The sequence below is a fragment of the Phaseolus vulgaris genome, chromosome 4, assembly GCF_051622355.1.
Source record: "Phaseolus vulgaris cultivar YP4 chromosome 4, ASM5162235v1, whole genome shotgun sequence".
In the NCBI taxonomy this organism is placed as follows: domain Eukaryota; kingdom Viridiplantae; phylum Streptophyta; class Magnoliopsida; order Fabales; family Fabaceae; genus Phaseolus; species Phaseolus vulgaris.
The window spans coordinates 29695445-29767533 of record NC_143501.1 but is presented as its reverse complement, the minus strand read 5'-3'; the positions used below and the strand labels follow the sequence as shown (position 1 = coordinate 29767533).

The window sequence follows — 72089 nt, the reverse complement described above, 5'->3', positions numbered from 1 at the left end:
GCGGCCCTTGTAGCACCTTGCTCACGAAGTATATAGGCCACTGAGCCTGACCCTGCTCTTGCACAATGACCGAGCTAATTGCTCAATCCATAACTGCAAAATAGAGACGAAGGGGAGTACCCGGTAGCGGCTTACAAAGGATATACGCTCAGTCGTGAGTCCATGTGAAGCGGTTGTTCTTCTTCAAATACTGGAAGTAAGGGTACCCTTATCTCCTCCTGCTGATAGAAACCTGGACAGGGCGGCCATATGCCCAGTAAGTTGTTGTACTTACTTCACAATGGTGGGGCTCCTCATCCCTATGATTGTTGCACACTTGTCTGGGTTCACTTCTATCCCCCATTCAGTGAGCAGGAACCTCAGGAACTTCCCTGCCTCTACCTCAAACACACACTTCTCTGGGTTTAACTTTAGATTGTAATTAGCTATTGTAGTGAATAGCTCTTCCAGATCGTCAACGTGAAGATCCCTTTCTTCCGAGGTGACGATCATGTCGTCCACATATGCTTGCACATTTCACCCAATCATGGGGGCGAAAATCCTATCCATCAACCTCTGATAGGTAGCGTCAGCGTTCTTCAACCCAAAAGGCATGACTTTAAAACAATAGTTGGAGAGCTTCGTCATGAATGCGGTCTTGCACTCATTGCAGGGGTGCATGCGGATCTGGTTGTACCCCGAGAACGCGTCTAGAAAGCTCAGAAGTCGGCACCCTGAAGCGTTGCCCACCAAAGAATCAATGTAGGGCAGCGGATACGAATTCTTGGGACTGGCCTTATTTAGGTCTGTAAAGTCGACACACATTCTCCACCTTCTGTTTGCCTTCTTCACCAATACAACGTTCACCAACCACTCAGGGTATTGGATTTCCCTAATGTGGCCTGCTTTCAAAAGCTTATGGGTTTCCTCTTTGACGACTAGGCGTCTCTCCTCATTGAGCTTCCTTCTCCTCTGTATCACTGGCCTGACCTTCTCATACACAGTAAGTCTATGACACAAGAAGTCAGTATCTATGTCGGCCATGTCTGTAAAAGACCATGCAAAAGCATTCATGTGTCTCGTTATCACTTCGGCGATCTGGTCTTGCATCTCTTGGCCTAGTGATGAGTAAAGCTTGAACTTCTTCCCTTCAATCACCTTTTCCTGAACCTCACCAGCAAACCCAAGTCACCTCTCAATGGTGCTTTCCACTTGGGTGGTGACCATACACACTCCCCTTCTGCTTTTCAGGCTATTCTCATAGCCCTTTCTCCCCGCCTTCTGGTCAGACTTGATGACGATCACCCCTCCCTCGAGGGAGGAAAGCTTCATTTTCATGTGTCTCGTCAAGGCCATTACGCCTAACCTGTTCAAAGAGGGCCTGCCCAAAAGAAAATTATAGGTCGAAACAGCATTGACCATTAAGTACTTGATACTGATCGTGCGAGATGAGACACCATCTGAGAAGGTCATGCTCAGCTCCACATGTCCCGCACCTCCACCTGGTCTCCAGCGAAGACAAACAAACAGCCATCATACGGTCTCAACTGGTCAGGTGACAACTGCAGGTTATTAAACATTACCAAAAACATTACATCAACCGAGCTCCCCTAGTCAATGAGAAATCGGTGTACTCTTCTCCCCACGATAACGACGAAGATTACTACTGGATCATCCTCGTGTGGGACCACATCTCCCAAATCAGCACTTGTAAAGCAGAGGTCGGGCTCCCACGCCTGTACTATCATCACCTCTCTTGTGTACTTCTTACGCTTGGGGCGAAACACCCCCTCCTGAAAATCCTCCCGTGGACATGCACCTCATGTCCTTAGTCCGCTGAATGGTTTTCTTCCTTTGACCCCTCCTGGGTCCCTTCCAAATACTCCTTCAAAAATCCATATTTTATCAAGCCCGCTAACTGGTAGCCTAGGGTTATACAGTGCTCCACGTCATGCCCGAAATCTTTGTGGAACTGGCACCATATGTCCTTGCACGGCCCCAAGTTCCTATCTGATTTTGGGGGGGAACCTCAACTTATCCGCCATTCCGGGCATACCCAACAGCTCCAGGTTTGGCTGGAAGGGCAGATCATCTCTCGCCTTCATCCTGGGTTGTCTCTTCCTGGGTGCGTAGGGTGCTCGTCGTGCGCCTGACCTCTTCTCGATCGCGACTTCATGGACCCTCAGAGGCTGAGCTAGGATGCCTTCTTTGGGCTTGGCTTGCCCTGGGTGCATGCTACTGCGTTTCACTTATATGACCACCTTTGCGGCGATGTGGGCGACAGCTCATCGTCGTATCTCCCCAAACGAACTTGCTTGATTTTTTTATCAGCGAGTCGCTGAATGGTCCTGAAATGACCCCCTATTCAAAGGCGTGGACCATCAAGGCCTCAACCTGGGTCTAGAGCTTCATTGCGAACGACCTGAATCTGTTCAAAAAATCCTTCAAAGGCTCTCCCTGTCTTTGCTTTATGCTTTAAAGGTCGAAAAAGACTAGCAGTTGGGCCTGATTAATAATGAATTGTTCCCTGAACAATTCAGAAAAATGATCGAAAGAGGTTATGTGGCCATCAGGAAGGCCGACAAACCATTGTAATGTCATGCCTGAGAACGTTCCCATGAACATCTTGCAATGCATAGCATTCGTCCCTCCGGAGATCATTATCTGGGAATTGAATGTTGTAAGATGGATTTCGGGGTCTTCTACTCCTGTAAAAACAATCTTGGGCGTTATGAAATTGGCTGGTATGACAACGTGCATAATCGCCTGCGAAAATGGTCTAGGACAAGTCCTTAGTTGAGTAGTCGGGCCTCGCTCTCCCGCATAACGTTCATCAAATTGTTGTAGACTCCTACGCAATTCCTCATTAGTCATGTGTAACTCGTCGTTGCTTGCTCGAGACGCGTCTATTTCCGCCATCACTTGGTCTTCGTGAGCACTTGCTCAACTCGGACTTCCGCCATGAGTCTCTCCTGCTCAGCCTTGGATGTTGCCATTGCCTCCTGGAGAGCACTCACAGTTTCCATAAGTTGTTGTATGATGGGGTTGTCATTCCCTTCAGATCCTAATGGGTCTTGCCTTATATTCATCATCACGTCTAGGAACTCGAGCACGACTGCGAGTGGGATCTAGTTTTATCGAGCCCCAACGGTGGGCGCCAAATGTTCTTGTTGGTTGACCTGCTCGTCGGTTGACTCTGATGACAAACTCTAGCTGTCTCTTTTAGAATCGGTTTTGCATCTTGTTGCACTGGAACGTTGCTCTTGAAACAGACAGTCTTAGGAACAGCGTACCTTTACCTGGGGTCTCAAGCCCCTTTTATAGCTTACCTCTTGTAACAGCTTTCCATCACAAGAATCTAATCACAACTGAAAGCATACTCAACAGGATAACCTTTAGGTGCCCTAACACACATGGGCTCTGAGGCCCAATTTCATGGCACTCTAGTCCAATACCAGACACAATTCAGAATGTGTACGGTACGCTTTCATTTCACTTGTTTTAGGACCCTTATTTTGATTCGTATACACACATTTCTCATTTGATATTTCAAAAATACAATTTTATGACCAAAATGCCCTCTGCAGTTTTTAAATAGGTATGGGCTACAGCTCAAAATGTAATACAAATTTGATCTTTCAGAATACAATTTTTATTTAAGCTTCTGAAAAAAAATAGATTTTAAAATTCTTTTTCTGGAATATTTTCATATTTTGTTTTTTAAAATGTATTTTTTCTATTCCATTATTATTTTTCTAGAATAAAATTTTGATTTTTTATTAGTGTTTTGAATTTTCATTTCCAGAAGACAAAAATATATTATAAATTATCTTTTCTGAAATATATTTTTTAATTCCGAATTTTAATGGTAGAATTAAAAAGAAATTTGGAAATTGCAAAAGAGATCATAAATTCATCAGTGTAGAAAGCAATTTTATACGAGCCTAAGACAACACCAGGATTACGGATCAATTGCCACAATGGGAACTGGAAACTTTACTTTAAATTTGGATTTATTTTGGGGGGGAAATTGGGAAGATGTATGAAAAATCTTGAAAATTCCTATTGTTACTTTTGTTTAAACGACTGTATTCAATTTTTCATAACTCCAAAATTGGAATTATTCTTTATTATTATTATTTTCTACTTTAAAAAGTTTTTCATAAATGATCACTTATCAAAATAAAAACACGAAACCCTCTGATAATCATCCCTTTAGATTAGATTAACTTTTAACTTGTAAATATGTTTTAGATTATTTTATTTAACTGGTTCAAGTAATCCCCAGCTAGCTTGCTTATACTAAAAACTACAATTCAAACTTTAGTTTTAAAATTATATTCCTAATTTTAGTTAATAATTTAGTTTCCATTATTACCATACAGATCATCATCCAACTTAACTAAAAAATATGCACAAGACAAAAGGCTATGCGAGCTTGCAACAAATTTAAAGAAACAAATAAATACAAAATAAACCAGAAAACTGCACTAATTATCTATAAGGCTTTATTTTTCCAAAGGAACAGGAAGGACTGCAATTTAAAAGGAACATATTTCAATAGTAGTTGAAATTCATAAATTCCACAATGTTGAAAATGGGATCCGACAACAAATTGCAGAGCTCTCGGATCAAAGAATTAAATGCAAATCAAATAATCTACTCAATGGTTTCATTTACAGCCCTTCTTGCACCAAAACAAATAAATAAATGGAACGAGAGGATATGTACAAAGGTGGAGAGAGATAGAGAAAGAAAGGCAATGGTGCAGGTCCAGTTATAAAGAAAACCAGATGGCAGCTTACTAATAGTCCCTATATCATTGGGCAACAATAAATTGCATAGTGACAACTTACTGTGCTATTTAATTTATGTAAATGAGCAAAATATTGTTTTAGTTGTAGACTTATTTACAGTACTACTAAAACCACAAATAATATATATAAACTTTGATAAGAAATTTGGATTCCCAAATCCCTCAGACCTTATATACATCATTAAAACATTAACTACTAGCGTGAAACGAGCTTCTTGCATCTTTCCAAAAAAAAATTTAATAAAAGAATTACAAGAGGATGAAGGAGAAAGTGATGCAAATCAAGTTGTGAGCAAAACAACAAAGCCGCCATGGCCATCATTGCAGATTTGGAGGAAATTAGTTTTCCATAATCGATAGCAATGTTGTCATTTTAAGATGATATCAGTCACGATTCTTATCAATTTAAAGTAGTAAAAAACAGGTTAACAATAATTCTAATCAATACGAAAAGCAAATGAATCAGAATATTTGGCAGAATTATCTAAGACCAGATGAATGCTTACGCAACACAGATGTAAATAACAGTTTTCTAGCCTGTGAATTTCCATTCATATTGCACCAGAGGGAAGGGGGAAATCTGTATACAGAAAACAATTTACAAAAAAAAGGTGCAGGATGAGCTAAATTAATGATAGAGCTGTGTACAATTTGCTTCCTATTTCTGTCCTTGAATGCAGGCTGCAAACAAGTTAGTGCCTTGTACATTTGCTTCTTATACAGGGAGTAACAGGAAAGCAAATTAATTATTAAACTTCAATTGGAAGAGGATGGGTCGATCATTTGGACTAAAAAAAGTGAAAAAGATGTGAAAACGAAACAGCATAAAAGTTCAAATTGCTTCTATGTAAAGAAAAAAATGAAAACACCTGTTGGTGAACTTCTCGTAGCCAACCTTCTATTACTCTGTGTAAAGAATCCAAGTATAGAAAAATTAATAGATCAACTAGTGTAATGAGTTAAATCTTGTTACACAAGAAAATTTAGGCAGATAACTAAGAAATTCTAAAGACCCATTACAATCCGAACTTAAGAAAAAAAAGCAACATACAAGGAGATTTCGCACAAAAAAATATATATACCAGATGTTAAAATATAAATAAAGAAAGAAAAATACAAGCCCTCAGATCTCCTTACTAAAAAAACACCATCAACAAACTTTATGACATTCACAAACGCATCAACAACATCCGCCATCCATTACTGTTCCAATAAACAGCACAAACACAACACTTCTATGGGTGAAAAAAAACATACACAAACGGGAAGGGAAAGAGAGAGAAAATAAAAGTGAAAGAGATGCACATCAGGTTCTGATTCAAAACGTTAGAGATTCAACAATTCATTTGTAACGATCGGGAACGAATGCAGGCAATTAGCTCTAAATATCATTCCGAACAATTGAATTAAGATGAAATCCCTTTTTTTCAGTCATTACTGAGAAATCAATTTAAGTAGAAAACAAGGGTTAATGAACCAAATAGCTCCTGAACTAACTTTAGAATGTGAGAGCATTGAGGTACAATAGTCATGCAAAAAATATTTTTACAGAAAACATCAAATATTAAGATGAAAATGAGTTAGGCAAAGAACATAAGAAGAAAGTCCATTAAGTGTATAAAACCAAAATACCAAAATACATCAAAATGAAATAAACACAAACCAAAAAAATAATAAATGGTAGCGAAAAAAGGAGTCTGGCAAAGTATACATTATTAATTAATTAGCGAAGAACAACTCATTAGGGTTTAAAAAGAATAACACCATACGAAACGGAAACTGCTGAACAATCAGTCCCTCATTTTAACATGTTGGTAGTCAGATAAAGCTTTCTAGGCTGCGCAATTCCATCAAAAGTGCAGTTTATACTGCTCAGAGCCCAGTGCGTATCATCCTTCAACTAAACATGAGAAAATATCGTAAAAGCCAAATGTATAAAGCAAAATTTTCATAAACAACGAAGTACAGAAATTAAACAAAAAAAATGCAAAAGCCCTCAGATCTCATAGCTTAATTCCAAATCATCTACAGCCTTTGTCACACGATTCGTTCACAACCTCTTGCATTTTCCCACACACACACATACACACACATATATATACACACACACATACTCGGAGAAGGGGGAGAGGGGAAAAGATGCAGATCCGGATATGAACGAAACCGTGTAGCTGCTCACAGTCTATTTATGCATCACTGGGCAAGATAACAAGCAAGTTGCTCACTATTGAACTTTATTTTCATGGTAAATTTTTTAAGAAAAAATTATAGGTTGAAAGATTAGGTTGAAAACAAAGAAAAAAAACACGAACAAAATAAAAGAATTACGAATAGAATACTAGGCAACAAGAGGGAAATAAAATTTACTCGAAACATCGTAGCATACAAAGGACTTCAACATTCAAAACTTCATGCAATTGTCAAAATACAGAAAGATGAAAAACACACAAAAGAATGACGAATAAAATGCAAAAAAAAGGACGAAAACGGAAATTCTCAACAATCAGAAAACAATGTTCGACGCATTCAGTTTCAATCGCAAACGGATGCAGAATGTATGGAGCGAGTGGAAACAGAAAATGGTATTAGGGTTTAAGTTGTGAGAATTGGTTATGAGAGATGTGAGCATAAATAGTGGAAACTGCCGATCGGTTTCTTTCCCTCTCTTTCGTGGGCTTTTTATCTTTGGGCCCGTCAAGCAGTTCTTGTATTGGCTTGTTAGTCATTTTCTTCCTTCACCTCCATACTTTCTTCCTGTACCACCATTATTCTTTTAATTCTAAAATTACCCTTCATGCTGTGTTTTTTTTTTTTTTTCAATTGTATAATCCGTAGACATTTAGAACTCTAATCCAAATATAATTTTGTATTTCAAAGTATAAAGTTCGAAAGGTATTACAAAATATCTTATGAATTCTATAATTCAGAATGAGTTAGCTTAAACTCACATCTTAGTATAGTATGAGATTGCATTCTAGTGAAGCTTATTGAGTCTATCATGTCACTCACTCTTGGATTGTTAACAGATCATCTACAAATATATAGTCTTACACCAAACAAGGATATAATCTAATATCGTCATAAAAAGGGAAAGGAGAGTGAAAGAAGATAACAGGGAAAGAATAGTTGGAAAACTTTTGTTATTAATAAGATTTAATTACAAAGTATTGACGCAAAAAAAAATTATAAAGGATCAAAAACACATAACAAACTTCATCATCGAAAGGTCTTACCAAGCCATCATCTGACGGTCTAGAATGTAAAAGATGGTCCTACGAGACTAACTGTCTATGTATATTTTGAATTGTCTAAACATATTAAAAAGTAACTTTAACCCTAATTCATATAATGAATAAAGGCTGAAAACACAAACAAGGTAAATTTCCTTAGGCATGGATGATCACCATTCATAAGGACTTATCTGTAGTGTATTATGCAAGTCCCCCAAAATAAAACAGGAACTTCACGGACAATATCGAGGATCTCATAACTAACAAGTAAACTCTTAGAGTAAAAACCCAAGGTACTAATAATATAAAAAGAGAGAAATAATGAAGAAGTGAAAAGGATTGAAGTATTCGTGAGATAATGAAGGTGTGTGTGAAGAGGCGTAGGAAACCCCTAATTATAGTGTGGGAAAATGCAACAACTCAAAACTACCGCAACTCCAAAACCGATTTTAGTGGCATTGTTCCCCTTCCCAGCAGTACAACTTCCCAAAGAGAACGAAGGAAATCGTGAAAACCAAAGTCTTGCGTGCGAATATTCAACTAGGGAGATCGTGACTTGTGGAGGAGGATCTCGCGTCCGAGAAGCGCTCCAAAAATATCAAGACAGTTGCAAGGAGGTTGTTAGAAAAATACAGCAATAGAACGACACTTTATTTGCAATATTTTCATTCATTGTGCATCTTCCCTTTAAAAGGTGATATCTTTTGCGAAATCTCGTTCAAATTTACAACAATCCTCATATATTGCAAAAGATGTAAGTTAAAAAGAAAGAAGAAAATAATGGGTTTATATAAGATGCAATGTGTCGCTATTATAGCAACCTATATGAACCATTCCTAGACTGGTGAACTTTATATACAGTATAATTGGTATAGCAAGATATATGAACCAAAACACTTAGTGTGTGCTAGCAGTTATCAATCATAGTACACAATGCATTAATATAGATGTGGTTGGTTTCATTCCTAATGGAATGTTTGCTAAGAATTTTTAAACCACTCACTTTCACTATCAATCATTTCAAGAGCAACAAACTCATATTTCATTGTTGATCTTGCAATAATTGTTTTTCTGATTGATCTCCATATAACTGCACCACCCCAAGTGTAAACACATAACCAGTAGTAGATTTTTTTTGTCTCATTTGAATCGTAGATCCAATTAACATCATTGTACCCTTTTAGTACAGTGGGAAATTGATAAGTGCCAAATTTCAATAATATATTATATTAAAATATAAGCACTTATGAGTATTAATTTCTAAAATAAGTATAAAATAACCCCTAATTTATAAAGTTATACCTTTTTACATATTTTTGTGATTTATAATTGAATAGGAACGATTTATTCCCAAATTTGGTGTAAATTTCAGGATTTTATGGGAGAATGGAGATGATTGGACAAAAGGAAAATATACAAAGCTAAAAAGAGAAAGTTGGAATGCATCAACACTCACCAAAGTTTCCCAAATTCGTAAAAAGTCAAGATGCCACTAGTGGATCTCGCTTGAGCGAGATAGCGCCAGTAACGTTGGGTTTTTTTACGTTTTATTTGCCCAAGCAGGTCCATTAGCGCCTAAGCAAATTAGGTTAAATAAGAGGCTTGAGGCACAACCCTACTATGCAAGATTGAGAGGAAAACACTATTGAGTGACTTGTAACTCAATTGGGAGAATAACAGGTGTTAGAAGATGTGTGGCTAATTTTACCCTTTGATATTGAGAGTAATTTGTTCAAACTCTTATATATTGAGGTGATATATAAGCATAATATTATGTTCTTGATTGATTATTGGTATTATTGTTTTGCTTCTAGTTATTGATCTAGAATCTTAAATTTGACTAGAAAGTATTTTTATGGTTCTGACCTAAACAATAATACTTAACATATTTGAGTGCTAGGAATAGACCTGAAATGTTAATTGCTATCAATGTCTGGTATTGATTCTAAGTTATTTTATAAATATGAGAGAAATCAATATTTAAGAAGCATTTTAATCATTTTATATGCAATGAATCAATATAAATGATTTTTATACATGCATCAGTATCAGTATCAATCACATGACACCATATTATCATGATTAATCAAAATACAAAAGAGTGAGAAAGATGAAACCCTATCCCTATTTTTCCAATTGAAGCAACAACTTTTTTCCTTGTTTTCTTGTTAATCATTGCCACCACAACAAATTCCATCAAACTTTTATTATTATGTTTTATATTTAGAGAATCTTGTACTTGAATATTCAATTGTTCCTTATGGATTCGATATCTGTCCTTAGGGATACATTATTACTTCTAACAACGCGGTGCATTTTCCATAAAAAGTCATCAGAAATCCATTATATTCAACGGTATAATCCGTTGTACCTCTTAAATATTTCATGGCTTTTGCAAGTGCATCTCAATGATCATGACTACGACATTGAGTGTACTTACTTAGTCTACTTACTGCATAAACAATGCTTGTTTTAGAAAAAGTCCTTTAAATGCAATAAACTCCCAATTATTTCAACAGATTGAGTTTGCACATATGTGTTTGGTAGCCCTAGAATTTACCACACATATACTCACATTGGCCACAAGGTTTACTAGTGAAACGACCGCAAAAATGGTATCATCTCCTTCGACTATATTTTCCTTAGAAGGATTCTCGTTTTTTACCCTACGTCTGCACTTAGGTGCATGATGACCCGACCTTCCACACATAAAACAATTTCCTTTCTTCTTGAAGTTGGGGCTATGATGGTGGGCCATTGGACTACATCAGGTTGGTTCCATTAGAACGAGAAAATTTATTATTATTTTTCTTCTTGTGATTAAGTTTTTTCTCATACTTTTTTAGAGTTGGTTTGTCTTCTACCATGTTTGCCTTGGCAAAAAACACTTTAACCCTTACAGTATCACACTCCTTTCTATTGGTGTCTTCAATAATGATATGTGTGATCAGATCAGACAATGACATTTGTTTGTTTGTGTGCTTCAATTGTTGTTTGTAGTCAGTCCAAGATTAAGAAAGTTTTTCAATCAACAGTTCATAAACAAATTCATCAAGCAAAGTTATGTTTTATGCTTTGATATCTACAAGCAACTTGTGGTATTCGTTGATTTGAATCTTGATGTCCTTGACTTTGATCATCTCTTAACAATAGTAGTTTTCGATAATGAACATTTGTCTTATGACATCTTCGATAATATATTTGAGAATAATGGAATCCCAAATATATTTGTCTTCCTTGTAGGAGCAATACACTTAAAAAAAATAGTAAAATAACACACTAAGTAAGGTGTGACAACATACCTTATTCGCATAAGTCCAATCTTCAATTTGTTTCGTAGACGTGCTGGAGTCGGGTTATTATTTGGACATACTGAGTTTGCACATATGTGTCTGGTAGCCCTAGAGTTTACCACCTATATACTCACATTGGCCACAAGGTAGTGAAACGACCGCAACAATGGCATCATCCCCTTCGACTATATTTGCCTTAGAAGGATTCTCATTTTTTACCCTACGTCTGCACTTAGGTGCATGATGACCTGGCTTTCCACAGACAAAACAATTTCCTTTCTTCTTTGAGGTGGGGCTATCATGGCGGGCCACTGGACTACATTAGGTTAGTTCCATTAGAACGAGAAATTTTATTATTATTTTTCTTCTTGTGATTAAGTTTTTTCTCATACCTTTTTGGGGTTGGTTTGTCTTCTACCATGTTTGCCTAGGAAAAAAACACTTTAGCCCTTGCAGTAGCACACTCCTTTCTGTTGGTGTCTTCAATAGTGATATGTGTGATCAGATCAGACAATGACATTTGTTTGTTTATTTGCTTCAACTGTTGTTTGTAGTCAATCCAAGATTGCGAAAGATTTTTGTTCAACAATTAAAAAACAAATTCATCAAGAAAAACTAAGTTCTATGCTTTCATATTTTTAAGCAGTTTGTGGTATTCGTTGATTTGAATCTTGATGTCCTTGACTTTGATCATCTCTTAATAATAGTAGTTTCCGATAACGAACATTTGTCTTACGACATCTTCAATAGTATATTTGAGAATAAGGGAATTCCAAATATATTTTTCTTCCTTGTAGGAGCAATACACATAAAACAAATAGTAAAATAACACATTAAGTAAGGTGTGATGACATACCTTATTTGCATGATTCCAATCTTCAATTTGTTTCGTAGACGTGTTGGAGTCGGGTTTTGAAGTTGTAACAGCAAAAACAACTCCATACATGTCCAACAGAGTAAACACATGTTCTTGCCAGTGTTAGAAGTTCTAACCGATGAAGACTTTCATTTTCAAACATCTGAAAAGGGTTTTGCAAAGATGGTTTGAGTTGCATAAACATCGTTTGAGGTCTCCGTTGTAAAGTTGTTGTTGATGTCCATACCGTCAGTCATAAGCCCTTACGATTGTAGTAAATAAAAACTGAAAACATGAACAAAGTTAATTTCCTAAGGTGTGGATGATCAATGTCTTTAAGGACTTATCCGTGGTGTGTTGTTCAAGTCCCCCAAGATACAACATAAACTTCTCAGATAATACTGAGGATATCAAAACTAGCAAGTAAACTCTTAAGAGTGAAAAACTAGGATACCGAAAATATATAAAGATAGAAAGAATGAAGAAGTGAAAAGGAGTGAAGAATTCGTGAAAGAGATGTGTGTGAAGAGGCGTAGGAAACCCCTATTTATAGAGTGGGAATGTGCAACATCCCAAAAACTATTGCAACTCCAAAACCGATTTTAGTGGCACCACTTCCCTTTCTAGTAGCACAACTTTCCGAGGAGAACATCCTAGAAGTCAGAATCTTGCATGTTGAGATCCAGCTAGGGAGATCGATACTTGTGGAGGAGGATCTCGTGTCCGAGAATCTCTCCAAGAAGATCAGGACTGATGCAGGGAGGTCGCCAAAGAAAACGCAACAACGACACTCTATTTACGATATTCGCGTTCGTTATGCATCTTCGTTTTAAAAGGTGATATCTTTTGCGATATTTTGTTCAAATTTACAACAATTCATCCTCACAAAACTAACTTTTAAGATGACAATTGTCCCTACTTATATACTACAAATTGATCTTATCTTTAGTCAATATGGAACGATCAATACACCTTCATACATTTATGGATGATTTAACAATATCCTAATTAGAATAGACTTTAATACAAAATGAAAGTTTACGTCATCCTTAAAGTTAATATTGTATCACACTTTCGATAGTGTTTGTCCATGACTATAGGAAGAAAATAAATGGATGGAGTATTATGCCTCCTCATGTGGATTATGCGGGGTTTTCTTTTTTAAAGATTGAGAGAATTGTACATGAATGAATGAGATCATGATTACAGGAACAAAAGAAATGGATGGAGTATTATGCCTCCTCACGTGGATTATGCAGGGTTTTCTTTTTTAAAGACAAAAAGAGTTGTACATGAAAGAATGAGATCATCTATAAAAGAAATATTCACACATGAATACAAACTGAAAAAATTGAGGTGGTATAAATGGGCACAAAATTTGTTGTTCCATCCATACCTTTCATTATATATATATAATTTTTTTATTTTTATTATTTACATATATTTATGTTTATTACTTAAGTAGAAAACATAGTTTACCTTAAGTAGATAACATAGTTTACCTTTGAAAGAGCCTTCGTAATTTTGTATAGAATATATCATCCATAAATTTGCAAACGATGAACCTAAATTGAAGAATGTGATCCATATGAATAAAAAATGTCATTATCATCATCACAATGTAAAATCATTATACATTGGCATCAATTAGCTTAACCAATGCGAGTGATTGAACATCATTCCAAGTGTTCCATTATTTTACAAATTCAATTTCCTAAGAAAGAATGTCAATTATGAATAAATTGCAAAATACACATATATGCAAAATACATATATTGACAATTACCTATTTGTGTAAACAAATGTATGAATGTTTTGTGTCAATATCTTCATTGAACCATAAAGTCTTCTTATATTTTATGTTACCTTTAATATATCATAACAAATCGTGTTTATTAAAATGATGTCTAATTAAGTAGAATATTAACATATACTTATGTTTATGTGTCACACATAAATATAAAGGACAATACCTGTTTTTGAAATAACAAAATATCTTTATAAACAACATTTTTTGGTAAAATTTTCATTTTCTCTTTCATGGTGTCCTTCTTTAATAAGACTTTTTTGTTGAAGTTTGAGAAACACCTCTTGACAAATGCAACATATAATTGACTATGACTAAAAACGTGTCATGAAAGGTGAATTCCAACATTGAGTATAGTTTGACCCTGTGATTTATTTATAGTAATGACAAAACTTAGTTTTACATGAAATTGTTTCCTAATAAGCATAAATGAGAGACATGTATTTTATGTTTAATTCTTGGTAAGAAAGATTTTTTCCCAATATGATGATGACCTATCAAGATTTCAACATCTAACATGTTCATGTAGAACCCACAAAACAATAATCTCGTCCCATTACATAATCTAGATTAAGGGTCTATGTTTTGTAACAAGATTAATGGTGCACCACTTTTAAACTTTAAAATATGGGATGGAGACACTTGGAGCAATGGAGTGCATGTACTCTTGTTGGTATATATTATGTGTGTCCTTCAACTTATCAAATGACAATAAATTATGTTGTTCTCCTGGAAAATGACCGGTAATCATGTTATTGAGGTTATCATATTTTAGTCAATATAGCTCTCTAGACCGTATAAGATGCATGCCATGTATGAAATTACAATTCGGGAAATGTTTTTTTTTGTTTAAGTTAGTATATTAAAATATTTCCTTCTCATTTATTACTAGTTCATGGAGTATTTTCACCATATCATCAAGAATTGTAGGTTCAATCTCATCTCCCATGCGCATGAGATATTCTACAAAATCATGATCTAGTAATGATTGCATGTTTTGTTGTAAATACAATACCTTTGTACTACTTTATAAAGGAGACTTATATGTAGAAATAATTTATGCCTTTGTACCCTTTTAAACAATACCTAGAAAAAAACCTCCTCCTAATCGATGTAATGCCTCTAAAGCATATTTGTTAGTCATGGTACTTAATCCCAATTGTTGTTGTTTCTCTTAATATAAAAATAAAAAAGGAAACAAAATACGCAAAAATAAAAGAAGTTATAAATCTCTTTATTTATATGATAAATTTAAAGATTTTAAAAAGTTTGAATATATATATTTAATATATTCTTTTATATAATAATTTTAAAATTTTATTATCATATTAAGTCTCAATTTATTTTAAATCTCAAATTTAATTAGTAATTAATTTTTTTAAAATATAAAATATAAAATATAATTATCCAAAACATCTTGTCTTTAAATATATAAGAAAAGTTCACGATTCAATGTGTTAATAATAAAGTATAATTGAAGAAATGTCAAAGAACAATTTTTTTTACTATGAATGAAATATGTAGAAATAATTTAATCCTTATTAGATCCAAATAAATATCCCATTAACATTTTCCTTTGAAAAATATTGAATCAATCAATATTCTAAAAATTACATTCTTTTACGCAAAATCGATTCTTGCACTCGAATTTAATTTGAAAAGATCATTATCCTTTTAAACAGTTCGCTGTAGTTTCTATACTATTCTTTAATAAATTATGGAAGTGATTCTTATTTTAAAAATAATTCATCATCTCGTAGCGGTTCCGACACAATTGTGATCCAGTAACAATTAAAGCAATTACTCGAGTTCCTGTGTACATCAAATACACCCGATCTTCCAAATCATAAGATCAAATTAAAAAGTAGAACTCCAATCATGTTAATAGAAAACTTAGATCAAACATAAGGTTTATGCAATTGTACACAATTGATAGTCACAAGACCACAAATCATGCAATTGAAGAAAAAATCATGTGTCAAAAACATTTACAAGTTGGTTTACATTGAGAGATAATAGTGAAACAATACAGCACAAGACAGAAAATAGAAACTATGGCTAAGAGCCTCCCTCACACGTTGGCCACTCTTAATGTAAAATGAAGAACATCTAACTTCATGAATTATAACTAAAAATTGATTTTGGTTAAAAATAAATGAAAACATGGAGGTGAACGAAATTAAACCGTGAAATAGTTTATAAAAAGCAGTATCCAAAACTCAACAATCATTAAATCTCCAACATACAACTACTAAAGGGTGTCAACAGACAATCCTAAAAAAATACCAAGTCCTGCGGGACTTGGAAGGAGTATCAACTCGGGAAGACCTATTGATTAAATATTTATACTTCAAATGACAGTCTAAATTGTTGTAAAAAGTAAACATTATGATAGAAGTACATCCAGGATTTGGAACCAAACACGTAGTTTGTGAGATCCACAAATACAGAAAAGTGTTAAGAAATGTTTCTGAGCCCATATCTCAAAATGGAAATGACAACCACTCATGTTGCTGCTAGTAGAAATATAATAAGGTGAGAAATGAGAGAAAAATAAAATACCCATAATACAGTTCTCTACTAGTTGAAATACGCAATGAACTTATAACCAGAGAGAAAAATGATGTGCCCTCAGATCTTAAAACTAAATAAAAGTCAAATCATCTGTAGCTATTGACACTGGTTTCATATACAGCCTTCTTGCACCATCAAAATATATACATATATATATACATACACACACACACACACATGCCCAGAGAGAAAGAGAGAGAGACAGAGACAGAGAGAGAGAGACAGAGAGAGAGAGAGATGCAGTGGTACAGGTCCAGTTATAAAGAAACCAGGTGCTACTCAATAGTCTATATAAGCATCACTGGGCACTAATAGACTACACAAACTAATGTAAACTTTCCTATTTACAGGGATCACCTATTTGAAGTTTCAAAATACTAGAATAAAAGAAATAAAAGTCCTGAAAAAAACCCTGAAGAAGATTGGAGTGTTCACAACGTAACTGAACACAGGTTTAGCCCAGTGCTTGCATAATCATTGATCAACTCTAAAAGAAACAGCACAGACAACAGCAGAAAAAATAAAAACAGAAATTTAATGCTAAAAGAAAACAATGTTACACAAGAGAGAAGATAGAGGCTAAGGCTAATAGCCTCACAAGTGTGTCAAAATCTGGGTACACATGGGAGAGAATTTAGACAGCGGAGCATTGTAATTTCCGGACAATATAAATGTAATCCTTAAATGTGAAAACAGCTCTAGAAATTCTTTTATTTCAGGACTTCCAATTATAGGATTGGACAAGAAATAAGAGCTAAGTTTTCAAGATCAGACCCAATGCCATCCCACCTTAACAAACAAAGGCATCAGTCACGGGGATAGGATCACAATAAAGAAATTTTGAGGGCTCTTTGCCTGACTATAAAAACATTTATTTCACATTAGGACTCTTTAGGCAAGCGGTTAGAATCAAATAAAAGAGGAAGAATCCAAAGCCTTCAAATCTTATAGCTTAATAAAAGATCACTAACAGCTTTTTCAGTAGTTCAATTCATATACCTCTTACAACTTCCCAATGCCAACATAGAACTTAACACGCACACATACACAGAAAGGAACAGAAGAAAAGAGAGAGCTGCAGATCAAGTAATGAACCAAACCATGAAGATAAGAAATGCAATAGTCAACTTCTACATCATAGGGCAGGATTGCAGGCAATAACTCCAACTATAATAATCAATGCTTATTTTCCAGAAAGGTTTGTTTTTTCAGTCATGATTCTCAGAAATTTGAAGTTCTCAACAAGGATTATGCGCAATGAGAAGACAAACAGATGAATCCAAGAGCATCATATCACACAAAGGACTTACAATTTCAGCATAAAGCACATGTTGACACCAACAAATGGTAGTTGAGATTTTCAGGGATGATACAGAGAATAGAAAAAAACCAATTAGTTCCATATAAATTATAAAATAATACTAAAAGAAAATATTAAAAGACAATAAAGAGAAACAAAAAATTAAAAAGGCTGCAGATGTGGAAAAAATAACACATTTGTGGTTGAAGGGAATAAAACTACAAGAAATAGAAGCAAATGTACCAATGAATCACTCTTTTAATATTGTGGGTATCAGAAAAAGATTTCAAGGCTGTGTATTTCCATCAAAAGTTGCGGTTAAAACTTCTCAGAGAACAGTGCATGTTTCATCATTCACCAAAAATAAAAACAATAAGCAAAGCCCACGATAAGTAAATCAAAATATAAAAGAAAAGAAATATTGAAATGCAGAATTCAAAGAAAACAAAAATCAGAGCCCTCAGATCTCATAGCTTAATACGAAATCATCTACGGCTTTTTCCACTGGTTTTATTCACAACCAACATACATCTTCCAGATGAGAGAGTAGTATAGTGCAGATAGCATTAGTCACACACACAGAATAAGAAATTGATAGATAAATATATATATATATATATATATATATATATATAGAGAGAGAGAGAGAGAGAGAGAGAGAGAGAGAGAGAGAGAGAGAGAGAGATGAGGCTATGAACAAAACCGTGTAGCCGATCAACGAACTATTTGAACATCATTAGGCCACAAAACAAGCAATTTGAACCGCTATCACTGTTAAACTCCATTCTAAGCACAAAAAAACAGTTCTGATTAAGGTTACAATTATGCAGCTGAAAACGCATAAAAGAGAAGCCTCCAACAAATATTATTAATAAACTAATACAATAGAAGTGCAGCAAATTCATGTTACTCCGAACATCACTTCACTTCACATAATGGGCTTATTGTTTAGATATCACGCATTTATCAAGAGAAAAAAAAATGCAAAAATTGCCGACGACGCAATAAAAACTGAAAAGACACAAGTTACAGAATAATCAGAAAACAAGAATCAGCAGAAAGAATAAGAGATAAACAGTAAAAAAACTGAGTGTGAAAAGGAAAAGGGAAACTAGGGTTAGGGACTGATTATGATTTTGTGTGATGTGAGAAACTGAGTATGCAATTGGAAACTGAAGAATCTAATAATGGCTCCCTCTTTTCAACAAGGGTGGGCTTTTAACTTTGGGCCGTCCAAGTAGCTCTTCGGGATTTCTTTTGGCAAATTCTTCTTTCAGGTCCATGATTTTTTTCTCGCACCCTTATATTTTTAAAAATATCAAATTGATCATTCTAATTTTATAATTCAGAATGCAAATTTTGTGTTTTGAATTCTATAATTCAAAATATAAATTATGATTTGTATTACGGATGGTAGAATCCAGTATTTTGAATTCTATAATTCAAAATACATTAAATACATTAATTTGTATTATAGATTGTAGAATACATAGTAATACAAAAAATTTATTTCGAATTATGCAATTTAAAATACTAAAAATGTGTTATATTTCAAATTGTGCAATATGAAATATAAAAAATGTATTTCAGATTGTGCAATGCATAATATATTTTTCTTTTCTGCTTAGACGATAAAGGTGAAGGATTGTTGCGGCAGTGGTCCTGAAGGTGGGAGTTGTTGTGGCTGGAAAGAGGAAGAAGAATGCTCAATGGAAAAGATGAAGAAAATGGTAAAATTGTCACTTTGTTTATTCTATGGCAATTCTTTCTTATTCCATCTCTATATGGTATGTATAAGGCTTCTTCTTCTTGCATCTCTACATTTTTCTTCCTACACCCCCACAACTTTATAAATCCTGACAATGGCCTTGACCTTTTATTTGAAAAAGGGCACCGTGGTGGAGTTTGTTTGGCATTGTTCATCTTCTTCATTCATCTCAAGTGCTGGTGAAGGGTCATTTTAGTTGTGCGAAGCAAGGTGAAGGAGTGGGTTGCGTTGCCAAAGTGTTGTTTGGCTTCTAGAGATAATAATTAAGTTTTTTTAGGGACATTAGTAGTTATGGAGTTTTTGTGGTTAACGAAAATCGGGATATGGGAGTGCGCTACAGATTCATTAATCCGAAAGTGAATCATTTTGTTTTCCGGATGATGGGTGTTTCGAAAACAATTTTTTCATAAATTATTGATTTCCAGAATCTTTAATCTGGAAGCCTAATTTTTATTATTGATGAATCCGAAATGATTTTATAAATTATGAATTTCAAATGTATATTTTGAATTATAAATTTTAATGCCTATTTATTACTTTTGATCTTATTTTTTTATTTGAAACAATGTTCTGTTTGGATTATCAATTTGTATTGCCAAATATGTCAACTAGCATTTATTCATAACAAATAAATCAATAAAGAAAGGTTATCAGCATTAAACCATGCTCCATCTACCTCACAAACTGCTTCTTCAATTACAAAAAAAAAACCTATATTTTGGCACAAAATTAAACAAAATAATAGATTACATTTTTTCCCACATCTAGAAACTAGCCTGATCTAGAACCAACTACATCATCTAGAAGCAACTACGTGGAAGATGGAGGCAATGTAATGCAAATAATCAAATGGTGAGAATAAAATAGGTTTGGGGTAGTGGCTGAGAGGTTCAACACTTCAAAAATCTCTCCTTTCACAGTAGATTGGAATCCTAATTCAATGAAACAGACAATTACTAAACTTATTGCAGTGTCTTTAACCACAGGAAGCGCCAATGGTAACTCAAATTCCATTTTTTTATTCATAATCTCAACCACTATTTACAGAACAACCATCCACACTTGTCTCCACCATACTGCTGGTGCTTTAGCAAACTTTCCTTTGAAAGTTCTTAGAATTATATTGACAGTAAAGTGATTCATTTGTTTAAATATTTTGTAATCTATGTACTAATACTCATTTTCTGGTTGATTCCATCCTGGAATTAGGGGAGAAGAAAATATACTCCCTTACAACAACCAACAGCACAGCAAGTGCTGATTGAAAAAATATATGCAGGTCCCATAACTTTGATTGTGATAGGGGTGCAAACAAACATTGCTATTTTTCTTATGAATAATCCACACTTGAAGAGAAATGTGAAGCATATTTACATCATGGGTGGTGGTGTAAGGTCAAGAAACCCAACTGGTTGTTGCCCTCAAAATGCTTCCTCTTCCTAAGGAATGTGGTGAGCGTGGCAATTTGTTCACAAATTATGAAGCTAACCCTTATGTAGAGTTCAATATATTTGGTGACCCTTTTGCGGCATATCAGGTCAGTCTCAAACTACGTGGAGAATTATTAATTATTAACAAGTTGAAGTGTGTTAGTTATCATCAAAGGGGCCCTCAAACATCTGTTAGTGGCATTAATGTTTTATTTATTTATATTATTCACAAAACTTATATGTAGTTCTTGGTTCAAATATTAAAATATGATCATTAACTCAAATGGCCTAAGGCTGCCAAATTACTATGAAACTCAAATTGGCATACAGAGAATCTTGATTTGTATTGTGTTTGTGGGACACCATTAGTCTTGTGTATGCATCAAAATTTCAGCATATTTGTGCACACACACCTTTGTTCTCTACATAAGGGAACCACTTCTTTATAGACCTATAAACTGGCACCCCAAAATCTGGTCTTAGACAAGAACATAGAATCCCTTATTCCTCCTTCAACCTCTCTCTATAAGGACTATTTATTCTTTTTTGTTGAAAGAAACCAAAGCCACGGGAGTTCTTGACTATATTTCAGATTTTTTCTAAGTGGCACCTACCACTGGAAAGAAACACAAACCAATGCAGGTTTCCACCAGATTTTTATTGTGTGTCTGTTATATATCATGGTATGCCTAGTCTTAAAGAAATATATGATTTTTCATGCTTCTCCTTTCTCTTCCAAACTGTAGAAATCAAAGTGAAAATGGACTGTGATGGCTGTGAAAGAAGAGTTAGAAATTTTTTATTTTTCTTTTAACCTTTTGTTATGATGGAAAGCCCAGTAACTAATGATACAATAAGTGTTGCAGATTACAATGACTTGTTTGTTCCATACCCACACTTCACTCAACGATTCTGAATTATTTTAGACTTGCTGTTTATGAAAAGAAAAATCTGTCTCACATCATTTTCATTTATCCTTGAAATTTCTTGTAGAATTTTGAATGAATAAAAACAGTGGAAAGATAATCAAAGTAGTTAGTTTTCAATAGCTGTGAAGATAACTATATAAATAAAAGAAGTGATATAATGAGGTCTACCTTAAGTTTTTGTTTGGTTAGTAAATAAGGTACATAAGTAAAATTAAAAATAAGGAAGTTTGATTGCAGAGAATTAAATAAGTCTGTGAACCTTGCCTTATGATGCTTAGGTGTACTTTTTATCATGTACAATGTTCTGTATTCATACCTGCTATACATGCACACTATGCTCCTTCTACTAGGTTATTAACGGGAAAGATTTTATCTATGAAATAGAAAATATTGTATTTATAAAATATTATTAATATATTAATAAATAATTTAATAATTGTAATTTATGTAAGTATATATTTTAACTTTTTTTTAATAAAGATGCTTTAAAGTGCCGTATATAAATAATTTTATACAATCTTAAATTAAATTTTTTTAATAATAATAAATTTTACAAAATATATATATATATATATATATATATATTTACCTAATACAATCATCTCATACAATTTGTAAGTAAAAAAATTTATACAAAATAAAAATACTAAATTGATACAAAATACCAAATAAAAAAAATAAAATAAACATAAGTTAGAAAATAGAAATATAATAGATATAAATATTAATAAAGTTTGAGCAACCTCCCACATTAAGTACAACTAAAATTAAAAATTTATCCTTTTTATCATGCTTTAAAAATAGCACTCTGACTCCTAAATATACTACAATAAACTTTCATAATGATAAATCAAGAATGTTGTCATGTATGCTCATCATCTGGCTCAAAAGTAATTTGATCATTCTCTTGAAGTGAGTGTTTCCTTCAAAAAAAATTTCATCCACTTTCCAATTTGACATTCTTTTTGGGAACATTTAGGATTAGAACTTTGAATTCCACCAGTTCGTTTGGACCGTGCAAAGTGACATTTTGGAATCTACCTCTTCGTATATAAACTGCGAACTACGAAAGGCACAGGCAAATCCTACATAGCTTAAATATTTGCAATTGTGAAAAAAAATAGATTTTTCATTTAATATATATAAAGCAAAAGTTTGTTATAAAAAAAAAAAAATACCAGATGACGTGTTGTGCACTGGGAACAGTCAAAGTTAATGTAAAATGCACAAGTGCATGATACGTTAGTGAGCTTTGACTTTCAATCTCCGGAAAGAAATCTACGATGGTATTGATAACGTAACCTCAAATATCTTTACATCAAAACAGCTATCCCCACGTAATGGAAGAGAATTTGATGAGATCCTTCTTTTAACGTGTACAACTTATGTATTTCATCGCAACCTTGAACAATTAAGGATTGTGTATGTTCACATTATAACGTACCTTGAATATATTTTGTCTTTAACTCGTGCTATGCACGGAAAAGAATGCAAGATATTAATTATTTATGAAATATTATTAATTTATTAATAAATAAATAAATTATAAAATAAATATTAATATATAAGAAATAAAAATCAGTATATAAGAATAAAGAAAAAATTAAACATACTAAAATTAATATAAATAATGTATAAAAAAAATAATACACGTAAATAAATAAATTGATCAAGTATTAACAAACTGATAAATTTTTTTAGGAAAGTAAGTAACAATAAATAATTATGTAAAAAAAGAATTCATCCTAAAAGGCTAATAATTCGAATTTCATTATTTGGTATGTTAACCCCTCCTTCAAAAATAATCTTATTGTCTTCTTTGAAGTCATTTTACATACAAAAATTCTTTTATTCCGTTCCAAGTTTTGTCGATTTATTTGACGTGTTTTCTTTTACTATTTTGTAAAAAAATATAATTTACACAATTAAATATATAAATATATATAAGTGTAAATATAAATAATAAATTGTTCAAGTATCAACAACCGACACAATTTTTGAGGAAAGTAAGTGACCATAAAGAGTCATGTAAAAAAAGGATTTATCCTAAAAGGTGAATAACTCAAATTTCATTATTTGGTATGTTAACCTCTGGTTTAAAAACAATTTTATCGTTTTCTTTGAAATCATTTCATAAACTTAAATTCTCACATTCGCTCCAAGTTTTTATTATTTAATTGGCGCGTTTTTTTCACTATTTTGTATAAAAATATAATTTATATCATTATACATATATAAATGTAAATGTAAAAAAAAAAAAAAAAAAATTAAAAATCAAATATTAATATATAAGAAATAAACATCATCATATACGAATAAATAAATTCACCTAAAATATTAATATAGAAGAAATAAACATTAGTATATACGAATAAATAAATAAAACTAAACATATTACAATTAATATAAATAATTTATTGAAATAAATAATACACGTAAATAAATAAATTGTTCAAGTATGAACAAAATGACACAAATTTTGAGGAGAGTAAGTAACAATAAACAATTATGTAAAAAAAAGGGTTCATTCTAAAAGGTGAATAACTTGAATTTCATTATTTGATATGTTAGCCTCTGATTAAAAAGTAATCTTATCACCTTCTTCTTTGAAATCATTTCACATACTTAAATTCTTCCATCCCGCTCCAAGTTTTGTTTGATTTATTTAGCATGTTTTCTCTACTATTTTGTATAAAAATATAATTTATATAATTATATATATGTAAATGTAAATAAAAAACTACAAATCAAGTATTAATATATAAGAAATAAAATTAACATATACGAATAAATAAAAAAACTAAACATATTAAAATTAATATAAATAATGCATAAAGATAAATAATACAAGTAAAAAAATAATCTGTTCAAGTATTAGCAAACTTACACAAATTTTGAGGAAAATAAATAACAATAAGCAATTATGCAAAAAAATATTCATCCTAAAAGGTGAATAACTTGAATTTCATTATTTGATATGTTGCCTTTATTTCAAAAAACAAATTTATCGCCTTCTTTGAAATCATTTAACCTACAAAAATTATTCCATCCCGCTTCAAGTTTTTGCTGATTTAATTGACACGTTTTCCTTTATATATATATAACAATATTAATATATAAGAAATAAACATATGCGAATAAATAAATAAAAAACTAAACATATAAAAGTTAATATAAACAATAAATAAAAAAATACACGTAAATAAATAAATTATTTATAACTATTATTAATATATTAATAAATAAATAAATTATTCTAATTGTGTTTGGTGAATAATTTGGGTCTTTTTTGTTCAAGAAACACGCATGAAGTTCTTTATAGTGCCACGTGTAAAAGTTTCTGCTTTCAGTGAAATATTTTTTTTTTCTTCAAAAAATTGTGGAAGTGAGACGTATTAAATTTTTTTATTTTTGTTCCCTTGAAATGTATTAAGTATAGATTGTTTTAGGGATAGCTGAAGAATTTTGGTCCTTTTTGTTCCAAAAAACACTTAGGAAGTATGCCTTATAGTGTGACTCGTGTAAAAGTTTTACCTTGAAAAAATTGTGGTAATGAGATGTGACAAAACTTTATTTTTGTGTTCCATTGAAATGTATTAAGTATACATTCATTATAGGGCTAGATAAAAATTTATGAAACTTTTTGTTTGAATAAACACTTAGGAAATGTACTCTAACGGCAAGTGTAAAAGTTTATGCTTTTATTAAATTATTTTTTGTTTCATTACACGCGAAAGATATTAATTATTTATGGAGTTTTATTTCGTAATTTTAAAGCATAATGTTAATTATAATTATAAGTCAGATGTTAGTCATATTAAAAAGATAAAAATGTATTGAGTATAGATAGATAAGTATAGATATAGATTTATATTTTTTATTTAAGTAGAAAATAAAATAATTATTTATTTTATATTTATTTAGGATTTTTAAAAAAATTTGCAATTTTATTTATGTACGACATAAAATAAGTTAGAATGTGTGTTTATTTAGGATTTTAGATATTTTAGAAATTTTGTGTATTTTAAATTTTAATTTAAGTACGACATTAAATAATTTATAATTATTATTTATTAATATTTTTGAATTATTTAAGAATTTTATTTATTTCAGATATTTTATTTAATTAGGAGATTAAATAATTTAGGATTTGTATTAATTTAAAATTTTGAATAATTTAAGAATTTATTTATTCTAATTTTTTATTTAAGTATGATAATAAATAACTTAGGATTTGTATTTTTTTAAAATTTTAAATAATTTAGGAATTTTTTTATTGTGATTTTTTATTTACGTATGACCTTAATAAATTAGGGTTTATATTTATTTAGTATTTTGAATAATTTAGAAATTTAATTTATTTTCGATTTTTATTTAAGTAAAACTGATCTGATCGGTCATCGGTAGTCGATGACGTCAGCAGCAGAGGACCACGTGGACCACTCACAGGGTGACACGTGGACCAGGTGACAGAGAGACCAGGGAGGCGATCGCCGAGAGCGGTGATCGGGGGTCAGTGACCAGGTGACCACCGACAGATCAGGCGGCAGAGAGGTCAGGGGACAAATCATCCAGAATGGTGATCGGTGGTCAGTAGCCAAGTGGCCACCAACAGACCAGTTCTCAGACTAACGCCTGGGGGCAGAACGCGAGAAGCAAACAAGCACTGATCAGTCATCGGGTGCATTGTCATCGGGGTCTCGTGTTACACGCAGTTAAACTGGGACTGAGGTTCCCAGCGAGAGCGTTACGCATGGACCTCGCATGAGCACATCTCAGGGAATCATGCACGAGAGTGGCCTGAGGGAACTAGTAAACCAGTCAGTGATTGGTGATTCCCTCAACCAATTACGCGCGTGGCACCGTGAAGGGTAAGCTGTATACGCAGAGAGCAACGTTTGGTGAGTGTGTCTAGACCAGCCACACTTGACGTTCTCCTAAGAGTATGCGATTTACCCAGATGAGAGAAATATCCTAAGTTACTCCGCAAGGGCGTAACTTAGGCACACAAAGAGAAGCGCTAGAGCCCTTCCAGTAAGTGACACGTGTGTGGTTAGATGTGAGTTGCAGGCCTCCACGTGTCATCATCTGAGAGGGGTGCGGTCCAGATAAAAGTGCACTCCGTACCACTAAGGGTATAGACAGGCGCAGCCTAGCGCAGACACGCACAGACTCTCACGCTCTCACTACTGATTCTGCAGGTACACTGTCTCTGAAAAGCATAACAGGGTTCTGACACATGCCAGAAAAGCATAACAGAATTCTGTTATGCCCAGGAGCAGAGAGAGAGACATAAAAGAGAATCAGGGAGAGATTGAGGGGGGGACGAAAAACAGAGAGCAAGAGTTTTTCACACACACGACTAGTTTTCTCATTTGGTGGTTCTGTGGACTAACTTGATCGTCGGAGTGCAAACGGCCGCTAGAGGCGCCGTCTGTGTGTTTTGCAGGTCACATTTGGAGATCCAAGAGAAGGTTCTGAGGGTGATTCTGCAGAAGACGCAGTCGCGTAGACGGGACAGAGAGTGCTACGAAGCGATTCCTCCACGTTCGAGTTGCCGGCAGGATCATTTGGCGCCCACCGTGGGGCTCGAGTGAATCGTGGTCCCATATACACCACAGTTTTGAAGCTTACCAGAGTTTTACCAACTTCTTTGATAAGAAAAGATGCCAAGAAACAGACAACCATCACCTGCGCCATCTGCTGACGAAGGAGCTGTGACAATGGCGCAGGTCCTGGAGATGGTGCGCACGCTGCAGGATAACGCCGCAGCGTCAAAAGCTGAACAAGAAAGGATGCAGACGGAGTTGGCCGCGTCGCAAAGTAGGAACGACGAGCTGAATCGCGTCAACGAAGAGTTGAGAAGGACGTTGCAGACGCAGAGGGAACACGTGGTTGACGAAAGGATGGCTAGGCAGCCGTCACCTCCAAGAGCGTTCCCCATGCCATTCTCCCCTGAAATCATGGGAACCATGGTGCCTCCCAACCTGGTGGGGGTGAAGGCGTCGTTCAAGGGGGTAGAAGACCCGGAGGCGCATCTGACGGCGTTCCACACCCAGATGATGTTGTCTGGGGGCTCAAACGCTGTGTACTGCAAAATGTTCATGAGCACACTGAGCGGAACCGCCATGAAGTGGTTCGTGAGTTTACCAGAAGGACATATCACGTCTTTCTCTCAGTTTTCAAAGCTCTTCACTGAGCAATATATCGTCAACAAAGCACCAGCAGTGGTGTCATACGACTTGTTCGACGTGCGTCAGTACCAAGGTGAGTCGCTGAAAGACTACCTCAACCGCTTTGGAGCACAAGTGGTTAGACTGCCCAGCAAAGATGAAGATATGCTGGTGCACGCATTTAAGAAGGGAGTGCTGCCTGGCCCCTTCAGCGAGTCTCTCATCAGGAGCCATCCCAACACCTTTGCAGAGATCCGACGACGTGCGGTGGCGCACATAGTGGCAGAAACAGAGGTTTCAGAGAAGAGGGGAAGTGCTGCACCACCAAGACCGCGTGGTGGGCAAGGAAAACCACAGCAAGCAAGGGTGCATGAGGCCAAGGAGGGGAAAAAGGTGCGGGAAAAACCTCGTCCCTATGCGCCAGGCAAAGAGCAGAGCAGGGGGCGTGCGAGGGAGAGTAACACACCCCCAAGATACAATTTCATGGTGGGATTGGCGGATCTCATCGCCCTTCCTGCTGTAGCAGCAAGACTACGCGTACCAGAGAAGACTGATAAGGTACTTGGTAGAAAGAAGAATGAGTGGTGTGAGTTTCACCAGGCCTTTGGCCACACACTTCACTCCTGTTTGGCGTTGGGGCACGAACTGACAGAGTTGGTGAAGTCTGGTTTCCTAGCAGATTACCTGCGTGAGCCGCAGGGTGATCGCGCATCGGGGTCCCAGACCGGAGAACAGCAGCATGAAGTTCCTGTACATGGGGAAGTGCAAACAATCGCGGGAGGCTTCTCTGGTGGGGGATGCACAGCGTCACAGAGAAGGAGATACGCTCGATCGGTGATGGCGGTAGATGCGGTAAATGAGAGTCATTACCCTGAAGTAGACATTATCTTCAGGAAAGCTGATCTACGGGATGTTGTCCCGCACGACAACGACCCTGTGGTCATTTCCCTCATCACAGCGGGAAGACGAGTGCACAGAGTACTCGTAGATCAAGGAAGCTCGGCAGACGTCATGTTCTGGCCAACATTCAACAAGTTACAGTTGTCCCCTGATCAGCTGAGGCCGTATACCGGGTGTCTCTACGGTTTTGTAGGAGATCAGGTAGAGGTGCGAGGATACATTGAGCTGAGGACAACGTTCACTGACGGAACGACAGCCCGCACTGAAAGGATAAAGTACTTGGTGGTGAACGCCCTTCTGCGTACAACGTCTTGTTGGGGAGGCCAACACTTAATAGGTTGGGCGCAATACCATCGACGAGACACATGAAGTTGAAACTGCCGTCGATGGAGGGAACCGTGATAACTGATCCGATCGGTCATCGGTAGTCGATGACGTCAGCAGCAGAGGACCACGTGGACCATTCGCAGGGTGACACGTGGACCAGGTGACAGAGAGACCAGGGAGGCGATCGCTAAGAGCGGTGATCGGGGGTCAGTGACCAGGTGACCACCGACAGATCAGGCGGTAGAGAGGTCAGGGGACAGATCATCCAGAATGGTGATCGGTGGTCAACAGCCAAGTGGCCACCAACAGACCAGTTCTCAGACTAACGCCTGGGGGCAGAACGCGAGAAGCAAATAAGCACTGATCAGTCATCGGGTGCATTGTCATCGGGGTCTCGTGTTACACGCAGTTAAACTGGGACTCAGGTTCCCAGCGAGAGCGTTATACATGGACCTCGCATGAGCACATCTCAGTGAATCGCGCACGAGAGTGGCCTGAGGGAGCTAGTAAACCGATCAGTGATTGGTGACTCCCTCAACCCATTACGTGCGTGAAGGGTAGGTCGTCTACGCAGAGAGCAACGCTTGGTGAGTGTGCCTAGACCAGCCACACCTGGCGTTCTCCTGAGAGTATGCAATTTACCCAGATGAAAGAAATATGGTAAGCTACTCCGCAAGGGAGTAACTTAGCACGCAAAGAGAAGCGCTAGAGCCCTTCCAGTAAGTGACACGCGTGTGGTTAGATGCGAGTCGCATGCCTCCACGTGTCATCATCTGAGAGGGGTGCGATCCAGATAAAGGGGCACTCCGTACCACTAAAGGTACAGACAGGTACAGACAGGTATAGACAAGCGCAGCCAAGCGCAGAGACGCGCGGACACGCACAGACACCCACATTCTACTGATTCTGCAGGTACACTGTCTCTGAAAAGCCTAACAGGGTTCTGACACATGCCAGAAAAGCATAACAGAATTCTGTTAGGCCCAGAAACAGAGAGAGAGACATAAAATAGAATCAGGGAGAGATTGAGGGGGATACGAGAAAAAAGAGAGCAAGAGTTTTTCACACACACTGCTAGTTTTCTTGTCTTTGGTGGTTCTGTGGACTAACTTGATCGTCGGAGTACAAACGGCCGCTAGAGGCGCCGTCTGTGTGTTTTGCAGGTCACGTTTGGAGATCCAAGAGAAGGTTCTGAGGGTGATTCTGCAGAAGACGCAGTCGCGTAGACGGGGCAGAGAGTGCTACGAAGCGATTCCTCCACGTTCGAGTTGCCGGCAGGATCATTTGGCGCCCACCGTGGGGCTCGAGTGAATCGTGGTCCCATATACACCACAGTTTTGAAGCTTACCAGAGTTTTACCAACTTCTTTGATAAGGAAAGATGCCAAGAAACAGACAACCATCACCTGCGCCATCTGCTGACGAAGGAGCTGTGACAATGGCGCAGGTCCTGGAGATGGTGCGCACGCTGCAGGATAACGCCGCGGCGTCAAAAGCTGAACAAGAAAGGATGCAGACGGAGTTGGCCGTGTCGCAAAGTAGGAACGACGAGCTGAATCGCGTCAACGAAGAGTTGAGAAGGACGTTGCAGGCGCAGAGGGAACACGTGGTTGACGAAAGGATGGCTAGGCAGCCGTCACCTCCAAGAGCGTTCCCCATGCCATTCTCCCCTGAAATCATGGGAACCATGGTGCCTCCCAACCTGGTGGGGGTGAAGGCGTCGTTCAAGGGCGTAGAAGACCCGGAGGTGCATCTGACGGCGTTTCACACCCAGATGATGTTGTCTGGGGGCTCAAACGCTGTGTACTGCAAAATGTTCATGAGCACACTGAGCGGAACCGCCATGAAGTGGTTCGTGAGTTTACCAGAAGGACATATCACGTCTTTCTCTCAGTTTTCAAAGCTCTTCACTGAGCAATATATCGTCAACAAAGCACCAGCAGTGGTGTCATACGACTTGTTCGACGTGCGTCAGTACCAAGGTGAGTCGCTGAAAGACTACCTCAACCGCTTTGGAGCACAAGTGGTTAGACTGCCCAGCAAAGATGAAGATATGCTGGTGCACGCATTTAAGAAGGGAGTGCTGCCTGGCCCCTTCAGCGAGTCTCTCATCAGGAGCCATCCCAGCACCTTTGCAGAGATCCGACGACGTGCGGTGGCGCACATAGTGGCAGAAACAGAGGTTTCAGAGAAGAGGGGAAGTGCTGCACCACCAAGACCGCGTGGTGGGCAAGGAAAACCACAGCAAGCAAGGGTGCATGAGGCCAAGGAGGGGAAAAAGGTGCAGGAAAAACCTCGTCCCTATGCGCCAGGCAAAGAGCAGAGCAGGGGGCGTGCGAGGGAGAGTAACGCACCCCCAAGATACAATTTCATGGTGGGATTGGCAGATCTCATCGCCCTTCCTGCTGTAGCAGCAAGACTACGCGTACCAGAGAAGACTGATAAGGTACTTGGTAGAAAGAAGAATGAGTGGTGTGAGTTTCACCAGGCCTTTGGCCACACACTTCACTCCTGTTTGGCGTTGGGGCACGAACTGACAGAGTTGGTGAAGTCTGGTTTCCTAGCAGATTACCTGCGTGAGCCGCAGGGTGATCGCGCATCGGGGTCCCAGACCGGAGAACAGCAGCATGAAGTCCCTGTACATGGGGAAGTGCAAACAATCGCGGGAGGCTTCTCTGGTGGGGGATGCACAGCGTCACAGAGAAGGAGATACGCTCGATCGGTGATGGCGGTAGATGCGGTAAATGAGAGTCATTACCCTGAAGTAGACATTATCTTCAGGAAAGCTGATCTACGGGATGTTGTCCCGCACGACAACGACCCTGTGGTCATTTCCCTCATCACAGCGGGAAGACGAGTGCACAGAGTACTCGTAGATCAAGGAAGCTCGGCAGACGTCATGTTCTGGCCAACATTCAACAAGTTACAGTTGTCCCCTGATCAGCTGAGGCCGTATACCGGGTGTCTCTACGGTTTTGCAGGAGATCAGGTAGAGGTGCGGGGATGCATTGAGCTGAGGACAACGTTCACTGACGAAACGACAGCCCGCACTGAAAGGATAAAGTACTTGGTGGTGAACGCCCCTTCTGCGTACAACGTCTTGTTGGGGAGGCCAACACTTAATAGGTTGGGCGCAATACCATCGACGAGGCACATGAAGTTGAAACTGCCGTCGATGGAGGGAACCGTGATAACCATCAAGTCAGATCAGGCTGAGGCAAGACGCTGTTATGAGAACAGCCTGAAGCAGAAGAGAAGTGTATGTCATGTCACCACGAAACCACCACCAGGCGTGCGCGAAGAGCGATCAGTGGTTAGGGAGACACAAGAAGCTCAGAGGATGGAGAACGCTGCGGTGGGGGCCTTCCAGGTAGCCCAAGTTGAAGAAGAAGAGGAAGGCGCGATCGCTCCTCGCGAGTCAGGGACATCGCCAGCGAGAGAAGGCCCCACCCAGCTGAAGGATGGGTCGAAGTGGACATCGGGGGGAAAAAGTTCAAGTTAGGGGGATCCCTCGTTGAAGAAGAGCGGAAGCTGATCGTTGGTGTGATCGAAAAGCACATGGGTGCCTTTGCATGGTCAGCATCCGACATGCCAGGGGTCGACCCCGATTTCCTTTGCCATCGTCTGTCGATGGATCCCAAGGTTCGACCTGTGCGACAAAGGCGAAGGAAATTCAACGAGGAGAAGAGGAAGGTGATCCACGACGAAGCACAGAAGCTCCTTGCTGCAGGGCACATAAGAGAAATCCAGTACCCCGAGTGGCTGACGAATGTGGTGCTGGTTCAGAAGGCGAGCGGCAAGTGGAGAATGTACGTGGATTTCACTGACCTCAACAAGGGGTGCCCCAAAGATTCTTACCCGTTACCCAGTATAGACGCCCTAGTTGATAGCGCATCAGGGGGAAAGTTGCTCAGCTTCTTGGACGCTTTCTCGGGGTATAACCAGATCAGGATGCACCCCATGGATGAGTGCAAGACCGCGTTTATGACGGAACGGTCTTGCTATTGCTACAAGGTCATGCCATTCGGGTTAAAGAACGCGGGGGCCACCTACCAACGGCTCATGGATAGGGTACTCTCGCCCATGCTGGGAAGGAACGTACATGCGTATGTAGATGACATGGTGGTTACGTCCCGAGAGAAGAAGCATCATGCAGCTGATCTGGAGGAACTGTTCACCACCATTGCCAAGTACAGGCTGAAGCTCAACCCAGAGAAGTGTATTTTTGGTGTGGAGGCGGGGAAGTTTTTGGGTTTCCTCTTAACAGAACGGGGAATCGAAGCTAACCCAGAGAAGTGTGCAGCAATCGTAGCAATGAGGTGCCCAACGACGGTGAAGGAGGTGCAGCAGCTCACCGGTCGCTTGGCAGCCTTGTCCCGGTTTATGTCCGCTGGAGGGGAGAAAGGTCATCCATACTTCCAGTGTCTCAAACGCAACAGCAGATTCCTTTGGACACAAGAGTGTGAGGAGGCCTTCATCAAACTGAAGGAGTATCTGGCGAGCCCACCAGTCTTGCGAAAACCTCAGGTAGGCATCCCTCTTCGTCTATATTTCGCTGTGACGGAGAGAGCAGTCAGCTCAGTCCTGGTGCAAGAGCAAGACCAGATCCAGAGGCCTGTTTACTTCGTGAGTAAGGTGCTGCAAGGCCCTGAAACAAGGTACCAGGCCCTCGAGAAGGCTGCCCTGACGGTGGTGTTTTCAGCCAAAAGACTTAGGCATTACTTCCACAGCTTCACAGTGGTGGTGATGACTGATCTGCCTATCCAAAACGTGCTGAAGAAACCTGATGTAGCAGGCAGGATGCTCAAGTGGGCGGTGGAATTGTCAGAGTTTGACATTCAGTGTGAGCCCCGAGGACCGATCAAGGGGCAGGTGTTCGCGGACTTTGTAGTCGAGCTGTCGTCGATCGCAACACCTGCATAAGGATTAGAATTCCGATGGGTATTATCGGTGGATGGCTCCTCTAATCAGTAGGGGAGCGGCGCTGGAGTCATTCTGGAAGGCCCAAACGGGGTACTGATCAAGCAGTCCCTCCGCTTTGCCTTCAAAGCTAGCAACAATCAGGCGGTGTATGAAGCCCTGATCGCAGGAATGTTGCTGGTAAGAGAAATGGGATCAAGAAATCTGCTGGCCAAAAGCGACTCTTTGCTGGTCACCGGGCAGGTTACAGGGGAGTTCCAAGCAAAGGATCCCCAGATGGCAGCCTACCTGGAGTATGTACTGCTCCTGAAGACGTCCTTCACCGAATTCGAATTGGTACACGTGCCAAGAGAGCAAAATGCCAGAGTAGACCTGCTTGCCAAGCTGGCCAGCTTAGGCAAAGGGGGGAAGCAGAGGACCGTCATTCAGGAGACCTTGAAGGTACCGCGAGCATTCGTGTCGGACAACCAGGTGTTCCATGTGTGCAAATCAATGGAGCGTCTAACGATCGGTCATCGGTCGTTGACCCAAGAAACGCTGAGAGCACCGAGGGTGAGATCGCGACCGTCGAAGACCAATGAGTCGATGGAAGTCCACGCGGAGAAAGAGCCCGACACCTGGATAACGCCATACCAGTTGTACTTAGAAGATGGTGTACTCCCGCTCGACGTGGCAGAGGCAAAAAGGATAAAGAGGAGTTCAAGTAAGTTTACTCTAATAGATGGAAACCTCTTTAGATTTGGATTTTCTCACCCTGTGCAGATCTGTGTGCACGGCGAGCAATGCACCAGACTCATGTCTGAGCTGCATGAGGGGGTGTGCGGAAGCCACGTAGGTGGTCGCGCTTTGGCAAGTAGAGTACTCCGCGCGGGGTACTACTGGCCAAAGCTGAAGGAAGACTGCATAAGGTTTGCTCAGCGATGCAAACAGTGTCAACTGCATGCAGACTGGCACAAGGCACCCCCTGAGGAGTTGAGGTCCATCCATAGCCCGTGGCCATTCCACACATGGGGGATCGACATCCTAGGACCTTTTCCCCTAGCGATAAGGCAGATGAAGTTTCTCATCGTGGCCATCGAGTACTTCACCAAGTGGGTGGAGGCAGAACCAGTCGCACACATCACCGCACAGAAAGTCGAGCATTTCGTCTGGAAGAACATCGTCTGCCGTTTCGGAATACCCAAGAGGTTGGTCTCCGACAATGGCACCCAGTTCACGAGTCATCAGCTGAGGAAGATGTGTGAGGAGTTAAAAATACAGCAGGTTTTCGCTTCAGTGGAACACCCACAAACCAATGGGCAGGTGGAGTCAGCAAATCGAGTACTGCTCAGGGGGCTGAAGCGAAGACTAGACAAGGCCAAAGGAGGCTGGGCAGAGGAGGTCCCCAGAATTGTATGGTCTTATCATACCACCCCGCAGTCCAGCACCCATGAGACACCCTTCAGCCTTGTCTATGGGACAGACGCCATGATTCCCGTGGAGATACAGGAGAGCTCCCCCAGATTCTTGAACTTCATTGCTGAAGAGTCCAATGAAGAACGTAAGGTGAATGTAGACCTGCTGGACGAAGTGCGAGAAGAAGCCAGAGTCAGTGCTGAAGCCGTAAAGAGAAGAGTAGAGCGGAGGCACAACTCTAAAGTGAGGCCCAGGCGCTTCCAAGAAGGTGATCTGGTGATGAGAAAGGCGCATCAGAATGATATGCAGAACAAATTGTCTCCAAAGTGGACAGGCCCGTACAGAGTGGTTGAGACGTTGGAGAACGGAGCCTATCGCCTAGAGACTTTGGAGGGAGGAGCAATCCCCAGAACATGGAACATGCAGAACATGGAAGACATCATAAAAAACTTTTTACAGTGTCAATACATTCTAATTTAATTAATTTTATTCAACCCAGTTGTTGTTTCTGCTACTTACATATCAGGCCATCAATTGCAAATTGGGGCTGACCCAAATGTGTTTTTCAACATTAATGCAGAAGTTGGAGGGATATGGAACTCAAGTTTTGGATCTTGGTGGGAAGGTTGTGGTTCCTGGGTTCATTATCCTATATTTCAAGCTTGATAATCATAAACCTGTATTGGTCACATAATTAATGGGAATATTTTAGACGCTACATAACACCATCAATATCTACATAACACCACCAATATCATTATTGAGATTATGGGTAGAAGAAACTAGATAATATGAATAGTTTAATTGGTGAGTAGCCTTATTTTTCCTTGCCCTAACAATTGAGAGAAGATTATATGTAAAAATAGCATTGCTAAACAAACTAAAGAAACTTTCTTAAAATCAAATGAGTTGGTTGCAACCAAAATTTCAATCAGAAATGTCTTTCATAATTTCTAAAAAAAAGTATTTTTGGCTGAAATTCCCCACAATTAAACAATTCATTAAAAAATAAGAAACAAAAGTAAAAGTGCACAATATTTGAGATATGAGAAAACTCATATAAACATCAAACTATCCATGAAAAAAAAAACTACAATGCAGTAACGAGGTTTGGAAACCCCTGGAAATAGCAGGGCTTTGGAAACCCCTGGAAATAGTGGAGGTTTGGAAATCCCTGACAATAGCGGGGGTTTGGAAACCCCTGCAATAGCGGGGGTTTGAAAACCCTCGGAAATAACGGGAGTTTGGAAACTGTTGGGAAGTAATTGTCTTTCCAGGGGTTAGTAAAAACTGCCGGTAATCTTTAGCGACACTGCATCTACCAGGGGAAAAACAAACCACGGATAACGTACTTAGCGGAGGTTAAAATCTCCATATAACCCTACTAAAATTATTTCTTTTAGTGATTTTTCTCACAATTAATTAAAATATTTAAAATTATAGAAGAAAAGTAATTATAAATATACAAAAATTATTAAATCTAAATTTTAAAAATATAAATTTATAAAAGTCAATACATTAAAAATTAAATTAATTTTATTTTTTATTTTACTTTCCAAAAAGTTGTTAATAAGAAATTTGTCTGGTTAGTATATTCATATTTAGCATTTTAATGAAAATGTTATTCTCTTTTTATAATAAGATTATTTTATAGAAGTAGAGAGATTCACTTTCTCTAGATGGAATGACTCCTGTTATTTTATGTTAACCATTTATATTAATGAATTAATAATTCATATTAATGAATTAACAATTTATATAATAAGGTGAGAGGTGAATTGTAATTATCTATATGTGTTTTGTAAGATAATTTGTTGATTTTGGTGTGTGAATGCAATACTTGGGACAAAAAATCAGTCTTAATGGGTCTAAGTGTGCTTAGCCAGCCAATGCCCGAAATCACGTCAACCTCTTCAATGGACAGAAGATAGAATGGTATAGTGAAAGTAGATGTTTGGAGAGAAATGTTAATTAGTGGGTCAATCCCCTGACATTGAATGAACGTTCCATTTCCTACCATCACCGAGAGGGGTGAGCTGAGTGTAATGGGTAGGTTTAGGTGGTGAGCAATGCAGGGTTGGAGAATGTTATGAGAGTTACCTAAATCAATCAATATCATGACTGGTAGGGTAGGTTATGAATTACCCCTGTAAATTTGAGGATTTTAGGATAATTGTTTCTCATTAAGGCTTGGGGAGACAATATTAATACCTCATTGTTGGATGCATGAACCAAATTAGCTGTCATTGCAACAAAATGTTTTGGAACATCTTTTCTCAAAGCAATATATACAAGCAAAGTGTTTATTTGATTTTTCACAGTTGGAAGCTCACTTTCCATTTGAATTACCTTGTCCTCCACAGTTGATGAAGTTGAACTAGAGGAAGCATAGTTCATACCACTTTAGCCTTGTTGTGGATCTTTTGAAAGTAAGGCTGAGACAAGCTCCATATGAGGGCCCTCTAACTCGACTCGGATGCTCCTTACCAAATATGACACCAATTGGATCTTCTGGAGATATATCTGAAGTAGTTTTTGAATTTGTGAACATTAGTTCATCAATTTTTTCCTAGATAAAATTGAAAATAATCAAAAGAACAACATATTCTTGTTAGAATATATTATGACAACAATATCAAAAAAATTCAGATCATCAATTAAATTGTAATATCAACACAAAGGTAAACCCTAGTTTCAACCTATATAAAGGGTGCCAAGAACCCTAGTAAGGTACACAGTTTCTAAGACTGAAATTACTTTATACACTTGGTGTTTCTTTGCCCTTATACTGACTTGAGCATCGGAGTGCAAATGGCCGTCAAGGCGCCCTTTGTCTTTCCAGGTGAGAGATTCTTTGATCAAGGAAGTACGATTCTCAGGCGGAGATAGAAGGGCCAAAGGCTGCCGTTCGAGTCAACCGGCGAAACGAGTCAACCGGCGGGAACAACGTTCAACATCATTGAATTTTGATGGAAACCCTTCATATCTCAACAACGACTTTTGGATTGTGCAAACTGGGAATGACTTTGATATTCCACAATTTGGAAGTGACTTTTGAAATTCGCAATTCAGAAGACACTTTCATATTGCATAATCCAAAAAATTTCATTATGAAAAAATGACATTTGAATTTGCAATTCAGAAAACATTCTCATATTATACAACCTCAACTTTTTTTTATGAAAAAGAATGATTGTTGAATTCTAGAACTCAATTTTTTTTTATAAAAATAAATATTTATGAATTGTGCAATCTAGAATGTCTTTTATTTAGAAGTCTATTCCATTTTTACATAATTTGAAAATATTTTTAATAAAAAAATATAAATTATATAATCTAGAAGACGGTTTTAACTTTTTGATTTCACAATAAAAAAAGTTCCAAATTATAAATATGGAAAAAACTTTAAACCATAAAAGTTGTTCTCGCCGATTGACTTTCTCGTTGGTTAACTTGAGTTGAAAGCTCTGCTCCTAACCTGTCTCTTTTAGATTTTGTTATGCGTCTTCTCGTCGCACTGGAACGTGGCTATGTTGGGATAGAGTGGGCTCTACCTGTTGATCACACTCCGACGATCAAGTCAATGAGAGCTTACGAAAATAAGATAAGTATTCAGTTTCAGTCTAGTATTCAGAAACATTGTACCTTTATCGAGAGTCTCAAACCCTTTTTTATAACCATCTCTTTAACAACTTTCTCTTAAAAGAGTATAATCTCAACTGAAAGCATAACAAAAACAATATTATGCCTACGGGCACATTTACTCACGGTGCTAACTTGCAGAAGAGAATCTCGTGCACCCTTATTCTCGGGTGCTCACCATTTAACTAATATCGCCAGATATTCAATTAACAACCTTATGCACATATTTATTTAATTAACAACTCTACGTATATTCACATATATTATATTCTAACAGCTTAATATATATATCGACATATATATTTAACTAACAACTTTATATTAATATATGACCAAACTTATTATTTTAATTATTCTCCATCGGGCTTACCAACAAAATTAGGCCAAACTCATGACCCACCCTCTGAGCCCAAAAGTCGAGCTGACCATACTCGCATGCCTAGACCGAGGTCCCGAGTACTCGAGCACTCCTGTCTCGTACACAAGTCCCGCAGGCTCGAGCTAAGCTTGGCTAAGCGAAAAGGCTTTTGAGTGCTTTGGCGGCTGACATGACGATTTCTCAGTAGGTAGGTGTGGTGCGGTGTACGAAGCGTTTATGAGGCGACGTCTCACCACACTTAATATAGTGCATACACGTAACATCCTAATCGACGGTGGGAAAGCATTACCGCTTGGCATTCCCAACATTCGAAAACTTATTCTCATTTTACTGTTTCATTTCTCTTAAACCTCTAAACCCTCTCAGACTTCTCAGCTTCTTCTCCATGCTTCCACTTCCCAATTCAGAAACTCTCGTGCATTCAAGATCCTCAATGACAAAGAAAACCCTTCCTCCTTATCACTTAACGTAACAAGTATTTTCTCTTTACCAGTCTCCATCATTGAGCATTCATTTACCGATTATACTGCCTGAGCTCATCATCAAGCATTTCATATTATTAATCACATTACCTGAGTTGGGATTCTTTCTGGATTCACCATTTTCTATTGATGATTGTTGTTTATTTTCCGATTGTGTTGTATGAACTTAGAACATGCCCTCATTTTACTTTGAATTTGCTCATAGTGCTTGGTCTGAAAAATGTTTGTATCTGTTTTGCGTTTGTATTTTAGATATAATCTGCAGTGGATTATAAAACCTTGTATCCCTGGACATCCCTGAATTTTTTAGATGAAACCTCTTCTTATACCTCGCATGAGCTTATCGTAACCTTAAGAAAAAACGGTTGTCACTTTGGTAAAGAAGATGATAGATTGAGAATAGTTTCGTGTAGGGAGGATGAGCCAGTATGCTACGATGAATCCTCAGACCCTAAGGGTCCAATTTGTTTCTTTTACACAATCGTTTTCAAAAAAATTCCCTTTGCGTCTCCCCTTAACCATTTTCAAAAAAGAGTTGTTGACTAAGCTAAATGTGGCTCTTGCCCAGCTACACCTAAATAACTGAGCATTTATTTGTTCTTTCTCTATTCTTTGTTCCCAGCTCGACATTTCACCGACTGTGGAAGTTTTTCTTTATTTCTTTGAGGTCAAACGCTTGGGCTGCCAACTATGGGTATCCTTTAATAGTGTTCCTGGAAGAGCTTTGCTCACTCTCTTCCAGTATTCCTACAAAAACTTTAAAGGTAAATTCTTAAAATTCAGTTGTAACAAAAGAAATTTGACCCTTTTGGATGGGTTTCCTTTGTATTGGACCCAAGAGCCACGATTCTAGGGTGCTCGGTGCCTGGAAGACATGCCCTCTTCAGATCAGAAGGTCTACAATTTTTTGTCAAGCATGAAGGTTGTCTTTCACACTGCCTTCCTTCTAAGCAAAGAGTTCACTCATGGTGCTCTAAAGGCTTACACTAGTACTCCTCATTCCCTACCCTTGGTGAGATGAACATTTGCTTTCTGTATTAACCATTCACTTGCTTTTCTTTGCAGAGAGGATGTTGTCCAAATTTAATAAGAAAGAGCTAGAAGAAATGGCTAAGAGGATGAGGACAACTGCCATCGTGCCCAAGGATTCCATAAATCAAAAGTTGAATGCTCCCGCTACTACTACCTCAACCCCAACTGGTGATGAGGAAACTCTCTCGGGCTCGATCTTTACAAGAAAAAGGAAGGTACTTGTTTCCCCTACCGAAAACTCTCACTCGGATGGGCGTGTTCCTTCTCACCATGCAGCTTCCTTCGAAGACCAATCTCTATCCCAAGAAATGGTGGTTATCCAATAGGGCGAAGCAGAGAGTTCCAAAGGAAAAAATCTATGGGACCCAAGCCTTAATGCCCTTACATTCCTTGAGAAAACCTTGTTGCCTGCTGAAGAGAGGGAAAAGCTTATGGCTAATGACGAAAACCACTTGGTTTGTGAAGCCATAAGACAATTTCGTCAAGCCCTTGCCAAAAGGTGCTTGGCTGTTACCAAAATGAAAGAGCGGAAGGCGGCAAAGGAGTTGAAGGCCCAGGAGATCTCTGAGCAACGCAAAGACATGGAACACCTACAAAGTGAACTTCAACATACCAAATTTACAACAAGAAGTTGAGCAAAACTTGGCTGAGAAGACCAAGGAGGCCGCAAGCCAAGCCCAAGAGGTTGTTGAAGAAAAGAGCAAGCTCTTTCGAAAATCGACAAACTCAAAGGAGTGCAGGTTCAAAAGGATGAAAACTTGGCCAAAGAAACTAAAGCGTGCAAGCAAGACGTTGCCCAATCCTACCTTGTGGGATTTGAGGCAGCAATTGAACAACCATTAGGGCTTCACCCTAAAATTGGCTACTCCCAACTTGGCCGGGTAAAATCGTGGTCAATGGTCAATTGAGAGATGAGTAGCCTTACCTTTCAACTATTTGTAACTCTCTTAACACTTGAACAATGTAACACTTTATATTTATTAGCACCTTATGCATGATGATTGTGACTATCTTTACCAATGTATGTCTCGTTATTTAACTTAGTAAAATTCGACTAGCTTAAGCCAGTGCATGTTACTTACTTATTAACCTCGACCAACTTAAGCATAACTACTACCCTAAATGCAAATAACTCGTCACTTTAGCTAACTCATCTCTACATCTCGAGCGTAAAGTAACCATGATAGCAAGAATTCAATGCACGAGCATGAGAAATCATGGGGTTCTCAAAGAACTAACCTTTTAATGAGCTATACCCCATAGCCGCAATGAGTCGATGCACATTCCTTGACCTCGCTAAGCATTGCTTTGCATAACACATACTCGGATGGTTGCACCTTTCTAAGCTTGGTCGTCTCATCCTACGCCAAGAATGATTCATTTATCTTTTAGGGTATCTAAACTCGAATACTCACTCGTACACCGAGTTAACCCCAATTTATCGTAAACATAAGCGGATCATTGCACTGCGCATTACTTAATCATTCCACAGAGTTCCTGAACTTGGGTGATCGTTCTCTCAACGAGCTAGCACGATTTACCATGCACTTAAACAACTTAGTCACAATACTCATCTGCAGGGCACCTAGCTCGGGTGATCACCTGCACACCGAGTTAGGTCGTTTTACCTTGCCTTGAGCCAAACAACTTAGTCATAGCAAATCAAACTGCAGAGCGCCTGAACTCGGGTGGTCAGACTGACACCGAGCTAGGTCGTCTTACTTGACAATAGATAATTAATTTACACACAGAGCGTCTACTCGGATACTCTTACCGAGACAGGTCATCTTATCAATTTACACACAGGGTGCCTACTCGGATAATCTTACCGAGACATGTCGCCTTATCTGTCAATAGATTATCAATTTACACACAGGGCGCCTACTCGGATAATCTTACCGAGACAGGTTGATGGATATCCACTAGGAGAGGATTTTATTAATGAAGGAAGAGGATTTTCACCTACACATTTGAAGTTCTTCCTTCTAGTCTTCTCACAAATTAAAAGAAGTCAAAGAGAAGATCAAGCCTAAAGATAAAGAAGTCTACAAACTCTCAAATAATAGGCTTCATATTAAATATCTCTCTTTATAGTTTCTTTTAAATTGTAAATAATATAGAATAATGTTTAGAAAGGTGCTTAGAGGGAAACATGAGACACCTCTTTTGTAAAAGCATCTTTAGGCTTTAGCTTAGCAAATTCTAGAAGCTTGGGGAGTGAGCTTAGTAAGGGGGTGTGATCTTAGGAGTTTTTTGGGTAGCTTAGGGAATAAGCTATGTAAATGACCAGCCCTTACTCCTATAAAAGGAGGGCTTAGGTCCTTCACAATTCAGATTGGAATTTTATAGTAGAGAGACTATACTCAATTTTGGAGAGAATTTGTGAGTTTTGAGTCTTCCTCTTCTTTGCCTTATCTTGTGAGCTATGGTGAGCTTCAAGTGGTGGCACTCCATCACTTATCTTGGTTCAAGGTTCCAAGTGGCGTGAATGGCTTCTTCCAATTCTCAAAATCCAGCAAGCATCTTCTTCTATAAGTGTTCTTCTTCCCTTTTCTTCAATTTTCCATTCGGTAGTTTTGATTCCTAGAGTTTACTCCTTTTTCTACCGTTTAATTTTGTGTTTCCAGCATTGTGTTCTTAATTCTGTTTTGGTTCAGTAGCTAGCTTTTAAATTCTGTCCAGTTTTAATTCTTGTTCTTCTTTCCTTTTTTTTTTTGATTCAATTTGACAATACATGGACTTCCATATGAGTCTTGGTTGGTGCTTAGTTTTGGTGAGTTCTTGAATTTAGAACATTGATCCAATTCTAAAGTAAAGTGCCTTTCAAATCCAGCTCAAGTTGTTCCTAAGAATGTCAAGAATCATGTGTTCTTGTAGTTACATTCACATCATGTGGTATCTAGAGTCTAGGCTTGTTTTTGCTTAATTCTTGAGTTGTATTGCACTTCACTTTCAAGAGCTCTTTAATTCAAGTTGTTTACCATTCTGTTTTAGGATTTATTTTGAGTTTTCTTGCTGTTTTCTTTTGTTACATCATGTGTTTGTGAAAAGGACTTTAGCACTCATTGTTCATATGAGTATGGCTGCTCTTTTGGAATGGCATTCTCCTTCCTAGAGCTGACCTTAAGCTTCCTTTCACTTGTGGTTATATCTTGTTATATGTCTTTTAATTTTGTAATCATGTCAAGTTTTGTCTTAGTCATGTTATTCCATAATTGTCATTACTTCTAGTAGTACTTTTATTGCTTTAATTGTTTCTTGCTTTGGTTTACTTTCTGTTTTTTGAGTTTATTGCTTGATCCTTTGTGCATTTTCCTTTTTAGATTTGAGTTCATGCTTGTATTTTCATTCTATACAAGTTCCTTTACACAATTTCCATTATGTCTTTGCTAGTTCATCATACTGTTTTTCATTCCTAAATAGGCTCCTCTGTTTTCTTACAAACGTGCTACTGTTTTCAATTTACTGCAATTAATTGGCTCATAGGAAATTTCTGAAAATTTGGATTTACATACTTCAAAGTGTTACAAAAGCATAGAAAAAAGAATCACTCAAAAATTCCAAGTACACAAAAAATGATAAATAAAATACGAAAAGTGTACAATACTGCCGAAAAGAATACGGTAATTGGGCAGCAATTTTGAAAAATTTATTTCTCTCAATTGGCTTACTGTTTTTACCTCATTCCAGTGCCATTTTTGAGTTAAGACATTGAAGTTTCTGTGGTTAATTTTTCACATTCCAATTCGCTTTCAATCGGTACAGTTAAATCTGTAAACATAGCACAGTTTGCTTTTAAAAAAAAAAAAATTCCAGTAGCTGTTTTCTGTTTTCTTTAATCTACTCTAGCACTTTTCTTTAGGACTCTTTTTGTGTGCCTTCTTTATTCATTGAGTTCCTTATTTTTCTTGATTGTCTTTCATTCATATTCTTTCTAGTTTGTCATACATTACTCTCTGTTTTTGGTTTAGCTTTTATTGTTTACACCTTTTTCTTGCTTGTCTTTTTGTTCTTCTTAAAGTTGTGTGGAGACTTGTTCTTAAGTAAGTTGGTTTGCTGTAACATATTTCACTTGAAGCTACTCCATTTCACAAGCAAGACTTGGTTGAGGACAAAATATTTTCTTGGAGTGGTTTGAGTGCTTTCTTGGGCATTTTCCAGCAACCTATATCTCACTGTTTTTAATTGTTTAACAAGTTTCTTTCACTGTTTTTGTTTGCTGTTTTTGTGTATTTTCTGCTCATGGCTCATTTCTCTAGTGGAGAGTCCTCCAAACCGTGCTCACCACAAAAGGCAGCCCTTTATGAAGACTTAAAGAATGCCAAGCAATCCAATGCTCACTATCTTGAGGTGATAAGGAAGATGGAAGCACGGCTCCAAAGTTTGGAGTTAAACCGAGAAGAAATGCATCAAAACCGTGAGAGAAGAACTCCTCCTCCTAGTCGGCATTCTTCAAGGCACTCCCATGGTTATTATGAAGATAATCCAAGGCCAAGACATCATCACCATGAAGAGAGGCGCCAACATGTGGCTGGCCCTTGTTCTCCAAATGTAAAACTTCCTAGTTTTAGTGGTGATAGTGATCCCAATGTATACTTAGGATGGGAGGCTAAGGTTGACCAAATTTTTGATGTAAATGGGGTTAGGGATGAGCATAGGGTTAAGTTAGCTTCTTTAGAATTTTTGGACTATGCCATGCAATGGTGGCATCAATACCTCATGGACATTGACCTACACAAGAGGCCGCCCGTGGTCTCTTGGAACGATTTGAAAGCATGTTTACGCGCTAGATTCGTACCCCCACACTTTAGGAAAAACCTAATGTTGAAACTCCAACGGTTTCATCAAGGCACGCTAAGTGTGGATGATTACTTTAAACAACTAGACACGCTTTTAATTCGACTTAATATGGATGAGAGTGAGGAAGCTAAGATAGCTAGGTTTGTGAGTGGCCTTCGAAGGGACATTCAAGACGTGGTAGAGTTACAAGAATATTCTTCTTTGGAAAATGTGGTGCACCTTGCTAGCAAAATTGAAAATCAACTTGCAAGGAAAAATGCTTTCAAAAATTCTTCTAAGGATAACTACTACCACTCTTCTTGGAAAAATAAAAATAACTCTTTTTCAAATATCCCTTCTAAGGACTCTACTTTCAAACCTAGAGAGTCTAAGCCTTCCACTTCCAATTCTAGGCCTAAATCACCACCTAAATCGTCTAGTAAGAAGTGTTTTAAATGCTTAAGCTATGGACATATTGCTTCTAATTGCCCTTCTAAACGAGCTATGTATATGCATGATGGGGTAGATAGTAGTGAGCATGGGTCCGAATCTTCTAGACATTCCTCACCTTCTAGATCCCCAAGTGAGAGTGAAAGTGAAAGCCCACATGAGGGTGACCTATTAGTAATAAGACGCATGCTTGGACAAGTTTTAAAACCTTTTGATGAAACTCAAAGAGAAAATATTTTTCATTCAAGGTGTCTTATTAGTGATAGAGTATGCTCTTTGATTGTGGATGGGGGGAGTTGTGCGAATGTGGCAAGCACAAGAGTGGTAGACAAACTTGGATTGCCTACCATCTCTCATGCCAAGCCCTACAAGTTACAATGGTTGAGTGAGGTGGGTGAGATAGTTGTTAACAAGCAAGTCCTCATTACATTTTCTATTGGTAAATATAAAGATGAGGTCTTGTGTGATGTTGTCCCAATGGAAGCCACACATATTCTTTTAGGTAGGCCATGGCAATTTGATAGAAAAGTTTTTCATGATGGCTTTACCAACAAAATGTCTTTTCACTTCCATGGACACAAAGTCACTCTTAAGTCTCTCTCTCCAAAGGAAGTACATGAGGACCAAGTTAAAATGAGAGAAAAAAGAGAGAAAGAAAATGATATAAAAAATTCCAAGAGAAGCCTTCTCATGTCCACACAACAAGTTAAAAGGGTAATAGTTACTCAAAAGCCTATTTTTTTAGCTATTCCTAGGACTATTGACTGTGAGTCGGCTAAGGATAGTCCCACATGTTTGGACAATTTGGTAAAGGACTGTGAAGATGTGATTCAAGATCCTCCTAAAGGCTTACCACCTTTAAGAGGGATTGAACACCAGATAGACTTAATGCCCAGGGTTTCTTTACCACATCGTCTAGCATATAGGACCAATCCCAAAGAAACTCAAAAAGAAAATGAAAAGGAAATTGAAGTACATGATAAACCGAGTCTTAATACCTTCTCAACTCAATCACTTTTGTTGACTCGTGCTACGCCTACAAGGTCTTCTTCTTCTTTGTCATTTTCATTACCTAAGGTTCCTACTTCCACACCATATTGGATAAAGAATGTTAAGGATGATTTTTTCATATTTCCTATTTTACCAAATAATATCATTCCTAAACAATCTTTTCCAACATGGTCTGTGTATAGACCATCTTTTTCTGAACTCCCAACATTTCAAAGTGATAAGTCATGTTTGCCCATTTCTTCTTGTCTTCTCTTATATAATAGCAAACTGACTTTGTTTTATGCAGGAGTACTGAATTCGTGGACGAATTCTCTCCAACTCGGGGAGTATGATGGATATCCACTAGGAGAGGATTTTATTAATGAAGGAAGAGGATTTTCACCTACACATTTGAAGTTCTTCCTTCTAGTCTTCTCACAAATTAAAAGAAGTCAAAGAGAAGATCAAGCCTAAAGATAAAGAAGTCTACAAACTCTCAAATAATAGGCTTCATATTAAATATCTCTCTTTATAGTTTCTTTTAAATTGTAAATAATATAGAATAATGTTTAGAAAGGTGCTTAGAGGGAAACATGAGACACCTCTTTTGTAAAAGCATCTTTAGGCTTTAGCTTAGCAAATTCTAGAAGCTTGGGGAGTGAGCTTAGTAAGGGGGTGTGATCTTAGGAGTTTTTTGGGTAGCTTAGGGAATAAGCTATGTAAATGACCAGCCCTTACTCCTATAAAAGGAGGGCTTAGGTCCTTCACAATTCAGATTGGAATTTTATAGTAGAGAGACTATACTCAATTTTGGAGAGAATTTGTGAGTTTTGAGTCTTCCTCTTCTTTGCCTTATCTTGTGAGCTATGGTGAGCTTCAAGTGGTGGCACTCCATCACTTATCTTGGTTCAAGGTTCCAAGTGGCGTGAATGGCTTCTTCCAATTCTCAAAATCCAGCAAGCATCTTCTTCTATAAGTGTTCTTCTTCCCTTTTCTTCAATTTTCCATTCGGTAGTTTTGATTCCTAGAGTTTACTCCTTTTTCTACCGTTTAATTTTGTGTTTCCAGCATTGTGTTCTTAATTCTGTTTTGGTTCAGTAGCTAGCTTTTAAATTCTGTCCAGTTTTAATTCTTGTTCTTCTTTCCTTTTTTTTTGATTCAATTTGACAATACATGGACTTCCATATGAGTCTTGGTTGGTGCTTAGTTTTGGTGAGTTCTTGAATTTAGAACATTGATCCAATTCTAAAGTAAAGTGCCTTTCAAATCCAGCTCAAGTTGTTCCTAAGAATGTCAAGAATCATGTGTTCTTGTAGTTACATTCACATCACAGGTCGTCTTATCTGTCAATAGATAATCAATTTACCCACAGGGCGTGATGACTTTCTACGACAAGTGCACCACGTTGTCAGAAGTAATAATTGTCCCTAAGGATGGATATCGACCCCACAAGGAACAGTGAATTATCGAGTACAATAATCGCTAAATAGAAAATAGAACAATAAAAAGAGTGTTGAAGTGATTGTATGGGCATTGATCAATAAGAAAACAAACAAAGAATTAGTTGCTTCAAGTTGGAAAAATAGAGATTAGGTTTCATCTCTCTCACTCTCGTGTATTTTGATTAACATGTCAATATTAAGTTTTTTTTATTGAAATTGATGCCCGTAGAAAATTCATTTATATCAATCTCTCGCATATAAAATCCTTAAGAATATTTCCTAAATATCGATCTCTCGCATACTTATTAAAACAACTTAGAATCACACTCAGATGTTAACATTTCAAGTCTATCTCTAGCACTCAAATATGTTAAATATTGCTATTTAGGTCTGAATCCTAAAAATACCTCTCGCATACTTATAAAAACAACTTAGAATCACACTCAAATGTTAATGGCAATTAACATTTCAAGTCTATCTCTAGCACTCAAATATGTTAAGTATTGCTATTTAGGTCTGAACCCTAAAAATACCTCTTGGTCAGATTTAAGATTCTTAATTTGTCATGGAAATTTAGAAGTAAAACAATAATACCAATAATCAATCAAGAACTGAATATTTTAATATAAGTTATCACCTCAATACATAAAGTTCGAGCAAATTACTCCCAATCTCAAAGGGTAGAATTAGTCGTGCATACTTCTAACACATTCCATTCTCCCAATTGGATTACAATTCACTCAATGTTGTTTTCCTCTCAATCTAGCACACTAGGGTTGAGCCTTCTAGCCCCCTATTTAACCTAATTTTCTAGGGTTAGATCGCTTCTTGTGTCGCGCTGATGGGCTAAATGATAAAACATAAAAAGGCCCAATCTGTGTAACGCATTTTTGCTTGAGCGAGATACTCTTGTTGCAACATTAGTTTTTTCGATGTTTTTCTCCATTTTGAGACCTTCCAGCTTTCTCTTTTTAGCTCAAATCATTACTCTTTAATCCAAATCTGCAATCTTTCCTATAAACCTGCAATTAACACCAAATTTGGGAATAAAATGCTCTTATTCAAATAAAGATCATAAAAAATGTAAAAAAGTATAAATTCATAAATTATGGATTATTTTATATGTAAGCAATAAATTCTCTTAAGTGTTTATATTTTAATATGAAAATAACCAACTATTATAAAAAATCTAGAGTAACCGTCCCACGTCCACTACATCCATTCCGCCTTTTCATCGGCCTCTACTCTTTCTCAATGCTCTCTCACGAGAGTATAAAAGAAACCTATATAATTTCGATTATTTAATTGTTGCAAGAGCAAGTGGAGGCGGAAGAAGTATCAACTGTTCTCCCCAACCTTTCGCGACCCCTTTCACTAATCTCAACCAGGTCGATTCTGACCTCGCTTGCTTGAACCCTCCAGAAGCAGGTTTCACTTTTATTCTTCTTTTTCTCATTCTACTATATTCCTTCATCTTCACCCCTTTAATTTGGGAAAATAATTATTAATGTAACATTGTTTTGTTTGTTTGCTTATTCATGTGTTTGTTTTTAGTTATGTGTTTGTTTTTAGTTTTGGCAAGAAGTTATTTTTTTTCAAGTGTATGCAAGGTAAAACAATTATTTAGGGTACGAGCACTGCCTTGATGTGGCAACTTCAAGTTCAATAAGGATGGGGAAGCAACTCTTTTTGGATGTTAATGGAAATGAGATTGGTGGAAAATTATTAATCCTATGACTTTTTTAAAAATTAAAATAATTTTTAGGTTTTTATTTATTTCGATATTTAGCGTTTTTTTTATGAGTTTAGAGAGAATGTCTCTGTTAGAACTGTAATCACTTTTTGTTGTCATATTAAATCATTATTGTTATCTTATTTTATATTTAGTATATTACTGTTTCTCAATTATGATAGTTAGCAAATTACATGGAAGAGAAGGCAATTGGACCTAGGTTCCTAAGCGCAAACCTTCACAAGGAACTTCCTGCTTCTAAAACACTAGCTACTAATGATGAAGCATTTGAAGAACTGGTGATTGACCATTCTAACAATGTTGAGAAAAAAAAATTCTAACAATGTTGAGGCCTCACAAAGCAGTCAGACAGTTAACAATGAGGCACCACCAACCACTATTGACTAATGTATTTTCATATTCGTTGAATGTTTGGTCTAATTTTTTAGGGTGATGAGTGGAGGGGATTAAATATAGTATAAAAGTATTCCACAATAATGGTATTCTTTTCTTTTAATTCTCATAATTTTGAATCTCATACTTTTTTGTTAATATTGGAAAAGAGCCGAATTCTCATCTCATGTTATTCTAAAGTTTGCATACCTGCATATTACTGTGGATAATTAAGTTTCTATTCATACTATATTTCTTATATTTTTTTCTTAGATTCTCTTAGTTAAATATAAAGTATTGGAAAAAAAATATTGTTGGCTAACTCTGTCTCATAGGATTTTATATTTTATTTTATTCTCGTCTACAATTTTCAGTTTTTGTTTATATTAATTTTATAATAATATAAAGAGATTATATCCTCTTTAGTTATGATAAGGAACTTATATGATATTTCTTTATTATAAAATTTAAGAAAAAAAAAGAAAATATCCAAAATATGAAATTGATTACTTTTAAATGCAAATGATAACATTGTAAAAGACTTTCTTTAACTGATTTCATAAAACTGTTTTTATCTTTAAAAACTCACATATTACAACACAATAAAAATTAAAAATTTACAAATATTAATAAAACATGAAAAAATACTATAAAATTATTCCTAATCTTTATTCCTCTCTCCAATTTTCTCTTTTTTTCTTATTAATTTGATTATATTTTTTTTTATAATATATCAGTTTTTCACAAAATGTGGGAAGTATGGTAAAAAAAAATGTGGAAAGTAGGTAGGTGGGAAGGAAAGAGAGAGAAAGTGGGAAGTATAATAAGTGATTTATGTGTACTGGAGAATCATAAAAACTATTTCTTAAATAAATTTTTTAAAAGTGCTACAATAGTGAAGAGTAATTAGGAATAATAAATGTAGTGTACCTTTCATATAGTTCTTTCAAAATTAATATTAACTATTTTTTTAGTTTTAAATTTAAATAATTATAAAGTGACAAAATAACCAAAATAAAAGAATAAAATGAAATATTGATATAAAGATAAAATAGGGAAATTTTTTTATACAACCAAAAACAGTTATAATAGGAATCTCTCCCTATATATAGGTATATAGGTATAGATAACCAAAATAAAATAATAAAATAATTTTGTATGACATTTGTAAATTTATTATATATAACTATTATGTTGGATATGTTTACTTCATAACACAACATATCAATAGTAGGTGTACTTAGATAATTTATATGTCTTCTCATATGCATTTGTATTTATTAAAATAAACTATAAATTTATAATCTTAATATAAATGTGCAAAATTTGAATTTAATATTAAACATAAATATATAGAAATAATAAAAAAAATGCAGATACACCTCGTGCCTGTAGTAGTAATAATAATAATAATAGTAATAATAATAATAACAATGATAATAATAATAGTAATAATAATAATAATAGTAATAAGAATAAGAATAATATTAGTAATAATAATAATAGTTAATAATAATAATTATAGTAATAATTAATAATAATAACAATAACAATAATATTTCTCAATCTCACATCTCTCTACATAAATATTCTTTCTTCCACATAAACACTCTCTACCAGATAAGCAATACCTGACACCTTAGGTTAGACTTAATAGAAAAGATCAATTTAAATACATTTTAAAAAATATAAGACGAATTTGACTTTTTTTTAAATTACTCAACTAAATTTTACTATTAACCTAAATATAGAGAGGAATAAAACTTAATAAAATAATAAAATTAGGAGCATAAATTCACTATTATTTTTATAAAAACAATTTGTTTGATTTATAAAATCAGTTTCAGAACACTCTCATGCTTAATTCAACACGTAACTCTTCTGATTCACACTATCCAAACCAAAATTTCTCCTTGTTAGTTCAGGACCTTAGCACACACACGCACAGCGCCAACACCTTCGAAAGCAAAGTTCGAGAGAGAGAGATGTTGGAGGCTAAGTGTTTGAAGAAAGCAGTGGTTCCTTCCACTCTGATTGACGACCCATCCCCTGGAAGTCTTCAGTGCACTCGCCTTGCTCTTCGTGTCAGTACCATTACCATTTCTCTCATCTTCTCTTTTCTTTTCTTATCCCTTTTTCAATCACTGTGACCCTTTTTGTCTGTGATAACTTCTCAGGTTAGCGAGGATCAACGTTCTTGTGTTGTCTACATAGCTTCCGGTCCCCACATTTATAAGCTCCACGTATGCACCCCTCTTCATTTTCTCTACCCCAACTGTGGAATTTGACTACTTTTTCTTTTTTGTTGCTTCAGTTGTAGACATTTGTTGCTACAAGCCCCTTTCTTGAGGTGGTGTGCTTTTTGAAGTGGTGAAATCACACTGGAAAGGAAACCATCGATAGGACAAAGAAAGTTTGAAATGCATCTAATTGAGTTATTTGGTTTGGATGGTATTTAATAATTATAATAGAGACTTGGGATGGAATTTGTTGTTGTAGTAAAATTCTTGGTGTTTGTTAGATAGGGCGGGATTGGATGAATTTCTCAATAAGCACTTAACAGAAAAGTAAAGAAAGTAAAATTGGATAAGTTTCTTCCATAAGTTGAAATTAGCCTATGCATCATTGTAGTACATGATTGTTCTAGCTTAATCAGTAATCTCGAGTTTGAGTCCTGGGCACACAATACTGAAATGAAGAATTTTATCACCGATGACATCTTTCTTGACTCGAGTAGGATTATCTAGTCTCAGAAAATGAATATTAGCTTTTATGAATGAGCTAATATATAGAAGCTATCTCATTTAGCTTCTTTAAAAGCTGATTAGAACTTATGCATAAAGATAATTTTAACTTATGAGACGAATTCAATTTGTTTTACCTTGTTATTTTATTTATTTATAAGTTTTTATTGACAAATTCATCAAAACATACTTAAGTAAACTTGGCTGTGCTAAAACACAAAATATCACTTTGCTGATTTATTTTGAGTATTGTTTTACTTAAGTATGGTTTATTTACTCTCTAGATTGCTTTGGGAGAGTCTTCAGTCAGCGAAGGAAAAGATAGCCTATTGATACCTGAACACACTGAGGTATATAGAGTCTTGTAAAGAAAATCCTACTTGCTTGATCTTTGCTAGTTCTTACTTATTTATTAATTTAATAAGTCTGCATATTGTTGTCTCTTATAGATTATTGCCTCTTCATTACTCAACCGATGCCCTCATCGTTCAGAAATTCAGAGTATTGCCCTTGCTGAGGTGGAGAGTAAGTGTCTTTTCCATTATGAGACTTTCTTTAATATTTTCTTTTGCCACATTGTGTCCGAAATCAAAATTTGCATGGATATAACAGTTCTATATTTTAACCTGCTATGATTTTAGGCTGTGGCTATGTAATGTTGGGAAGTGTGGATTCATATGGTTATCTCATTGTGTCTAAACTAGATGCATCTGGTGAAGGTACTTCTTTTTTCTTTACCTTAACCATCTGGGCTTTCCCTGTGTTGATACTTAAATTTAACTTGAAATTTATTTTGAAGTAGACCTACTACTGGCATTCAATTATAATGTTTTTCTAGAAAAATATAGTCTCACTCATTTAAAAGCGTTGGATAGCCAACTAAAAAGTGGAATCTCCCACCCAAGACTCCTCTAAAAAATTTGACACGAGAGCCATTACATACCTTCAAGGTAAGCACAGACTTAAAGTTAATATATTGATGGGAGATAATTTTCTGATAACTAAAATAAGAAGCCTTGGTTTCCATATTAGCATCCTATCTGTTCATTCTTTAGATAGTCTGATGCCAAAGGGAATGACCAATTAAGTTTGTGAAGGAAATCATCATATCCATTTACTTGCCTAAAGTCCAAGACTCTTAGAATCAACCTACTTTGTCAAATTAATTTTTGCTGTCTGCATTATCCTTCTCCGAGATTTTGCTGTCTTAGTTTTATTGAATGTATCTGCAGATGTTGATAAGCTAACATATTCTGCATTGCCTCATGATAATGGTATTGGGGAAGGAAGTTGGTCAGGACTCAGCTTTTGCCCAGATCAATGGTCTACGGTAAGCACTTTCGTACAATTGATGGTGGTTCATTTACAGAATTGTTTTTGGAAAAACCTTAACCCTCCTCCCACACTCAGAAAATTGAAGTTTAACAGTTAGTAAATGTATAGACATCTAGAATAATTTTTTTTCTTTTCAGTGGTTTAACTCTCTTGACAATGCAATGCACTATTGATAAATACTAAACCAGCAGAGTGTAAATCCTACTAATATTTGGTTCTATTCTCATAAGAAAATCCATAGCATAGGAATACAAGCTGTGGCATGAGCAGAACTTTAATTTGACTTGCTAAAAAAATAGTAGGTTGGTTGATATTTTGAACATAAGGGACATAATTGTTAGCTTATAAATAGAAAGAAACTGTCTACCTCCATCTCTGTTCTGATTTATTTCTACCTCATACCTGTATATGGGTTTTGCTAATTGTGTTCAGTTGTTACTTTATCAAGACAGCCGTTGCCCGTAGCTTTTGCAAAACCATTGATATTTATGATCAAGACATGCACATTCGCACATTACGACAGTAAGTGGTTTTTTTTTGTTTTCAAGTTCAATTTTGTGGAAGTAAAGTAACTATCTGGCTATCTTTACTTTCCATCATTCATTCATATTCTAATTCTTTCCATGTGATTGATGTAATATTGATGATATGCACCTCTAAAGCATTTGATACATACTCGAGAAGGGACCAGGAAACGATTTAGTAAACAGTTTCATTTCATGAATTGCTTGAGTTTTGTACTCAACATATGCTTTAAATAATAAATTATTTTACGTTAAGAACAAGAGTAAATTACCCTTAACACCCTATATGCTTTTTCTATGATAACACACAACCCTCCTTTATGATTACTTAAATCTTCCTTATTGAGGTATATGGTATAATGTTTTTTAAACAATTAAGAAGGTTAGTGTAATGAATAATAGATGTCAATATAATGCCCTTCAAATAATTAAGGGGTATCAGGGGGTTGACAAAGGAGGGGTACTGGGAGTAATTTGACAAAATGTAGGTGTTAGTGTAATTTTCTCTAGACATAATGATAAATAATTGAACTGTTTCCTATGACTCAGTCTTTCCAATGATACTCTAATCACTAACTATTTTGAACACTCCTTCATAAGTTGGATCATATAAGCCATATGCATTGAGCTTGCAACAATTTTAATGACTTCAATTCCTCTTTGAACTTTTTAGGATTTTCTCAAACAAAATTGTTATCGTTTTCAAGATGGCAATCTTGATTTTGACAAATATGCCCCAAAAGAAAAAGGAATATTGTTGACAAAAGTTTTTATCTGTTTATATTTCTTTTTGAGAATTTCCCTTAATTAATTTGTCCTTTCAGGCTCTGGTATCCTACTTCATTAAACTTCTTGCAAAATGTAGTTAATGGAAATCAAAGTTCTACATTAGCTATTACGGAAGGAAGCCAGGTAAATTAGTTGACTAATGATTTCTTCAATGCTTTTATTTGTTGCAAATTCTATAGCATGGACACCTGATTTTGGTGTTATGTTCACGCATTAGACTAGACAAATGTTATGGCCTATGAAGCATAAACTCTGATAAGGACATGGGGACACAACTAAATTAAAAATCATGGAGCATAGGAACGTGACTTCTATATAAAAGATTTATAGAAAATATGATCAACATGACAAAAAGTTCAAGACTATCAAATATGAAAATTAAATTTATATATTCATATAGTGGTAAGTTTCATACAAGGAGACCTCATTTTTAAATGTAAAAAAAGCTAAGGGAATTTGAGAAATTCTACTAATAAAGAGTCTCACAAAAAGAAATACGAGAAACCTTCTTTCTTTATCATCATCATTATAAAGAAAAATAATAACTTGCTAATATTAATCCATCTAAGTCCCTCCTCATCCTTCTTGCTTATCATTATTGAAAAACATGCCTTCTAACTGTGGTTCATCCAGGGATAATTTAGCAATTTCTAGAAAGAATGGGTACACTTAGAAGCTTCACCATTGAACTTTGAATCACACCTATGCACCCCTCACCATGAGATAAGAAAAGGAATGAGGATCATCACTTGAGTCTCTACTCAGGATAAAAGCTCTAAGAAAAGACTCATTCTTCACAAAAATCACTCTAGATTTCTTATGATCAAAGTTGTTCACATATACTCTCCTTATATAAAGAAGCTTATGCATGGGAAGGAGGGATCAAACACTTCCTTTCCCCACCGTTCTTCCTGGTGCTAATGTTCCTATTAAGTCACTAAAGAAGACATTATTCAAAAACATTGAGCAAATCAAATTGAGCTATCAAACTACACAAATCATTCAACACCACAAAAAATAGGGTCAAATCATGTCATGCTATTTGGTGACTCCAATGACTCATGTATGCCTTTTTCGTTGCAAGCAGCATAAGCATTGGATGAAAGATGACAACATGCCATTTATCCTTGGGATTGAGAAATATGGTTGGGAAAATGGAAAAGCATTTCAAAATATTTTATTCTCTCCAAAATTCCATGTCAGATTAAAAGTCACGCTAAATAATACTTCCTTCACAAGAATTCCTCGCAGAAAGAGAAGAAGCATCTTGACTCAACCTTACAAGACAATGACCAGATTGTTATTCCTTGCGACATTGATTGACTCATCTGAGTTCTCCTCCTGCCCCAAATTTTGCTATGCAGCCACAATGAATGCAAGTAGCACAACATATGTTGCAATTTAACCTTTTCTATAACGTTGTCAAATAGGTGGACATAAAAACCTTAATAATGGCCTGCCCTCACCACGAGGCATTTGAATTTGGTTGCTTTTCTAGATTTATTTGTTCAACAGTTGCAAAAGTAGAACAAGAACAAACAATTTAACCACCCTAACAATGACTAATTAACTGGATAGATATAATTATGTTAATAATAACTTTTGGTTGGGAATCTTTCCAAAAGCTTCATTTAACTGTCAAACTATATATAGGCTGTTTTCAATTTTTGTGGCAAAAGGTAATATTCTTTAGATTGTGTTTTTGATTAAAACAAAAACAATGTTGGAAAGCTGTGCCTTAATTGTGTCACCTCATGCTCTCTTAAGTTGCAGTTTCTTTGTGAGTTGCCTAAATTTAAATCTCGAGCATGGTGTTCAGTTTCACATTGACTAGTGATATGGATAACTTGGTGTATATAAGTGGAGTGTAATTCTTATTTGAGTTCATTTTGTGGTGTGGGGTTAGACTCAAACCCAAATTCGAAGACAAGACATGGGTGCTTAAGTCATGTACCAGTTTCATTTCACTCAACCTTTTTATTTTATTCAAACACATTATATGCACATGCTTTTTTTTTTGTTTTCTAAGTTTTAGAATACCATGTCTCGGTGTTTGAAAGTGAAGCGAGAGTTACCACAATGGTAAGCTTGTGATTTTAGAGGCCACAAGTTCGAATCTTGGAAATAACCTTCTTTATGGTAGTACTGCATTTTTCTACCCTCCTTTATGCCACTAGGCAGGTCACTATTTTTTTAGTGTATCTCTGTTTCCACATGTGTCTATGTTTCTGTTTTGTGGTTTATAAGAAGTTCTTCATTATGCTTCATATTTGTTTATATTATTTACACTTGTTAATATGATTTCAGCTGTCAATATGGGACTTGAGAATGAAAGAAAATGGTGGTTGTGTACATCGGGTTTGTGGCATCCCTGGTGATATCTTTTATGCTGTTTGTAGTTCTTCCAGTGGTTATGTTGCTGTGGGAGGAGCTGATCGCACTGTGACTATTTATGATCCTCGCAGGTTAGCTGTCGGTGACTCTGTCAGTATCATTTAACCAATATAAATATTGTATAGATTCTATAGAAGCCACGAGAACTGTTCATTTTTTATTTATTTTACTTTTACACTGCCCTAATTAATCTTTAGCCCATGAATGCATTTTGATGTAGATGGTCGGCATTGTCTAGATGGGTGCACTGTTCAAAATACGAGGTCAGTTTTAATAATTTCTTTGCCTTGACCTCTCAGAAATTTTTTGTTTACCACTTTGAAAGAATATTTCTTAAAGAAGTTAATTGTAGGCAACAATTACGCTTTGTTTTGCAGTTTTAAATAATTGATTTGCTAAATTAATCTGATTCTTTAATTTGGGATTTCTTTTCTTTTCTAAACCAAATTATCATCTTAATTTCAGATATAACAAGTGCAAGTCAGATAATATATGGAATGCTGCACCTTTGAATTCATTCATTATTTGTGTATTGGCAACATGTATTATTACGCCCCTTTTGTCTTGCTTCGTTGGATATACAGTATTATTACCCCCTTTATTTATTTTGTTTTTTTTACTGGAGTTTCCTGTATGTAGTTTGTTTCGTCCGGTTGACTCGCTTCACCGGTCGTCTTCAACGGTTGCTTTGGCCCTTCTATCCTTGCCTGAGAATTATACCTTCTTCGTCAAGAAACTTCTCTCCTACAAAGACAAAGGGGTGCCCTAGCGGCCGTTTGCACTCCGACGCTTAAGTCAGTATTAAGGCAAAAAACATCAAGTGTATAGAATAACTTCAGTCTCAAAGGCTGCGTACCTTACTAGGGTTCTTAGCACCCTTTATATAGGTTGAAACTAGGGTTTACCTCTGTTCTTTTACCATGGTCTAGGGTTCTTTGAGAAGTGTCTCTGTGCCGCTATTGTGTAATTTTAGCGTATCTGGCACATGAACTTCCTTTAACTGGAATGCCACGGATAATCAGAGTGGCCGCCTAGGTCCCTTCTTGTTGCGCCTAATATCCAGTGCCATCTGTTTTGCGGGTGCCCTAAATGTCCACGTGCCATGCATGCTACTTCCCTGGAAACCCTAATTCAGCTGGGTCCTTACGCCTCCTAGAATCATCCATGAGGTTGCGCCTTCATGCGTCATACGCCCCACATGCATGGATCCCTCGTGCCTTAGGCTTCCCACACATCTCTTGTCTTATTGTTATCATGATGAAATTCTAAGGCCCGCCGTATAGGGCCTTTCACTTCATCCTGTCAGCCGATGTCCGATCTTCTTCCTCTACTGGGGAGGTCCGATATCGATCTCCGACATCAGGCCTAGGGTAGCAATGTCAAAGACCAACCACCCTCCTGGTACGTGTGTCTGGGGCCCACCTTAAGTGACCCCCTTCCCTTACCATACATCAGTGCGCGATGTCTGAGGTCAGTCTCTGAATTGGTGACCGAGGACTGGTCTGGACATAGTTGAAACACACGTTTACACCAAATTATGCTTCTCTTTTCCCGAATTCAATAATATGAACTTAAAATTGTTTTCTAACACAGGGAAGTCAATTTCAAGTTAAGATTACATTAAATAGGTTTTGTTATCCTATACTATACCAGTTCCTGGTTAATCAATGTCTAATTTTCACATCATTTAAGCTCTAGATTTTCTTCAATTTACTCACAAAAGGAAATGGAATACTAAGTGTCTATTAGGCTTGAAAATATGTATTTTTTTCTTTAATTTTCTATTTTTACAAATATTTACAAAAATGCTTCCTTTTATCCATCGTATTTCTTATATAAATTTACCCAAGAACAGGGCAAACGACAGAAATCATGTTTTCACTATTTCTTAATTAAATCTTTAAACACAAGAAACAAAGAAAAACAAAGGTTACAATTTTGTACTTATTTGCAAAAGATTGCAAAAATAGGAAATCATAACAAAAATCTCTCTTTAATCAATATAAGCTTCTATTAGTAGCCTTTCTCTGGGTTGCTATTGGGGATTTTGGAATATGGTTTTCCGGTCAGCGTCACACTCGTTGATGTCAAAGTTCATCTCGTAAATCATTCATAAAATGCTTTGAGAATGGGAATATTGGTATAGCATGAGGGAGGGGCTGGTTGTTGCAAATTGTTTCAGAAGTGGACTTTTTGACTATGAAAGGTATCTTGGTATTTTTCTAGTGCTTTAACTTTATTCTCACTTCACTTGTATGATTCTTTAGTGCTATTTATTCAGAAAAGCTATTTCATTTTTTTGTATGTAACATTGGAGGAAATTATTAAAAGGAATCTCATGGTGGATAATAATATCCTTGAGAATTTGGTATTTAACTATGCTCAATGGCTTTATGTGATCCATATAGTTGATTTCACTTAGAGGGATAAGGTTATTGTTGATGTTTTTATTGTGTTACTTGTTGTATTGTTGCTTCCTGACTGTAATTGATTTCATTAATACTGCAGATAACAGGACTGGCTTTCTCAACAATAGACCCGGACTGCATCTATATTCAAGGGGTTGATTATGAGGTAAATTTTCTCATTTTTTAATCAATGTATGACTACTATTGTCAACCAAAGTAATAAGGCATAAGAAACATGTGTAAACTATAGAGGGATCCACCGTATGAGCTGCGTCATAAAATTATTGACAATACTAATTAACAGTAGATTGAGGCTGGAGACCGGTGTATGAAAGTATAAATTTGGTTTTATTTCACGGATGTCAACTTTGAAGGTTATATATGACAGGGCAGTGACTTCTGTATGAACTCTTGCCATGGGAATTTAACAGAAATTTATCCAATAATCTAGCTGTTCACCAATGTTTAACTTGGTCCCCTTACTTTTTATCCTGTACTTGGAAATATGTTGGGTTTGTTTGGATTAACTTTTGTCAAAAGCATTTTTCCAAAGGTGAAAGAAGTAGGTTTGCATTTGGATGCAATTCTTAAGAATTGCTTATTTAACAGTAGCACTTTTTAGTTCGTTAGCATAAAAATGATATTTTTTATTTTAACAAAATTACTGAAATAGACTTCCAAAAGCACTTTTTTAAACTGTTGGGGATGCTTTACCGAACTGTCTTATGTATTGGGACTGAGGATAGGGCTTTCTATGATTAGAGATTGTAATACGAAATCAAATGGCTGATGAACTTTTTTTTTCTGTTCTGCAACTGGTTTATTTTGGATTTTATCAATTGGCTTTAGATGTATTACCAGAGTCTTTAGACATGGCTCTTCCATGCACACGTGAAAGTGTTAATATTTAGTGTATCAAATGTATTTTTCTTGGTGCAGAAATGACATTACAACTCTTTAAGCTAAATTTCTACAACTCACCATATTGAGCGTATTCAGAATGGGTTTTGTTAATGCCCTTAAGTGAACATGATAAGGAATGAAAAATAGAATTACTAAATGACAATAAAACCATTTAATTCCTTAAAAAAAAATAATACTTTCTTTGTGTAAATTAAGATGAATAATGAATGCTATTTTTATTCCTTAATGACACCCTTTTTTGGATTATATTTTTTTGGTTCATATCCATGCTATGCTCGTAGTGATCTTCAATTTCGAGTAACCAATGCAGGTCTTTTGTGGACGATGGAAAGACACCACCAAAATGTTTTCATTTCGAGGAGACTCAAATTGGCTAGGCTTTAGTAAGGTCTGTATATAGCGTGTTTATGATTTGTCACTTGACTCCACTGTGGTATCTGGCTGAAATCTAAATGTGACTTTGGAACCTGCCTTCACACTATTTTCTTAAAAAAATGCACACTGTTCCATTTGAATGAAATTTACTGTTTTTTTGTAACTTAAATTGGGTAATTACTTCCCATGCATCTGTTAGGAACCAAGAATTATAAAGAGAAGAAAAGAAAGGTTTTTATTGAATAGAATCAAAAGAACAAGAAATAGGAGAGCACTCTCTCCTTCAAGGGCTTCCCCTTCACAGAGCTAAAATTCAATCTACAAAAAATTACACAACCCCTCTCCCTCTCCTTCTTTCTTATTTATATCTAACTAGCAAATCAAGTAACTAATTCATGACTATTCTAATTCTAACTAACTCCTCCTCTCTCTGTATCCTAACAGCATCATAGCGGTATACTTCTACAGCTAAGTGTATATATTTTTTGAACTTCTAGCATCCCTTTATTAGTCGCATGGCTATCACTATCCACAATAGTTATTTTTAGAAAAGAAAATTAGCAATAATACTTACACTTCAAACCAATTCTTATGGGTTTTTAAGGAGAGTTATTTTTTGACGTGATACTAAAGTTATTCTTTCTTAGAAGAATGGAATTAATCAAACCCCCGGATGCTTTCACTTGGATTTCATATCATGTCAAAGAACAACTCTCTTGATTCCTTGATGCTTAGTTGTTCTTTGACATGATATCGTCAACACCAATGCAATTAAGCATTCAAGAGTTTTCAATCCCTTTCCATTCTTGTAAGACAGTTAAATTTCAATTCAAAGTAGTGAGCCCATGCATTGTCAACACTTCAAGCATATGGCTCTCACATGAGTTAAGCTTTAGGAGACTTAGTCATTGATGCTAAGATATTAGTAGCTAGAAAATCGGAATGTTCATGCTCTCAGGCCCAGTCAACTTAGGCACAGTACAATCACCACATGGTGCTAAACCCATGTGTTAGTCTATAAGCTATTCAAGATTATGTCTTCAAGAAATATTAGCTCGAAACAACTTCATCGGCTTCTGAATGCTCTGAGGGAATAGGGGAGAATGACTGTATGGAGCCTGCAACTAATAAAATTTCAAATGTTCAAGATGTGTCAGAGGGGCTACAAATTGGGTCCTTAGGACCAGGTCAATAATGGATCGCTGACAAAAATGGAAAGAGGAGATGCGTAAAAGGAGGAAAAGAAAATGACAGTGGGAGTAGATGATGATAGGATGGGTGAGGGGAAAGAACAAAAGAGGCATTAACTTTGAAAATGGACGGGAGTGTCCCTTTTGTGGACAGAACCAAGAAACTTAGTCCACGTTTTGTTTGCATGTGAGAAAAGTCATGAGATATGGAGTGAATGCTTGCGGTGGGTAGGTACAAGTACAATGTGGGTTATGCCACGAAATGCTTTGAAATACTTTCTGCAATTTTTGGTTATAGGTAACTCCAAGGAAGGAAAGGAAAATCGTATGGATTTTGTGGGGGTCTATAACGTGGAATATATGGAGATATAGAAAAAAGTGTGTTCTCTGATGAAAGTTTTGATCATAACTCAATCATGAAGGACATTACTTTCTCTGCATTGATGAGGGTGAGAGGGCATATGCTATCTTGCTCGTATTCATATACCCAGTTGCAAGCTCAGGTTGGACTATGCTTAAAGAATGACAGTAACGAATGGTGGACATAATAGAAGGGAACATGGACACAATTGATGGGGTGGAAGCAGAAATCAAGTCCATGTCATTTACCTTGTGTAATTATTTCGATATCTAGAACAGGAAAAAGGAACATGCAGGAGTGGCGTACTCAGATGTACTTATATTGATGAATATAGGTGGTGGATATGTATTATGTGGTAGTCTGGTTAAAGTTTGTTACTGCATTGCATATAGATACACTGTAACGGGATATGCATTGTTTATTTACTTTTTGATATGTATGCAATACCTTGCGGCACCTCCGTACCATCATTCTTATTATATAATATCTTTCTTTGTGGAACAAGAAAAAGGTTTCCACATCAATGCTTCACAAATACCATATTGGGTTTCATATTGAGACATTATTTTGTTCAATCATTCCAAAGTGAAGTTCCTCAAGGAATGTGGTTCTTAACTCTTCAAATTTTTACGAAGAAATATAAAGGATGGGGGACTTGGCATGAATCTTTTGCACAGATACACTTCTCTTTCAAATGACACGGTTAAACCTTGGGAGAAATGTTAAATAATTTAAGTGTGTTAAAGGAATAAAAGTGAGGGTAAAATGGTTGATTGAAACTGGGGCGTGAAAATTAGCAATGGCATGATAAGCAAGAATATGGCTGTTTTCTTCACTTGTTTTTGTTAGTTTCACTTTTGTGGTTCTGCCAAGCCCATAGAAAATGTTGGCTAGATTCTATTTCTTCTTCTGCAACTTTCTATCTTTTTATTTGTAAACATTTAATGGCTTTTACTCGTGTCAAATATTACTTCTAATATTACTATTTGTTACATCGCAGTGCTCAGGGAAAGATGTTTTGGCTGGATGGTGTGATTCAGGCAGCATATTTATAGCTGATGTTGCGAGTGAAATTAATAAAGTGGTGTCTGTCCAGTAATTTTCCCATCTTTGTAGAAAATTGCACCCCAATGTATGTAAGTAACCATGGTTAGTTTCATGATCGAAGGCTAATTTAGTGTGATCAAGCTTCAATATGCAGAACATGTCATAATGCATTTCTAACCACAGAATGTGACTTAAGATTACGGAATGCATTATTTGTGTGCACTGTATCAATTCTGTGATGTTCATTTTAAGTTCCTATTTTGACAAATTATTGAAATATCAAGGCTAATTGTATGGTTTACAAACAAGGCCATTATTGTGTTATATGGCACTGAACAGGAGCATATGATCATTCAATTAGCAGATGGTACTTTTAAGATTCTTAGCTTTTTTGGCTTTCCCTTATGTGGTTGTACTTTTTGAAACTTTTAAGTATCATGTCATAACTGTACATCATGATGTTGATATTGTTAACGCGTATCGTGGAGCTTCTCTCTCTAAATATAGCTTTTTGTCTCCATTCTTTCATTCCTCTGGAAAAGAGCTTAAATTATTTTTGCTATGGTCGGTGAGATTGCATATTTTAGGCTTTCTTTTTACTGTTGTTTGTTATTTTTCTCTTTATGACCATTACTATATTCATGCTAGGTCAAGAAATTTAAGACCCTGAAGTGCAAATTGAAGTATCTGACGAATGTTGTGTGGTCCCTAGTTGAGTGTTTCAACGCCGGGAATCTCTCCTAAGTCATGGTCAAGGAGCTTCCTGCCATAAGGATGATAAAACTGAACCATGCTCTCTTGTTGGGGAACTACAGGGATGACTAGTTGTTCTGTGTAGGGGACAAGCTAGAGAAGGATAAATTATTATGTAATCTCATATCACCCCATGTTTATGGTTTCAATCAATCTCTTTGTAACATATATGAAGTTTTTTATTTGACAAGAAAAAAATTATTACACTTCATTATTTGTCATATGAAGATTAATTGAGGTTATTGTAATTTAGGGTTTATCTGATAATCTATAGGGTCTAGGAGAGAAGAGTCTTGTTATTTTAGACCCTTTTGGGAAAACACTTAACCAAACTACCTATCAAGACCCTATTGAAAACTTTAACACTATAGACTTCAAAAAATATATATCATCTTATCCAAACACCGACCCCCACTTTATCTTTTGGCCAAGAAATGCATTAAACAAAAAGTTATGAAGCCAACATCTGAATTACCACCGACTTTACTATTTTGGATTCTAGTGTTTGATGATGCAATTTGGGGGTTATGTTCCTTTTGCCTACATACTCCTTATTTAGGTGCATGCTCTTCTACATTGGAACTCACCATGTAATTTAGTGTTTTTGTTGTTAATTCATACATGGAACTCTTGAACCCAATATTCCTATGTTGGGTTTTTGTGATATTACTATCTTCATACCATCCCAATTATATGCAGTATTAACCTCTTCAATTTGTCCTAAAATAAATAATATTCTCATTTTAAAATGTACTTTACTATTTTTTCCCATAATAAATTAATATGTTAACTATTCAAACACAACAATTACCTCACTATTCATTTAATATATTTATTAAGAGTGAGACCACTTTAATAGACGAGTGCTTATTGCTTTTCTTAATTTATGTGTAATTTTTAAAAAAAAAGTTAGGACAAAAGGCACGAATGTCAACTTAAGATTGTTTTGTAAAAACTAAGAATGACAATATCTATGTCTTATCCTTTATTACAATAAATGTATTTATATAAATTAATCAAATATTAGGTGAAAAAGTAAGAGTGTGATTGACAAAAACATAACTAATGTTATTTTGCAAAAAAACTATAGTTTAATAGAGAAAAATAAATAAAAACCTGAGTATTAATGCTTTACTTTTTTATTCTTGTTATACTGTACTGATTTCTGTAAATTTTTTATTTTAATCTTTCTAAAATTTTGTTTATTTTGCACAAGTCTTTTTGAAAAATATTTGATAGGACTAAAAGCAAATGATATAATCCTTTAATATTTTAAATCTCCATTTGGGATTTTGTTTTTACAGAATAGAGTCCCAACAAAGGGAAAGATATGGTTCTGTGTTAACCTAGCAAATGAAGACAATTACTACTTTGGTTTTTGAAGAGAAGAGTAACACTGTTGCATGTGAAGAGGTCAATATTGTCTTTTCAATAGAACTTTTTTTGTGATAGAACTTTTATGCTAAGAAAACTTTGACTTCACCTTCTTTTCACATGTGAACAAGTCCAATTCCAAAATAATTATTAGCCATACATTGAAAAGTTCAGATATAAATTACTAGAAAAAAGGTGTTTTCAAATTCAACAGCAATATACTTTTTTTTCTCTGCAAATATGACCCTGTAATTGCCACAGTCACACAATACGTATAAATTACATATACATTTCTTTAACAAGCTAAAAAAAACAAGGCCAATATATATGTATCATTATATAAAACAGATATTTTTCATGACTATTTTTTTATCAGAATTTTATTCTTTAATAAATAAATAATGTTTTATTTAATAAAATATAACATTTTATTCTTTTAATAAATAACAAATATTTTATTAAAAAATAACTTCACAATTTTTCCACTTAAAATAAATACACAAACGTGAAATTACATGTATTCCTGCTGGTATCTATAAATGTAAAAATGAGACAATTCCTTCTTTTAATTATATAAATACCATTTTCTTGTCCTTTATAGATGAAATAAGGCAAATAGTAAATATTATTATGTATTGCCATTTTTTCTATGTTCTTCCACATTTTTAGAAGATTCTAAATATCCGAATTTTGAATAATCGAATGACTTGTGCTTCTTTTTTTCCTTCTTGTTGACTACTTCTAGTTTCACATGTTTCAAATAAAGTATAAAAGAAATCTTATTATCTATGTTATAGAATTCTCTTTTACAAAATTTAGACATTTCAACTCTTCAAAAATAAATAATTAAAACTAACTTTTCTTAGAATTTTATTTATCTTACATAAACATAATTTTTAATTAAGAATATTTTTTTTGAAAAAAAGAAATAATGTTAATATAATTTATAGTTGATGTAGAATATTCAACACACATTCTCACTTCGAAGTATCTACATCTTATTGATGAAACTAAACATTTGTTGATGGTACTTGTTGATTGTACAATAATGTACCGGTATGGGTGAGGCCGAAGTCCACCTGACCGAGACCAGGGGAACCTGGCTGAGACTTAAGAGATTTGGTTGGATGACGAGGCCGATGACCCACTTGGCCGAGACCTTAGAAGACTTGGCCGAGACGATCGAGACCACTGGAATTTGGCCGGTGGCCGGCCCATACCATGATGACTTGGCCGACGGGCGACCCTAACGCTCAAACCAAGATCAGTGAAGTTAATCTATCATTAAGAATTAGGTAATGCAACCCTAAGCGGTATCCATCTCGATAAACGGGCCCAACAAGGTAGGCCAATCAGAATAATATAAATAGCACGCATCCCAAGGAGTAAGGTATGTCATTTATTACTGTTCACCTACCTGAGAACTGACCACCCGCTTTACTAACTTGAGCGTCGGAGTGCCTTCGCAGGTACCCCACCATCCAGTGTTCACCCGAGGCCGAGTGCCGAAGGAGAAACAGGAGGACGAGAAGAATCCCCGCTCACCATCCAATCACCCGACCGACCGAAGGAAGGAGAAGAAGACTTCAATAGTTCTCTAGGTCTCATCTCCCTAGCAGGAACAAATAACAACGTGATATCTAATAACACATCATACCTAACAAATCTTATTAGAAAATTTTGATATCATATTAAAAATTAAATTTACATTTTAATCATTCTTCCAAGATTTACTTGAAAATTACAATCACTTATATATTATAAATTAATTTAATCTCTAATATAAATTTTAAAAAAAACAAAGGAGCATTATCTATTTTAAACATGTTTAGCCATTTGCTTTAAAATCTACTTAAAAGTTTGAAAAATACTCTAAGATACACAAACTTTCTCTTCCTTTTTTATTTTCATTCTCTATTATAATTTTAATAACATCACATATTATACTTATATTTTTATTCTTTTTCTTTTTTATATCTCTTTTGTTTTCATTATACACCATAAAATGGGTGTATACATATTATTTCTCTGAAAAATATTAAGGTCATCCTCTGAATTGTGTGTGGGCAAAGATAAAGATGACATGTCATATGATTAACACCTACCATCAAATAATTGAATAAAAAAATTCATTCCAAAATCTTTGATGGTTAATCAAAGCTACATCACACATATGCTTTGTGCTTAATCTAAAGGATAATGTTTGATGGTTTATCATCATTATCTATATTACTTACCTAATCATTAAATATTGATTATAATTTTTTGACATTAAATTCTTTGTTTTCCTTCTTATTATATTAACAATATCCTCTAATCAATTATTGAAGACTAATTTCTTTGAAAATATAAATATTTTAAATGTGGTTTGCCTGGAATATAGTATTTTTCATTTACACTCTAAAAATAAACATGTACTTACATACTTTAAAAAACATAATTATTACTAACTAACAAATAATCACTCACATTTTGCTTTCTCTTTCTAATTAAGGATTTTAATTTAACTTTTGGGTTTTGAGATTTTGTGTTGTAGAAAAATGGGATGAGTTTCTTATCTACAGTTTGTTGGTATGCCAGCCATATGCCAGTGAATACATTTTGTCATATATATTGAAATTTGAAAACAGAGAGGTGTAAGTACATTATAAAATTTACACACTTAAACTCTAAAAATAATTATCATAAAAATTAATAAATTAAGTATTTTTTGTTATTAAATAGTAGTGCAACGAGTCTCCTTCTCTCATTCATGATTTACTAGAAAACAAACAATAATTAAATAAAAATTAATTTAAAAATTTATATATTATTTTATAAACTAAAAAAATTATAGATATTTGAAATATTTTTTATTATTAAAAAAAATTATAAATTAATATTTATAAATTAGTATTTAATTAACTATCAAAATTTTAACTATAAATAATTTAAATTTTAAAATTAATAATTAAAATTTAATAAATAATTAAATACTAATTTAGAAATTAATTTATTAATTTTCACTAATAATAAAATTTATTTTAGATATTAATAATTTTTTAATTTATAAAATAATATATAATTTAATCTATATAATAATTAATTATTATTTTTTAAATTAATTTTTATTTAATATTTTTTTTTCATTTAAAATTTCGTTACTAGGAAGAAAATGAACTATTCTTTACATTTTAGTGTTAATGTTTTCTTTAACATTTTAGTGTTAGTGTTTGAGCCAAAATTAGTTGTTTTTTATAATTAGTAAAAGGATAATGATATATCGATAATTCTAATTTTTTATATAATTATATTTTAATTTTTAATATTGTTATTTTAATAGTTTTTTGAATTATTTAATTATAAATTTTTTTTTATTATATATTTATTAAGATTTATATACAATTTTAAGAGTTATAAAGTTTTATTTTCTGTTTTTTAATGTTGATTTTGTCGTTTGAGTTAAATAAAACCATGTTTTTAAATTAAAAATAAAATCTAAAAATTGTATAAAATGCTTTATTACACATAAGTTTATTTTAGTTTTATGCCAAGTTTTTAAAGTATTATTTTGTTACTCGTAGAAAACACGTACAGTTATATTAATTCATAGAGGAATTAAATCACACTGCCCAAGAGTGAATTTATAAATTCTGAGTAAAAAAAAGGCACAAACTGTAAGAACTGAGTTTAACATTTTAAAACCCTAGGGAAGAGGAATCTAGAACACACGTGAAGGTGTAATTGATTAAAAATCTCAATGTTGCTTTTCTTATTAAGCAAAAGAGAATAAAACAAACAAGTCTTTTCTGAATATTTTTGATTCAGATTTTCTTCCTCAAATTATTGTATTTGTGAGGATATTCTTCTTCTTTTTATTTCAGTTTATATTGTCTTTTTCAGTTCTCTTCTCACTTTCTCAGAAATTAATGATTATGAAGATAAGATGTCAATCATAATAAGTTAAAAGTTAGAGTCTCTTTCAGAGAATTATGTATAATTTAATTAAAATCATAAAAATTAAATATCATATCATTCATAATTATCTAACCTTCTTAAACATGAAAAAAAGTTATTTAATTCATGGTGTTGTTTGAGCTTGAAATAATTTTGTGAAATTCTGTTCAATTGTGAAAAATGGATTTGGTTAAGTAATTGTTCTAAATAAATTATCATATATTTATGCTTTTTAAATACCTCATAAAAGATATTTTTTAAAGATAGATTCTTTAAGAAAAAGATAAATAATTAATAGTTATTTTCTATAACTTGTTTTGGTAACATTGGAAGAAGACGAATTAGGTTTATAGAGGAATAAATTTGTGGACCACATCTTGAAAACCAATTATAGTGTAAATGCAATAAATTGGAATTATAAAATACTGAAAATATATAAATCATAAAAAACTATTAATATACTAAGAAAAAGGTTTAGCAACAAAGGAACAATATTTCCAATATTGTTTACTAAAAAATTAAATTAAATTAGAAAAAGAAAAGTATTGGTTTAACACAATTTTATTCACATAAAAAACAAAGACATAAAGTATTTTATGCAACACTAGAATATGAAGATCTTATAAAAAAAAAAAAAATCAAAATACCATTTACTTTTTTTTTACTACTGTTGGTGTTAAAATAAAGCTGATTATTAATATTTTAGAAAAAAATTGATTACCTATTTTTATTAAAATAATATTCTCTTAATATTTTTTTAATTTAATTACTGAATTTCTAACTTATAGCTTTAATAGGTATAAATAATCTATTTCACTTCTTAACCAATTTGAGCAATGATGTCGAAATTTTATTTGGACGGGTGATATTCTCAAAAAAGAATACGATTTGTTCTCCTCTTGATAATGGAGGTTTGAA

General features: G+C 35.6%; 1 protein-coding gene and 2 non-coding genes across 5 annotated transcripts; 1 reads left to right on the top strand and 2 right to left on the bottom strand.

Moving 5' to 3' along the window:
• Nucleotides 1–6610: 6610 nt before the first annotated feature.
• Nucleotides 6611–6695, bottom strand: LOC137838923 (small nucleolar RNA snoR118). The gene has a single exon (XR_011085564.1). It is a non-coding gene; the product is annotated as a small nucleolar RNA snoR118 (small nucleolar RNA).
• An 11430-nt stretch (nucleotides 6696–18125) lies between these two features.
• On the bottom strand, nucleotides 18126–18213 carry LOC137838924 (small nucleolar RNA snoR118). Its single transcript, XR_011085565.1, has one exon. It is a non-coding gene; the product is annotated as a small nucleolar RNA snoR118 (small nucleolar RNA).
• A 34643-nt stretch (nucleotides 18214–52856) lies between these two features.
• LOC137837485 (uncharacterized) lies at nucleotides 52857–66072 on the top strand. Of its 3 annotated transcripts, none has more exons than XM_090301702.1 (14): nucleotides 52857–53101; nucleotides 53195–53260; nucleotides 54046–54111; nucleotides 54211–54286; nucleotides 54403–54480; nucleotides 54994–55091; nucleotides 55529–55618; nucleotides 56445–56532; nucleotides 58717–58874; nucleotides 59024–59066; nucleotides 61312–61377; nucleotides 62446–62523; nucleotides 65062–65197; nucleotides 65757–66072. In XM_090301702.1, exons 6-13 carry the CDS (start codon nucleotides 55027–55029, stop codon nucleotides 65158–65160), a joined length of 687 nt encoding a protein of 228 aa, XP_090157828.1. In that variant the 5' UTR covers nucleotides 52857–53101; nucleotides 53195–53260; nucleotides 54046–54111; nucleotides 54211–54286; nucleotides 54403–54480; nucleotides 54994–55026; the 3' UTR covers nucleotides 65161–65197; nucleotides 65757–66072. The 3 variants fall into 3 exon arrangements, with proteins under 3 accessions (XP_090157828.1, XP_068502591.2, XP_068502590.1); XM_068646490.2 differs by having other exon boundaries at nucleotides 52863–53101; nucleotides 55545–55618; nucleotides 65062–65193; XM_068646489.2 differs by having other exon boundaries at nucleotides 52863–53101; nucleotides 55545–55618.
• The last annotated feature ends 6017 nt before the right edge of the window (nucleotides 66073–72089 follow it).

Excerpts from the sequence above, each read along its gene's own strand:
- LOC137837485 (XM_068646490.2), top strand. The coding sequence starts at position 52,874 with ATGCTTAATTCAACACGTAACTCTTCTGATTCACACTATCCAAACCAA. Across the intron at positions 53,261-54,045 it reads CCCACATTTATAAGCTCCAC|ATTGCTTTGGGAGAGTCTTC; the intron begins GTATGCACCCCT and ends TTTACTCTCTAG. Across the intron at positions 55,092-55,544 it reads GCCCAGATCAATGGTCTACG|ACAGCCGTTGCCCGTAGCTT; the intron begins GTAAGCACTTTC and ends TACTTTATCAAG.